Source organism: Cajanus cajan, chromosome 3 (assembly GCF_000230855.2).
Source record: "Cajanus cajan strain Asha chromosome 3, NIPB_CcT2T_4, whole genome shotgun sequence".
NCBI lineage: Eukaryota > Viridiplantae > Streptophyta > Magnoliopsida > Fabales > Fabaceae > Cajanus > Cajanus cajan.
In genome coordinates this window covers 39,277,694-39,349,782 of record NC_138519.1, presented here as the reverse complement: position 1 = coordinate 39,349,782, position 72,089 = coordinate 39,277,694, and the positions used below count along the sequence as shown (strand labels likewise).

General features: G+C 38.7%; 2 protein-coding genes and 1 long non-coding RNA gene across 5 annotated transcripts; 2 read left to right on the top strand and 1 right to left on the bottom strand.

The window, feature by feature from the left end:
* Positions 1 to 47,224: 47,224 nt before the first annotated feature.
* LOC109792875 (RNA polymerase II C-terminal domain phosphatase-like 1) lies at positions 47,225 to 52,904 on the bottom strand. Of its 3 annotated transcripts, none has more exons than XM_083070889.1 (6): positions 52,591 to 52,904; positions 51,890 to 51,993; positions 48,799 to 48,903; positions 48,621 to 48,691; positions 48,312 to 48,417; positions 47,225 to 48,178 (listed from the first exon to the last, which is right to left on the bottom strand). In XM_083070889.1, exons 3-6 carry the CDS (start codon positions 48,901 to 48,903, stop codon positions 48,062 to 48,064), a joined length of 399 nt encoding a protein of 132 aa, XP_082927015.1. In that variant the 5' UTR covers positions 51,890 to 51,993; positions 52,591 to 52,904; the 3' UTR covers positions 47,225 to 48,061. The 3 variants fall into 3 exon arrangements, with proteins under 3 accessions (XP_082927015.1, XP_082927014.1, XP_082927013.1); XM_083070888.1 differs by having other exon boundaries at positions 48,799 to 48,956; positions 52,591 to 52,902; XM_083070887.1 differs by having other exon boundaries at positions 48,799 to 51,993; positions 52,591 to 52,903.
* Positions 49,103 to 51,642, top strand: LOC145956279 (homocysteine S-methyltransferase 1). Its single transcript, XM_083071851.1, has 4 exons — positions 49,103 to 49,126; positions 49,736 to 49,950; positions 50,065 to 50,194; positions 51,598 to 51,642. The coding sequence occupies exons 1-4, from the start codon at positions 49,103 to 49,105 to the stop codon at positions 51,640 to 51,642; spliced, it is 414 nt and encodes a 137-aa protein (XP_082927977.1).
* A 293-nt stretch (positions 52,905 to 53,197) lies between the features above and the next one.
* Positions 53,198 to 54,975, top strand: LOC114915450 (uncharacterized). Its single transcript, XR_003803490.2, has 3 exons — positions 53,198 to 53,384; positions 53,478 to 53,573; positions 53,661 to 54,975. It is a non-coding gene; the product is annotated as an uncharacterized LOC114915450 (long non-coding RNA).
* Positions 54,976 to 72,089: the final 17,114 nt, after the last annotated feature.

The window sequence follows — 72,089 nt, the reverse complement described above, 5'->3', positions numbered from 1 at the left end:
ATGAATAGACACACCCTCTCCATAAGGTAGGTTGCTATTGGCCATTTTTGAAATCTTGAATAACACTCAACAACCTTGCTCTAGATACCAATTGTTAGAAAAGAATGGCTCAATCCAAGAGGGGGGGGTGAATTGGATTCTATGACACTATAAAAATTTTCAGAGTTCTTAGGATCTTTATTTCAATTCAAACTTTTCTAATATGAATTTTCAAAGAAGTTCCTTAAAGACTTGTTAATGAAAAATGAGTCCTATATGCTTTCTTGATTAATCTTTAATAAACTTCAAAGTTAAGAGCAATCAATATGCAATGCTTTGATTCAGTTTAATACAATGTTGTGCATACAAACATGTTAATCAAGAATGATCTCTTTAACACACAACCAAGATGTTACTCAAAGTAAAAGATAAGGATAAGAGAAGATTGCACAAGTCTTTTATCCTAGTTCAGCCACTCCACATGTGACCTACATCCAGTCCTCAATCATAACCTGATCAAGATTTGTTCCTCTATCTTAATGAAGAAGTTTTACAAGCATACCACATATGCATACACTCCTTGTAGACCCCTAAAATTGTCCGGGTCGGAAATAAGACTCGAAGACTCTCGAAGATCAAAGGAAAGTCACCCGGAAGGACTCCTGGAAGACCCTGGAAGACCCTAGGATGACAATCTGTAGGTTTAGAGGTCTTAGAGTAGCAAAAAATAAGAAAGTGGAGGGAATGAAGCCCAATACGGCCTCCCAGAAGTTCAATACGGCCGTATTGAAGTTTCTGAGCTTCAATACGGCTGCATTGAACTCAATACGGCTGCACTGAACTTCAATACGGCCGTATTGAGGTTTTTGAACTCAATACGGCTGCACTGAACTTCAATACGGCCGTATTGAGGTTTTTGAACTTCAATACGGCCGTATTGAATTCAATACGGCCGTATTGTAGTTCAAAACTTCAATACGGACCGTATTGACCCTCATAAACCGTATTGAGCCTCATCCCTATAAATATGACGTCAATGGGACGTCATTTGACACTTTGGGACTGAGTTTTAACCCTCTTCTTGAGTATTCTGGGTTTTTTTGAGCAGTGCTCTGCCTAGAAATCACTCGGAGAGTTGATCCGACGAAGTTTTTGAGTTCTGAGCATTTTGCTTGAGTCTCAAACTAAGTCGAAGGGAAATCCATCGGATTTCCAAGTCAAAAATTATTTTTTAGAAGGGAGCGAGCGGTCTTGTAGATGGAGGGAACGCCAAAACGCTTCCCAATTTCTGTCAAGATATATAAGAAAGCACGCTTCAAAGGTTTATATCTTTAAAGTCCCTTCTTTTACCGCTTTCTGTTTGTACATATTTAAACTGTCATCATGTAGATAGTTAATTTATAATTGCTTAGAATAAATAGGGGTAATTTAGTAATTTTGCACTATTATTTTAAATAATCTGTCATAGGGAACCCGAAAGGGGCGCTGTGGGGTGCTAGCACCTTCCCCACGCGTAACTGACTCCCTTACCCGACTCTGGTTGTAATGGCCGAAGTCGATTTTTGAATCGATTGCCTTAAACCTCTTTTCCCAATGTTTTGAGTAAAACATTGGTGGCGACTCCATGAACCCTTCCTTTTATGAAAACCACTAATCCATGGAGGGTCCCGCTTGGGATTAACATGGATTGGTGAGCCTTTTAATAAAATTGCTCGTTGGACGAGGTCTCAATTTGAGAATAAGTCATTCTAGCAATTCATATTTTTAAACAAACAAAAGAGTCCAACCATCCTTCGCGAATGCCGAAAGCCCGTTTCGGGCCGGTGGCGACAGATGGCGACTCTGCTGGGGAAGCCTCGAGAGTCAGTCCCATTTAGTGACAGATTATTTTTAACAAATAATAGTTAAAATTACTTTATTACCCCTTGCTTGTATGATAACATGTTTATCTATTTGGCTTTAATAACTGTTGTATGTTTAAATTCTCGCAATTGTTTGAAATAAAAACTGTACACAAACCTTTGCACACAACAGTTCCCTCTATACCCGGGGGCATGAGTGGTAAGCCATAGGGAGTGGATGTTAGTACGGCCGGTTGTCGAATGGGTCTATAGGTGCCCGTAGACCGTTGTCGGAAAGCATCACTCAAGGTGATAACCATGAACTCGAGTCCGACAGTGCGTTGGAGCTTTCCATCGACTTACGACGAGAGGAATTGGGTCCCTATAATGGGGGCACCTTGGGGGCCTCAGACCGGTGAGAACAGTTAGAACCACCTTGAATATGCACTTTTCTGCAGGATACCCCTACCTCGTGATTCGCTCGTGACTGTTCGTGGATGAGTGAATTGTTTGTGTAAATGCTTATGTGCAATTGTTTGTGCATTAATAAATAACCTCGTGATAAGGTCAAAGAATAAATCCCCATGCATGAAAATGTCATGACATGAGAGGAAAAACCAATGTGTGAAAATATAATAAAAGTAAGGAGCATAGGCATCATTATTAATAATACCTCATGCATCCTCATCATCATTTATAAGTTCACTAATACCCTTTCGATGTAAGTGAAAGAGACCCGTGACTATTGAGATTCTCCGTTGTGGAGAGGTCATAGGCTAGGGAGGGTGATAAACTTTCTTCTTAAAAAGGCAGCGCCTTAAAGATGAAAGATTATCAAGCTCACATCAAGAGTGTATTCATATCATAAATAAGCTAATTAGAATAAACATTCATTTTAGAAAGTGGCTGGTCATCTCTCTGTCCTCACGCGCGCGCAGAAAATCAAGAAAATGGAAGCGCTGGAAGAGCAAAATAAGAAGCTCACAACCGAGCTCTCTCAGCTCAAAGAACAGATGGCGCAAATGATGGAGCTCATGCGTCACCACAATGTGCATGGATCACACCACAATGACCATGAGTCCCATCATGGAGAGGAAGAAGAACACGAGGAAGAGCCTCCACACGCTATACCTATAGGGGCTGGAATTGTAATCAAAGAGCCCGAGGTTTCAAAGGAACAATTCCACGCCCTAGAGGATCGGTTGAGGGCTATGGAGGGGCATGATTTTGACATCAAAGATGCCGCCGACATGTGTTTAGTGAGGGACATCCAATTCCCTCCTAAATTTAAAGTGTCGGATTTCCCAAAATATGTGGGATCGACTTGCCCTAAGAGTCATCTCACCATGTACTGCCGAAAGATGGCTGCATATGCCACAAACGAAAAGCTCTTGATCCACTGCTTCCAAGAGAGCTTGGCTGATACCGCGCTCAACTGGTATATGCAGCTAGATGGAAATCTAGTACATACATGGAGGCAGTTGGCCGACGCCTTTCTCAAGCGCTACAAATACAACATCGACCTAACACCCGATAGGTCAGATCTTCAAGCCTTGAGTAAAAAGAACGATGAATCCTTCAAGGCGTACGCCCAACGTTGGAGGGAGTTGGCGGCACAGATAGAGCCCCCGCTGTCGGATAAGGAGACGGTGTCCTTATTCATCAATTCGTTGACTGGTCCCTATTATGACAAGATGATAGGGAACACGACAACACTCTTCTCGGACATCATCACCATTGGAGAAAGGGTGGAACAAGGACTTAAAAGTGGGAAGTTGGCTAAGCCTTCCCAACCATATGAAGCTAAGAAGGCCTTCGGGAAGAAGAAAGAAGGAGGAGTCAACGCTGTAACCATTTCTCCATCTTCTTCCACTTCGAAGTCAGGCAAATCGCAATACAACTCTGTGAAGAAGTTTGACAAACTTCCGACCACTTATAGCGATCTCCTGCCGAAGCTAGTAGAAGCCCAACTTCTAGCTTATGTTCCACCGAGAAAGATCGACCCACCTTACCCCGATTGGTACAAACCACAAGACAAATGTCTATACCATTCGGGAGCGCCGGGGCATTCAACGGAGAACTGCCTAGCTCTCAAGCACAAGGTCCAAAGCCTTATTGACGCTGGTTGGGTCACTTTCGATTCGACAGCGCCCGACGTGAGCAAGAACCCTCTGCCAAAACAGGAGTAGAGAGAAGGGCAAGCCATGATAGGGCCCCTCCACATTTTTCTTTTAGGGACTCATGATCAGTACCCGAGATCATGAGGACCTTTTCATGTAAATAAGGGTTTTGTACAGTTTTACATACATATATCAATAAAGAGGCATTTTTCATACATTATTCTCTCATTTTGTTCTATTCTCTCTCTCTCATCAATATTAATAATTCTAAACCTAAACAGAACCAGTAAATAATTATGTCTGTGATTGTTCGCTCTGATCGGGATCCGAAAGCCAAGGATGAATGGGTTGAGTCGGACAGTGATGAGGAGACTATCTCTCCGGATCTGCAAAGACTGCTAGATCAAGAAGCTCGTCTACTCCAGCCATATCAAGAGAAATTGGAGACCGTGAATTTGGGGCAGGGTCAAGAGTTACAAGAAGTCAATATTGGGACCCATATCAGTGATGAAATAAAAACGCAATTGATTCAATTGTTGAGGGAATACAAAGACGTATTTGCATGGTCGTACCGTGATATGCCCGGTTTGGACTCCAACATCGTCGAACACAAGTTGCCATTAAAAGAGGGGTTTCGACCCATTAAGCAAAAGCTTCGACGAATCAAGCCCGAATGGTCCTTAAAGATTAAGGAGGAGGTAGAAAAACAATTAGACGCGGGATTCTTGGTTGTATCCCAGTATCCCGAATGGCTGGCTAACATTGTGCCAGTCATCAAAAAGAATGGGAAGGTTAGAGTGTGTGTTGATTATAGGGATTTGAATCGTGCCAGTCCAAAGGACGGTTTTCCCTTGCCCCACATCGATACGCTTGTGGATCACACTGCCACAAACACACTCTATTCCTTTATGGATGGATACTCGGGATATAATCAAATAAAGATGAATATAGAAGACCGCGAGAAAACTTCTTTCATTACACCCTGGGGCACTTTCTACTACAGGGTGATGCCTTTTGGACTTAAAAATGCGGGTGCCACCTACCAACGAGCGATGGTGACGCTATTCCACGATATGATCCACAAAGAAATTGAAGTATATGTGGATGACATGATCGCAAAGTCGAAGGACGAGATGGACCACATCCAATATTTGAGAAAATTATTCAATCGGCTTCGTAAGTATCAGCTTAAGCTAAACCCGGCTAAGTGTACTTTCGGAGTTCGGTCGGGTAAGCTTCTCGGGTTCATCGTCAGTGAAAAAGGCATAGAGGTGGACCCCGATAAAGTAAAGGCAATAATGGAAATGCCTCCGCCTAGAACTGAGAAAGAAATAAGAGGATTCCTCGGCAGGGTGAACTACGTCGCGAGGTTCATCGCACAATTGACTGACACGTGCAAACCGATATTCAAGCTGTTGCGCAAGAATCATTCCGAAACTTGGGATGAGAATTGTCAACAAGCTTTCAATAAGATCAAACAGTGCTTGGCCAATCCACCAGTGTTGGTGCCACCTGTCGAGGGAAGACCATTAATCCTCTATTTAACGGTACTTGATGAGTCCATGGGAGCTGTGCTAGGACAACAAGATGAAACAAGGAAGAAAGAACAAGCCATCTACTACCTGAGCAAAAAGTTTCTTGATTATGAAACCCGCTACACGCCGCTAGAAAAGACGTGCTGCGCGTTAGCATGGGCAACACAAAGGCTCAGGCAGTATATGATTAGGCATACTACTTGGTTGGTTTCCAAAATGGACCCAATTAAGTATGTGTTCGACAAACCCATAATCACTGGGAAGATTGCCCGATGGCAAGTGCAATTATCAGAATTTGACATCATACATGTCACCCAAAAGGCCATCAAGGGCAGTACCCTAGCTGATTACCTAGCACACGGGCCGACCAATGACTATCAATCCCTTCAGGATGATTTCCCCGATGAGGATATCATGAACTTACAACATGAAGAGCGCAAAGATGATGCGTGGACCATGTATTTTGATGGAGCCTCCAACATGCTTGGACAGGGGATTGGAACAGTGTTAATCTCCCCACAAGAAAAGCATATTCCCCTAACAGCAAGACTCAATTTTGACTGTACAAACAACATGGCCGAATACGAAGCTTGCGCGCTAGGAATCCAAGCAGCTATCAACAATGGTATCCTAAAGCTCAAAGTGTTTGGAGATTCGGCTTTAGTCATTCATCAGCTACGAGGTGACTGGGAAGTCCGAAATCCTAAACTAATACCATATGTTGAGCATATCAAAGACTTGACACATCTTTTTCAAAGTGTCGTCTTTGAGTATATTCCAAGGGAGGAAAATCAGTTTGCCGACGCTCTTGCTACACTCTCGTCGATGTTCGCCTTGGATAAAGAGCATGAAATGCCCATCATTAATATCCGACGGCATGATAAGCAAGCGTTCTGCCTTCTGATAGATGAAGTTATCGACGATTGTCCATGGTTCCACGATATCAAACAATATCTGAAAAAAGGGGAATATCCTGATATGGCCAACGATAACGACAAAAAGCATATCCGAAGAAGGGCCATGGGATTTCTGCTGATAGGAGAAACCCTCTACAAAAAGAATTATGACTCGGTTTTGTTGAGGTGTGTAGACCAAGTCGAAGCTCAAAATGTGATCAAAGAAATACATGAGGGGGTTTTCGGTACCCACATTCCCGGACCTGCAATGACTAAGAAAATCCTTAGGGCAGGGTACTATTGGTCGACCATGGAAAGGGATTGTTACCAATACGTTCGAAAATGCCACAAATGTCAAGCATATGCCGACAATATTCATGTCCCACCAACGCCACTCAATGTATTGGCTTCACCTTGGCCATTTGCAATGTGGGGCATGGATGTTATTGGACCCATCGAACCAAAGGCATCCAATGGACATAGATTCATCCTGGTGGCCATTGATTATTTCACCAAATGGGTAGAAGCGGCATCGTATGCTCATGTGACCCGAAAGGTGGTAACATCCTTCATCAGAAAAAAACATTATATGCAGATACGGTATTCCCGATAAGATCATCACTGATAATGGATCCAATCTAAATAACAAGATGGTGGAAGAACTGTGCCAAGAGTTCAAGATCCAACACCACAACTCTTCCCCATATCGACCAAAGATGAATGGGGCAGTCGAGGCAGCCAATAAGAATATCAAGAAAATAGTACAGAAGATGGTTGTCTCATTCAAAGACTGGCATGAGATGTTACCCTTCGCTCTCCATGGATACAGGACTTCAGTGCGCACATCCACAGGAGCTACTCCATTTTCCCTTGTTTATGGAATGGAGGCAGTTCTGCCTGTTGAAGTCGAGATACCTTCTCTGAGAGTAATCATGGAAGCAAAACTTTCCGAGGCAGAATGGGTTCAAAGCCGATACGACCAATTGAACCTTATCGAAGAAAAACGACTGAACGCCATATGTCATGGTCAAGCCTACCAAAGGAAGATCAAAAAGGCTTTTGACAAGAAAGTCCACCCTCGAATCTACCATGAGGGAGAGCTGGTGATGAAGAAATTGCTACCAGCTCAAAAGGACAAAATCGGAAAGTGGGCCCCAAATTACGAAGGACCATACGTGGTGAAGCGATCCTTCTCCGGAGGAGCACTGATCCTCACAAACATGGACGGAGAAGAACTTCGATACCCAGTCAACGCTGACGTGGTAAAGAAGTATTATGCTTGAAGACGTTGCTTACACAAGCCCGCTAGGATGAAAACCCAAAAAGGGCATCCTAGGCAAAAGTTAGGGCAAAACGAAAAGCCCGCTAGTACAAGGGTACTAGGCAAAACAAAGGCAAAATTATCCCCGCTAGGATACGTCCTAGGCAAAAGTTAGGGGCAAAAGAATAAGATGTAAAAAACAAAGCAAGCAACGATCACTTGAATCGAAAACCGAAAGGCGGTTCAAGTGATAATCTTCTAGAAGCAAGCGTCTTGCAGCATCTACACTCCTGGCTCAGGCATCTCACCCGAAGCAGCTAGGGGAACGGGAAGAGCGACAATTACAGATATGATTGTTTAAGACCAAATGTATAAATAGCCCACCTTGGCCAGCCATTCTTCAGAAATTCCCTTTGCAAATCTTTCTGTAAAAACATTTTTGAATATCAAATAAAATATCCATTTGTTTCTTTTCTCTCTTGACCATGTGATTATGCCTCTAAATTGATGTTTTAAAAATTGTACGAGACTCTCTTAATAATCGGTCAATAAAGAAAATTGGAGGGGTTCCTATAAAATCCATAACCTCCTGCATAAAAGGCTCACAAAAATATTCCCTCGCGTCGATGACAGAAATTCCTCCAAGAAAAGGAGGATAGGGAGAGCCATTCATTTTTCTAAAAACATTAAATAATAAAACTTGCATTTGTGCATCACACACATTTAGTTGCACATTCAAAGACCTTATCATGAGGCAATTGCATAAAATAGAAAATAGGAAAAATTGCTTGTGTATGGCAGCGGTCAACAGAAAAAGCCGCAAATCAACAAGAAAAGGCAAAAATACAGAAAAAGCAAAAAAAATGACAAAAAAGGCAAAATACAGAAAAAAGCCAAAATCAAAAAAGGCAAAAAATACAGAAAAAGCCAAAAACGACAAAAAAGGGGGGAAAAAGATTTAGAAAATCGATCGCCTCGTACAGAATAACTGAGCCTGGAGAGGCTTGCCGAAATAATACTCTCAGAATAACTGAGCCTGGAGAGGCTTGCCGAAACAATACTCATGCAGAATAACTGAGCCTGGAGAGGCTTGCTGAAATAATACTCCCACAAAATAATTAAGCCTGGAGAGGCTTGCCGAAATAATACTCTCCAAAAGACGTCTCAGCTTGCATTCTTGGGCTGAAAACCAATTCTTCATACAGAATAATTGAGCCTGGAGAGGCTTACTGAAATAATACTCCTTCAGAATAACTGAGCCTGGAGAGGCTCGCCGAAACAATACTCCCTCTTAGAATAATTGAGCCTGGAGAGGCTCGCAGAAATAATACTCCCCAGAGAAACCCCAACTCAAGCTCACGGAACAAATCCCCAGCGAGAGCTATCAAAGCAAGATCGACAAAATTCCCAATGGAAACACGATCACCCAAGCAGTATATCTAGTCAAAGGACTTAAAACTTCCTCAGTGGAAGATAGCTCTCCAACTCAGGCGTTGAGTGAGGCTAAGCCTGTAGAGGCTTCCTAAATAATACTCTGGGATACATAAGATCCCCAAATCCCCAGTCGCCTACTCAAGAGGCATTCCTACAAAAAGGAAAAAAATCAAAAGATCAATAATCATTCCCCAAGTGGAATCCGGCTCTTGGCCAAACATCAAGCGTCAAGATGATCTGCCTAACAGAAGAGGCTAATCACAATCAATGACAAAATCCCCCAGCGGATAACAGCCTACACAGAGGCGACAAAACCAGGAAAACAAAAAGAGTCCCCCGAATAAGGATAACCGGGATACTCCACCATCGTCGAAAGGACGTCAGCCAATCATAAGGCACCGCTCAACTCAGAGAGAGAGCATCTGTGTCTACTCCCCAAGGAGTCAGAAATTCCTCATGGGTACCAACAATGCAATGCAAGTTGGGGCACAGGAACCTATGAATGACTGCACATCCCCTAGACGGATCCCTGCGTTATCCAGCCCTCAGTGGCACAAAAATAATCGTCAAAGCAGCATCGTGGACTGTGGAGACAAAATCAAAATCAACATCCAGAATACCCTCAGTGGATAATAGCCTACACAGAGGCTACAAAAATCAGAAAAATCAAAGAGAGACACCCGAATAAAGATAACCGGGATACTCCACAACGTCAAAGGACGTCAGCTAAACATAAGGCACCGCTCAACTCAGAGAGAGAGCATCTGTGTCTAACACCCCAAGGAGTCAGAAATTCCCCATGGGTACCAACAATGCAATGCAAGTTGGGGCACAGGAACCTATGAATGACTGCAGATCCCCTAGACGGATCCCTGCGTTATCCATCCCTCAGCGGCACAAAATCAGAAAAACCGTCGGAGCAGCATCGTGGACTGTGGAGACAAAAATCATCTCAAAACCCTGGAGAGGGTAAACTCACACTGCCGAATGTTAAGAGGCAGGGCCTGGAGAGGCGATACTCAACTGCCGAATGTTAAGAGGCAGGGCCTGGAGAGGCGATACTCAACTGCCGAATGTTAAGAGGCAGGGCCTGGAGAGGCGGTACTCAACTGCTGAATGTTAAGAGGCAGGGCCTGGAGAGGCAATACTCAACTGCTGAATGTTAAGAGGCAGGGCCTGGAGAGGCAATACTCAACTGCTGAATGTTAAGAGGCAGGGCCTGGAGAGACGATACTCAACTACCTCATGTTAAGAGGCAGGGCCTGGAGAGGCGGTACTCAACCATCAGCGTCGTCAAAGGCACGTTCGGGCGTCGAGTGAAGTTGACCCTGGAGAGGGTAAACTTAGCTGCCTAGGTCGTCAGAAACAACCGAAGCAGAGCCTGGAGAGGCGGTACTCAATCATCAGTGATGTTAACACTGGTGTCTAGCTTCCGGCTCGGGCGTCGAGTGAGGCTAGGCCTGGAGAGGCGGTACTCAACCATCAGCGTCGTCAGAGGCACGTTGGTGTTCAACTTCCAGCTCGGGCGTCGAGTGAAGTTGACCCTGGAGAGGGTAAACTTATCTGCCTAGGTCGTCAGAAACAACCGAAGCCGAGCCTGGAGAGGCAGTACTCAATCATCGGTGATGTTAACACTGGTGTCTAGCTTCCAGCTCGGGCGTCGAGTGAGGCTAGGCCTGGAGAGGCGGTACTCAACCATCAGCGTTGTCAGAGGCACGTTGGTGTTCAACTTCCGGCTCGGGCGTCGAGTGAAGTTGACCCTGGAGAGGGTAAACTTAGCTACCGAGGTTGTCAGAAGCGCCAAGGTATGCAACAACCTGGAGAGGCTACTCAACAATTTTCCACCGGAAGACGCTACAAGTCAGAAGGTTGGCACATCACCCGGACAATTGGGTCAACTCCTTTACTTGTCAGCCGGTACACTAAAAGGCCGTCCGACTAAGTAAAGGGGGGGCAGCTGTAGACCCCTAAAATTGTCCGGGTCGGAAATAAGACTCGAAGACTCTCGAAGATCAAAGGAAAGTCACCCGGAAGGACTCCTGGAAGACCCTGGAAGACCCTAGGATGACAATCTGTAGGTTTAGAGGTCTTAGAGTAGCAAAAAATAAGAAAGTGGAGGGAATGAAGCCCAATACGGCCTCCCAGAAGTTCAATACGGCCGTATTGAAGTTTCTGAGCTTCAATACGGCTGCATTGAACTCAATACGGCTGCACTGAACTTCAATACGGCCGTATTGAGGTTTTTGAACTCAATACGGCTGCACTGAACTTCAATACGGCCGTATTGAGGTTTTTGAACTTCAATACGGCCGTATTGAATTCAATACGGCCGTATTGTAGTTCAAAACTTCAATACGGACCGTATTGACCCTCATAAACCGTATTGAGCCTCATCCCTATAAATATGACGTCAATGGGACGTCATTTGACACTTTGGGACTGAGTTTTAACCCTCTTCTTGAGTATTCTGGGTTTTTTTGAGCAGTGCTCTGCCTAGAAATCACTCGGAGAGTTGATCCGACGAAGTTTTTGAGTTCTGAGCATTTTGCTTGAGTCTCAAACTAAGTCGAAGGGAAATCCATCGGATTTCCAAGTAAAAAATTATTTTTTAGAAGGGAGCGAGCGGTCTTGTAGAGGGAGGGAACGCCAAAACGCTTCCCAATTTCTGTCAAGATATATAAGAAAGCACGCTTCAAAGGTTTATATCTTTAAAGTCCCTTCTTTTACCGCTTTCTGTGTGTACATATTTAAACTGTCATCATGTAGATAGTTAATTTATAATTGCTTAGAATAAATAGGGGTAATTTAGTAATTTTGCACTATTATTTTAAATAATCTGTCATAGGGAACCCGAAAGGGGCGCTGTGGGGTGCTAGCACCTTCCCCACGCGTAACCGACTTCCTTACCCGACTCTGGTTGTAATGGCCGAAGTCGATTTTTGAATCGATTGCCTTAAACCTCTTTTCCCAATGTTTTGAGTAAAACATTGGTGGCGACTCCATGAACCCTTCCTTTTATGAAAACCACTAATCCATGGAGGGTCCCGCTTGGGATTAACATGGATTGGTGAGCCTTTTAATAAAATTGCTCGTTGGACGAGGTCTCAGTTTGAGAATAAGTCATTCTAGCAATTCATATTTTTAAACAAACAAAAGAGTCCAACCATCCTTCGCGAATGCCGAAAGCCCGTTTCGGGCCGGTGGCGACACTCCTACATTCAAGATAATCACTTTCTTGACCCCAAGAAAGCACCCCTTGTAGAAACTCACTACAAGAATTCCTTACCACTTGAGACACCTACTCAAGATTTACAATTATTCACAAAGAATTAAAGGAACGAATCACCTGGAAACTGAACAAATTAGATAGTGAACTCAGAAGCAAATCTTAATCTTTCTCTTTTCAAGAATGTGATTATGATGATGATCTTTTCTCAAACCATTTCGAAAACGTTTCACTTCTTGGTTTCACAAAGAAAACACTCCAAGAAGGTCACAAACTCAGAAGCAAATCTTAATCTTTTACGTTTTTTGGCTCTCTGTTCTGATTTCTCCATTTTTCACATTTTTGCTCTCCAGTTCACGTTTTGTTTTGCTGGTTGTATTTTGAGACTGAGTTTTTTTGTTGAATGAATACAGATTGTTAGTTTCATCTTCTTCTCCTTCTTCGTTGCATTTTTGTTTTCTGTAAAACCCTTGGGGTTGGCTCTTTGAGTAGATTGTAATCTCTATTTGAGGTTTTATTCGTATATGTTATGCTTTCTTCTTCTTCATTGAACCGTTTTCAACACCTGTTCATGCTTAATGAATCAGGTTGCTCACAGGTTGCTTAATCTTGTGGGAAGGTTTAATGTTGTATACGTTTGCTTAATTCGTGTAGGGAAATCTTGAGTTAATCTTTGCTTAGTTGGTTAACTCAAATGGAACAAATGAGAAATCTTTTGAGAACCAGGGATAAGAGAGTTGCAATCTGAACAGGGAGCCAATCCGTTTTTCATTTGCTGTGCTACCTGCGTTTTATTGTGTTATAAACTAATAAATTTGAATGAAACCCCCCCCCCCCACTTCGTGTGGGTGAACCTTTCACATAAGAAAATATGGTCCTTGGGAGACGACCTAGGACAACTTCCTAGTACTGCATTTAATTGTTTTATTTGACTGGATACAACTTCAATCATCAGGTTTTCCTTCTAGGTCAGCTGCACCAGGAAAGACGATGAAATATAGATCTATTTCTGGGTGCATCCCTTCTAGAATTACAGGGTTTATTGATTTCCATTTTAGAGTGGATGGAATAGGTTTTGGGGGCAGGACCATTTGATTAGCTCTAATCGCTGTTTTTCTTTTTCTAAGAGTAAGGGTATTTACAGGGATGATCTGTAATGGATTTATGGTTAGACCAAATTATGAATATAGAAGCAGAAAAGGATTATTATGAGAATGTCACTTACGGAAGAAGAATGTACAATGAGAAGAGTAGAAGGAACATCCATAGTGTTTTTTGTTTGAGATGAAGAGACGATGACTTCAGCCACTGACATAGTTGCCTCTTGTTCAGCTTCAAATGTAGGAGCACATGCTGACCGCTCCATTTTCATAGCCACCTTTGATCCCAGCTTAATGATTCTTTTTCATTAGGGCTGAGGTGGTGCAAAATGATGGACTCCTTCCACCAACAGGATGATGAACACGTCAATGGTGAAGAGGAGTTCCTTTCCAAGGCCAAGATAGTGACCTTAACGGGGGACGTTTCTTCAAGGGAGGGGAAATAAGGAAGGTGGGCGTGATGATGTAGGTTTTGGGCGAATAGGAGAAATGAAAGGAGGATGGTGTTTTTGGATGTTCTAGTTGGCTCTCTTCACCAAGTGGAGGTGAAGGCCACACAAGGTAACCCTAAACTCACTCTAGGGAGGAGATAAGAGAGGGAGGCCGTGTAGACCTAGTGACTAAGGAGAGGATTTGAGGCAAAAATGCTCACTCAAATTCATATATTCCAAAGTATTTACAAGGTGTGGTGCCTAGGGTATTTATAAGAGTGGGAGGCATCTAGGGTTGCATTTGGAGAGTGCATGGCCAAAATTTACAATGCCAAATGCACTCCAAATGAAACCCAAATTAACCCTAGATGTAACTTGGTGGCCAAGGATGAAATCTTTGAGTTTAGTTAGGCTACATCTAAGTGCATGATAAGACCATGCAACCTTTGCCCTCCACTTGGGCCTAAGCCTTTCTAAGTCCAAAAATAGGTCCAAAAACCACCAAAAATACGTCTAGCCTTCTAATTAAATACCTTAGCCCAAAATTAAAAAACCTATGATCTAAATCACCCCACAATACAAGGGTAAAATGGGAAATACAAAAGAAAATAAATCCTATGACTAAGATACCCCAAAATATAAGGGTAAAATGGCAAATACAAGTAAAACAAATCCTATATCTAAGATACCCAAAATACAAGGGTGAAAATGGGAAAATTAAAGACAAGGGCAAAATTGGAATAAAAATAAATTCTATGCTAACAAAACTTAGGAAAAAGATCAATGTTCTTTAGCATGTTTCTAGGGTGTTAGCTCCCATATTCTCTTCCATTCTTCTAGCCGCGGGCTTAGTGATGGGTCCCACTTGAAGTTCCAAGGATAGTCTTCCATCATACCCTCCTTCTAGAAAAAGGATTTGACCTCAAATCTTTAAGCACATCCATTCCATTGGTCCCTTCAAAAGATGTGAGACCACAATTAGGGAAATAAACTAATAAAACTTAGTTATGCAATCCTTAAGTACACAATTTGTTGAATGAAAGTGTTTAGGGGTATTGAAAAAAAGGCTTCATCATCCAAGCACTTTAGGCAATTAAAAAAAACTTTAGTGACCCCATGCCATTTGATGGAATAACACTAAGGCCAAGAAGTCCAAGAGGTGATGTATTGAAGGAGGTAAAAGGAATGGGTTAGTATTGAAAAAAAAAAACCATAGGAGGAATGAGCCCACTTTTGTGCCTTATCTCCTAAGATTTTCTTAGCATAGCATTTATTCCTATTTTGTCCTTGTATTTGATTTCCTATTTATACAAGGGTAAAATGGGAAATACAAAAGAAAATAAATCCTATGACTAAGCCAAAATATAAGGGTAAAATTGGAAATACAAGTAAAATAAATTCTAAGACTAAAATACCCCAAAATACAAGGGTGCTTTAGATCATAGGATTTTATTTTTGGGCTAAGGTATTTGATTAGGGTGGGAACAAAAACCTAGACATATTTTTGTGGCTATTGGACCTATTTTTGGTGTTAGAAAGGCTTAGGCCCAAGTGGAGGGCAAAGGTTGCATGGTCTTATCATGCACCTAGATGTAGCCTAACTAAACCCAAAGATTCCATCCTTGGCCACCAAGTTGCATCTAGGGTTAATTTGGGTTTCATTTGGTGTGCATTTGGCACCCTAAATGCAACCTTAGATGCCTCCCACTCCTATAAATACCCTAGGCAACACACCTTCTAAATACTTTGGAAATTGAATATAAAGAGAGCATTTTGCCTTTATATCATCCTTAGTCACCTTGGCTATTTTTGGCCACCTCCCATCCTATCTCCACCTCGAGAGTAAAAACCCTATAAGTGGCCTTCACCTACCTTGAAGTGAGCCAAACCCTAGAGTGCCCTCTCAAACCTTTCACCAAACACTTCACCCACACTCTCCATTTTCATCAATTCCGCCCTAGTCTTTCTCTAAACAAAACGCCACCCTTGAAGAACTTGATCCTTGGAGAAGGCGTCCTATTCTTTGTTGATCATCTCAAGTTCATGCAAGCTAGGATGCCATCATGTGGTATCCAGAGCCTTGGTTCTTCAAGGGTAACTTTTCCATCTTTGGTATTTTCGGTCATGTCATTTGTGTCTCCTTGAATGTCTAAATTTTTGTGCGTGATTGAGTCATCATCTTGTCATATGTCATGATTCTTATTCCTCCTTTTCATGTATTGATTCATGCCTCATCATTCTTGTGAATCATCTTGGTGCTTTAGGCTTCCTTGCTAGGGTTCCTACCATTTTTTCTTTAAAATTGAGTTGCTGGAAATTTTTGGGCTGCATGATATAATGATGTTTTTCATTTTATAATCCATATGGTTTTGTCATAAGCTTGTTTCCTTTGAACTACCTTGAAAGAAATTCCAAGTTTTTATGTTTAGCCTTTGAAATGAACAAAAAATGACATGCATGCCACTTGTTTGATAAAATGGCCGTGAGTCCTTGATGTGCTTTAGAGAGTCAATCATGCATGCTAATTAGTTCTAGCATGTTCTACATTCCTAAAATATCATGTGTGATTAATTTAGTTGCACATGCTTGCTTTAAAATTTTCGACCACTTTGTGTATTCCTTGGTGCACTTAACATGCCTATGTATTGTTTGATGTTTTGAGTATGAAAATGCCTTTTATGTGCAAGTTCTTGTTGCTGGAAATTGCACATTAAAAACCTTAAGAAGACACACAAAACTTGTCTCTTTAAGCCATTGTAAGTTGCTAACAAGATACTCCAAGGACTTACTCATCAAACTAACAAACACAAGTGTAAAACCCAAGCAAAGGAGAACTATAAAATTCAAAAAAAAAAAAGAGTATTGGCTGGACTTTTGGACCTCAAAACCGTGACCTAGTCAAGTGTCAAAAGAAACAAAATCAAAAGAATCAAAGACAAAAGAAAAAGGGAACCTTTGCTAGACTTGTGGAGTTTGGACCCAAAATTTTCATACCTTGGCACTTGGAGTTAATCTTGGACCATTGGACAATGCTTATTTACCTTATGAGACATTTAATCAAACACCTTAAGTGCATTATTTTCTTTTAAGCCTACTTGTTGAATTCTATTCTAGTGCCATTCTAGGACTTACTCTTTTGTGTGCTTGCCTTTTGTTAATGTGCCTTAATTTTAGTTTTTGAGTCTTTCTTTCTACTCTTAAGTTTGTCTCAACAAATCCACTTGAGTTTAGCCTTTTTAATTGTGCCTTTTTAGTTTTCTTCCTTGGCCTCTTGTACTCTTGGATTGTGTTTTCTTCTTGACCTAGGTGAGGAAAGCTTCTAAACACCACACACATTCTTGGTGGATTGAGTGGAGGGGCTGTCCGATTTAAGTTCAAGGAACTTTGGAGGATCACACCAAATCAAAGAGTGCAAACACCATTGAAAGGCTAACCTTGGGTGTTCATTGTGAAGGGATGGAGATTTGAAGACTTGGAGATTCAACAATTTCTTTTTCTTACTTGTTTCTTTCTTGTTTTACTTTTGGCCTTCTTGTATTTGGCCTTTGCTTTCTTCCATTTTGGGTTGTAATTGGCCATTTTAAACCTCTTCATTTTTTGGTAGTAATTTCGTGTAGTTTGAAGGTGATTTGAAAACCTTCACCTAGGAATCTGACTAGCATATGTTTTAAGTGCTTTCCTTTGCATGCTTTATAGCTTTTGTAGTATAATTTCCTAGGTCTTTACTTTGTCTATTTGTTTCGTCTAGAAGGCTTCAATTTGCTTACTAGGGCGCCGTGCACACCACACACCTTTTTCTTGTGCAAAAAAAAAATTGTTTTGTGAGAAATGTGTGAAAAGGCTTAGTGATTCTTACTTGAAAAGACTTGGTTTTTAAGTGATTCCTTGTAGTCCACCTCCCTTAATAGTTCACTTTGTACACTTAGGCCTTTTCATACCAATCTTGCATCTTGAAAACCTTTTTGTGAAAACCTTTTTATCACTCATTCTTTGTGAAAACCTTTTTACCAACCTTTTGAAAACAAATTTGTGAAAACCTTTTCTTGATCAAAGATGAGTGCTCATTCTAGTGTACATGGTCATAATTCTTGTAGTACTAGGTCTAGTGTTAGAGATGAGATTAGAGAGTTAAAAGAGTACATAAGAAAAAAAGAAGAGGAACACATAAAAAAAGAGGAAGAAATTAGAAAAAGAGAAAAAGAAAATGCTAGGAATAAGGAGGAAATAAAACAATTACTTGCAAAATTAGTTGAGGGGAGAGAAACTAATGGATCCAAACCTAGGGTTTTACTAACTAGGTATCAAAAATACAAAGAGGTTAGAATCCCTAAGAGTATGCATGAGGAAGAAAATACAAAAAGAGAGGAAGAACTTAGAAGCAAAGAAAAAGAAAAGAAAGAAAAAAAGAAGAAAAGTATAGAGAGGGTTAAAGAGTGGTTAGAACAAGAAAAACAGCAACCAACACTCTTAGAGAAGAGTAAGGAGGATAATGTTTCTTCCAAAGGGCATATGCTTGAAGAGAGTCACTTTCCTATTGAAAATGATTTAAAAAAGACTCTCTTCATTCATCAAGACCTTAACTCTTTCTCTCACATTGCCACTAGTCATGAAGTGGAGATTCAAAAACAAATTCTTTTTAAAGAAAAAAAATCTCAACTTCAAGATTTAGTGAAGAAGAAGTGGAATTCACTTAGTCCCACTTCTTGTGCTACTTCCTTGGTGGTGCCCAAGGAAGATAAGCCTTCCTTCTTTAAGACTCTTTCCACTTTAGTTCCCTTCATAAAGCACCCAACTTTTGGTTTGTTAGATACATCTCATGATGTTGTATCTTCTATTTTTGATCTTGAAGGAAGTTCACACTTATTTGAACTTAACTTGGTTACTTCCCTACAAGACAAACTTAGATTATATGAGTTTTCTAGACTCCTCTTAACACCTTTTTATCATATGTATCTAACAAATTATGCAATACAAAGTTGTTTAGGTAATTTTTTAGTTAAGTTTTCTTTATTTTCCAATACATACCTAGGTCACTACATTGGGTACCTCCAACAAGACATTTTAGTTTTTAGGACTAATGCATTAGTGTGCTATAGTTTTAGTCTTTTTACCTTTTTAGGTTTTAATTATACACTTAGACTTCACCATGGGGAGGATCCTATCTTTCGCATTAGAGAGTCTAGTCCTTTTAATTTAGACAATATTTTTAGCATTTTTAGGGGAACTCCTCTTAGGATACACTTCCCATTTCTATCATATACTATTACCTCTAATGCTTATTTTTATGTTTTTGTTGGTCATGATGCCCACCATGAAGAACCTCTTGATTTGAGGTCAAATCCTTTTCAAGAGAGAGGGAATGATGGAATAACACTAAGGCCAAGAAGTCCAAGAGGTGATGTATTGAAGGAGGCAAAAGGAATGGGTTAGTGTTGAAAAAAAAAACCATAGGAGGAGTGAGCCCACTTTTGGGCCTTAGCTCCTAAGATTTTCTTAGCATAGCATTTATTCCTATTTTGTCCTTGTATTTGATTTCCTATTTTACCCTTGTATTTTGGGGTATTTTAGTCTTAGAATTTATTTTACTTGTATTTCCAATTTTACCCTTATATTTTAGGGTATCTTAGTCATAGGATTTATTTTCTTTTGTATTTCCCATTTTACCCTTGTATTATGGGGTGCTTTAGATCATAGGATTTTATTTTTGGGCTAAGGTATTTGATTAGGGTGGGAACAAAAACCTAGACATATTTTTGTGGCTATTGGACCTATTTTTGGTGTTAGAAAGGCTTAGGCCCAAGTGGAGGGCAAAGGTTGCATGGTCTTATCATGCACCTAGATTTAGCCTAACTAAACCCAAAGATTTCATCCTTGGCCACCAAGTTGCATCTAGGGTTAATTTGAGTTTCATTTGGTGTGCATTTGACACCCTAAATGCAACCCTAGATGCCTCCCACTCCTATAAATACCAACCTTCTAAATACTTTGGAAATTGAATATAAAGAGAGCATTTTGCCTTTATATCATCCTTAGTCACCTTGGCTATTTTTGGCCACCTCCCATCCTATCTCCACCTTGAGAGCAAAAACCCTAGAAGTGGCCTTCACCTACCTTGAAGTGAGCCAAACCCTAGAGTGCCCTCTCAAACCTTTCACCAAACACTTCACCCACACTCTCCATTTTCATCCATTCTGCCCTAGTCTTTCTCTAAACTAAACGCCACCCTTGAAGAACTTGATCCTTGGAGAAGGCGTCCTATTCTTTGTTGATCATCTCAAGTTCATGCAAGTAAGGATGCCATCACCATTCATCCATCAAATCATCTAGCTTAGTGATTGGGTGCCTATATTTATTCAATGATGGATTTTATAAAAGGTGCTCATCCTCCATTGCCATCTTTCTTTGGCACCAAAAGAATGAAGATGGCACAAGGGTTAAGGTTCTCTTGAACCTAGCCTTTCTTTCTCTCCAAAGGGAGAATTCTTTTTTTTTTTCTTTTCTTTTTGTGTTTGTTATTGCTTTTCTCTTCTTCATCTTTCTTGGCTTTCAATTTGAGTTGGTCCTCATTCACTTGAAAAGGTGATAGAGGACACCACACAAATTTCTTACCCAAGTGTTGAAAACTTATTTTATTGGTGTGGCCATCATAGATTGTTTTCTTGTCAAATTGCCATGGCCTCCCAAGCAAGACATGACTAACCTCCAATGGCACTATGTCACACAAAACTACTTCTTTATATTTGTCAATGGAGATTGGTATGCTTGCTTATTAGTTAACTACAATACCTCTTTCCTCATTGATCTATTGAATACTATAAGGTTTAGGATGAGGTTTTGTAGTCAAGGCTAACTTATCAACCAATCTAGTACTACAACAATTTGAAGTAGACCCATTATCTACAATGAGAGAACAAGTGTTTTCTAGAACCTTGCATTTTGTTTGAAATAAGTTCTCTCTTTGAGATTGGTCAATGTCACTAGGTTGATTGTTAAGAAGCCTTCTGATAAATCATAATTTGATATGTATCTTTTCCTTTAATTTAGCTATTTTACATTCCAGTCATGGCTAATTATAGGATTTAGATAGATATGTGTGTTGTTAGGCCTAATTGGATAGTTGGGAATTATTATTCAAAATTTTCGCTGTTTTTGGGCTGATGAACATGTCTCGGTTTTCAGGCCATAACTTGGGCTGTGGTGATCCAAATGGAGCAAACTCGGTGGCCCTGGAAAGCTAAGACAAAGACCTAAATATTTACAGAAGGAGCCGTTGGCAAATTCGTCCATCTAGAAGGTCCAATTCGGTGGTCAAAAATCGGTGCGGAAATGGAATCCAACTCATCCCACCAACAACACCAACTCATCCCACCAACTCTCCCATTTCGTTTTGTCTACTCTTTTCCCCATTATTTTACAATTTTTTTGTGTTGTATGAAGGCTATAAATAGGCCTTCACTTCTCCATTGCAAGATGTCCCAAACACCTTCAAATAAGTTACTCTTGGGTGTTCTTCTACCTCCCTTTCTTCTTCTTCTTCTCAATTTCTTCTTAGTCTTTCTTGTTATTTAATGTTATAATGTCTTTTAATTTTATGGATAGCTAAGTTTCTAATTCAGCTTGTGGTAATAAGTTCTAATGGATTTTGAGGTTTGAAGAAAATTTTGTGTATCCTCAACTCTTAATAATTGAATTTACCTTTATCTTTCTATCTTGTTTATGCTTATATAATTGAATTTGAATTGATCACTTAAATTCATTACATAAGATGTTCTCATTAACTCCTTGAACTAAGACCTATGTGATGCTTACTTACATTGGACTTAAGAAGGAATGCAAGACCAAGAATTATGTGACACTTGTTTACATTAATTTTGAGAAAGACAAAGGAACATTCATGGACTTAATTGATTGACTCATTAATTGTTTGCCGATTCAAGGACTTAGAGTTTAACTAGGGATTAAATGTGAATGAATAATTCTAACCTTGTTAACTCAAATCATGTTTGCTTAAACATTTGAAGAATCTCCTAAATTAATTGACGCTTGATTGATTAACTTTGGGACAAGCAAGATTTGATTAATTAAATTCTCCAATGGATGGCTTGTTGGATTCTTGGACTTAGAGACCAAATAGGGATTAAATTTGGACGCTTGATCCTAACCTAATGGACTCAAATGATGTTCGCTTGAACTTTGGAAAGAATCTATTTAAGTTTTGTTGGTGCTTAACTAATTGAACTTAAATGCAAGAAATTAATTATTATTTGAGATTGAGATTTTGAACCAAGGATAAATCCAAAGAACGAAAATCCACAAGTTGAAGTTTTTATCATTTAAGTTTATTATTCAACTTCTTGTTCTAAAAATTATATCAAACTCCAAACCCCCCCCTTTTCCAAAATTTTGTTAATATTGCTAATATAATAAAAAGAATTTCCTTTGATCCTCGAGAGACGACTTTAGGGCACTACTGTGCTACAAGTTTAAACTCATTTTATTTTGTGTTTGATAGAGGCTTCGACAACCTCTCGTCAAATTGGCGCCGTTGCCGGGGATTAAAGGTGTCATTTTGTTATATTAGATATCTTTCATTTTATTTTATTTTCATTTTCTCTTTGTATTTTTGTATAGTGTATGACAAGATCTTCTACTAGTCCTTTACTTGATTTGGATCCTGAAATTGAAAGAACACTAAGGATAACTAGAAGAAGACTTTTTAGAAATACTTCTAATAATCAAAACAATAACATGGCTGATAATAGGACACTAAAACAATTGGCTGCACCTGATGTTTCAAATCCACCTTTATGCATTCAATTTTCTGCTGATGAGGATGACTGTGAACTAAAATCAAGTTTAGTTCATTTGTTACCCAAATTTCATGGACTTTCAGGTGAAGATCCCCACAAGCACTTGAAAGAGTTTCATGTTGTATGTTCAACCACGAAACCCGCTGGTAGCAATGAAGAAAGCATAAAGTTGAAAGCATTCCAGTTTTCACTAGTTGATGCAGCCAAGGAGTGGTTGTATTATCTCCCTCCTAAAAGAGTCACATGGGATGAAATGAAGAGACTGTTTCTAGAAAAATACTTTCCTGCTTCTAGAACTGCAGCCATAAGAAAGAGCATATGTGGCATCAAGCAAATGAATGATGAAACACTACATGACTATTGGGAGAGATTCAAGAGGCTATGTGCAAGTTGTCCACAACATCAAATCAGTGAGCAACTTCTAATTCAATACTTTTATGAAGGTCTCCTACCAATGGATAGAAGCATGATCGATGCTGCTAGTGGTGGTGCTCTAATGGATAAAACTCCTGCTGCTGCCAAAGACTTGATTGCAAATATGGCAGCCAACACACAACAATTTGGTGCAACAAGAGGAACTAGTTCAAGGTCAGTAAATGAGGTACAATTATCTAGTACTGAACATCAAAGACTAGAGAATAGATTAGATGAATTGACCTCTTTGGTGCGAGGATTGGCCATGATGAAACAAGCGCCTGCTAAACTCTGTGGCATTTGTGCTTGTCCCTCTCATCCAACTGATGCATGCCCTCAGCTACAAGAAGATAATCCTGAAGAAGTAGCTGCTGTAAATAACTTCCCAAATTCCTCACAACCAAGAAATGACCAAGCCAGAAATAACTTCAATCCCAGATACAATGATCATCCTGGTTTCAGATGGAGCAACAACAACACATCACAACAACAACCATTTCCAAATAGGCAACCTTTCCAACAAGCTCCAAGGCAGTCAATGCAACAACCACAACAACAACAAAATAACCCTTCCTTGGAGGACCTTGTCAAACAAATGGCTATGCAAAACTTGCAATTCCAACAAAGAACTGATGCTAGCATTCAAAACTTGGAAAAGCAAGTAGGACAAATGGCATCTTCCATAAGCCAACTTCAAGCACAAGGATCAAGTAAGTTGCCTTCTCAAACTATTCCTAATCCTACAGGAAATGTTAGTGCCATCACGCTTAGATCTGGAAAGATTGTGGAAGTTAAAAATGATGTGAAACCTGCCACTACATCTGAGAAATCTGAAAACAAGGAGAAGCAATCTTTCCAGTCAAAGGATGAAGAGCCAAGCATTCCACTACCCTTTCCACAAAGAGTTTTACAAACTAGGAAAGCTGAAGCTGAAAAAGATAAAGAATTGCTTGAGACTTTCAGAAAGGTAGAAGTAAACATTCCTCTGCTAGATGCAATCAAACAAATCCCTAGATATGCCAAATTCTTGAAGGAAATGTGCACCCATAAAAGAAGGCTGAAAGGGAATGAAAAAATAAGTCTGGGAGAGAATGTTTCTGCTATCATTCAACCAATGCCTCAGAAATGCAAGGATCCAGGTACGTTCACTATCCCTTGTACAATAGGTAATTGCATATTTGAAAATGCCATGTTAGACTTAGGTGCATTTATCAATGTCATGCCTATGTCTATCTTTAAATCTTTGGGGCTTGGTCCTTTAATTCCAACTGGTGTGGTGATTCAACTTGCAAATAGAAGTAGTACTTACCCTTCAGGATTAATTGAAGATGTCTTAGTTAGAGTAGGAGAACTAATTTTTCCTGCTGACTTTTATATCCTAGAGATGGAGGGTGAAACTACAACTAAGGTACCAATCATTTTAGGTAGACCTTTTCTTAAAACTGCAAAAACAAAAATAGATGTGCATGCTGGAACTCTTTCCTTAGAGTTTGGTGATAATATAGTCAAGTTCAACATTCTAGATGCCATGAAACACCCTAGGGAAGAACACTCTGTATTTCACATTGATTTGTTGGATGACTTGGTTGATTGTTATGCACATGACCATTTATGCATTGAATTTCCTGACATACATGATCTTGATGATACCATAAATTGTCATTCATGCATAAACAATAAATCAGAATGTGCTGCTTGTACTGAAATAGAAGAATTTTTAAGCACTAACAATTTTGCTGAGGAATATAAAAAAGAAAAATATGCAGAAATTTTAGCTGCAGAATTGATAACAACAAACAGAATGTTGCCCTCCATTGTGCAACCACCAGCATTAGAGCTAAAACCGCTTCCTGATCATTTGAAGTATGCTTACCTTGAAGAAGGTTGTAAACTTCCGGTCATTGTTGCAAAAGACTTAGATGCTGAACAAGAAAGGATGTTGTTACAAGTTTTGAAGGACAACAAAAAGGCAATAGGGTGGACACTTGCAGATCTCCCTGGAATCAGTCCTTCTACCTGTATGCATCGGATTCTCCTTGAAGAAGATGCTAAACCAGTAAGGCAACCTCAAAGGAGACTTAATCCTCAAATTTTGGAAGTAGTAAAGAAAGAGATATCTAAGTTGCTCCAAGCAGGTATCATATATCCTATCTCTGATAGCAAATGGGTAAGTCCTGTTCAAGTTGTTCCAAAAAAATCTGGAGTGACTGTAGTAGCAAACAAAGATAATGAACTAATTCCAACGAGAGTGCAAAATAGTTGGAGAGTTTGCATTGACTATAGAAAATTGAACCAAGCCACAAGAAAAGATCACTTTCCGTTGCCATTCATTGATCAAATGCTTGAACGATTGGCTGGGAAATCCCATTACTGCTTCTTGGATGGATACTCAGGATACTTCCAAATCCACATAGCACCTGAAGACCAACATAAGACCACATTCACTTGTCCTTTCGGAACTTTTGCATACAGAAGGATGCCATTCGGCCTATGCAATGCTCCTGGTACTTTTCAGAGATGTATGGTAAGTATTTTCTCTGAATTTCTAGAAGATTGTATGGAAGTTTTTATGGATGATTTCACTGTCTATGGGTCTTGTTTTAAAACATGTCTAGATAATTTATCCAAGGTGCTACACAAATGCATTGACTCTAATCTTGTCTTGAATTTTGAAAAATGTCATTTCATGGTAAAACAAGGCATAGTTCTAGGTCATGTCATTTCTGAAAGAGGTATTGAGGTAGATCCTGCTAAAGTAGAAGTTATTTCTAGTTTATCTTACCCCGCATGCGTGCGGGAAGTGCGTTCCTTTCTTGGTCATGCAGGATTTTATAGGCGCTTTATCAAAGACTTCAGCAAGATAGCATTGCCACTGTCTCGCTTGCTACAAAAGGATGTTGAATTCAATTTTGACCAAAAGTGCAAGGAGGCATTCCATACACTGAAGAAAGCTTTGACAAGCACGCCTATAATACAACCACCATACTGGACACTCCCTTTTGAACTGATGTGTGATGCATCCAACTATGCTCTGGGAGCAGTTTTGGCCCAAAGAATGGGCAAGGCACCTCATGTCATATATTATGCTTCTAGAACTTTGGATGCTGCACAAGCCAATTACACTACCACAGAAAAGGAACTTTTGGCTATTGTTTTTGCATTAGACAAATTTCGATCTTATTTGCTAGGTTCCAAGGTGATAGTGTTCTCTGATCATGCTGCTTTGAAGTTCCTACTAAAAAAACCAGATGCAAAACCTAGGTTACTACGGTGGATGCTTTTACTCCAAGAATTTGATTTGGAAATAAGAGATAAAAGTGGAGCTGAAAACTTGGTTGCTGATCACTTGAGCAGAATTGAACAACCACTTGATCCGATACCCATACATGATACTTTTCCTGATGAGCAATTTTTGAAAGTTCAGACAATCATTCCATGGTTCGCCGATTTGGTAAACTTTCTTGTTGCTAATGTTCTGCCTAAAAAAGCATCTAAATCTTACATTGCTAAATTAAAGAGTGATGCAAAATATTTTGTATGGGATGATCCTTATCTTTGGAAATATGGTAGTGACCAAATAATTAGGAGATGCATACCTGATCATGAAATTCACTCTATTCTTAGCTTTTGTCATAATCATGCATGTGGTGGTCATTTTGGTCCCCAACGAACAGCTAGGAAAATTTTGGAATCAGGATTTTATTGGCCTACTATTTTCCATGATGCATATCAATTTTGTAAAACTTGTGAACAATGTCAAAGGACTGGTAATATAACTCGAAGGAATGAGATGCCCCAACAACCTATGTTATTTTGTGAAATTTTTGATGTTTGGGGTATAGACTTCATGGGTCCATTTCCCACATCCTTTGGTTTTGTTTACATTTTACTTGCTGTTGATTATGTATCCAAGTGGGTGGAAGCTAAAGCCACTCGAACTGATGATTCAAAAGTTGTTGTGGATTTTGTTAGGTCTAACATTTTCTGCAGATTTGGCATTCCAAGAGCCATCATCAGTGATCAAGGGACGCATTTTTGCAACCGCAATTTGGAAAGCCTCTTGAGAAAATATGGTGTTGTACATAAAACTGCTACACCGTATCATCCTCAATCAAATGGACAAGCTGAGGTGTCAAATCGAGAGATAAAACAAATTTTGGAGAAAACAGTCCAACCAAACAGAAAGGATTGGAGCAAGAGACTTGAAGATGCTCTGTGGGCTTATAGAACTGCATACAAAACACCAATTGGGATGTCACCTTTTCGATTGGTCTTTGGTAAAGCATGTCACCTTCCAGTGGAAATTGAGCATAAGTCATATTGGGCAGTAAAACAATGCAACTTAGCTTATGACAAAGCTGGCATGGAAAGAAAGTTGCAATTACAAGAACTTGAAGAGATTCGCTTAGAGGCTTATGAGAACTCAAAAATGTACAAAGAGAAGACCAAAATTATCCATGACAAAATGATATCAAGAAAGGAATTCTCTGTTGGACAAAAAGTTCTTCTTTACAATTCTCGCCTCAAGCTGATGCCCGGAAAGCTTCGTTCCAGATGGATAGGACCTTTTGTAGTTACTGATGTGTTCCCTCATGGAGCAGTAGAGATCAAGAGTGAATTATCACAAAATAAATTTAAGGTCAATGGCCACAGACTAAAAATTTTTCATACAAGTGAAGGATACCAAGAGCAAACTGTTGAGGAACTCAGCTTGCATGATCCATTCCAACCTCCATAAATGAGGGAGTTTCTTTATCCTCTCCTTTTATTTCACTTGTCATAATTTACATTGCATAACATTGAGGACAATGTGAGATTTAAGTGTGGGGGGGATTATTCGTTATATGTTTTTGTTATTTTGGGTTTTATGTTTGGTTGTTATGTAAAGTTTTGCATGTTTCTCTTTGATTTCTGGGTTTTGATAGTTTTTAGGCACTTGCTTCACTCTAAGATATGAGTTACTTGATGTTACATGGATTGAAATCCCTGTCTTTCTCTGCTTGTAAAGTTGATTATGAGGTTTGAGAGGTTGAATTGAAGGTGACAGATATACCCTGTGTGAGGAATTAAGCCATTCTCTATTCTTTCTTGTGTGATATGCCTCTTGATTGCTTGCACAGTTGCCTTGTCTTGACTCTATTTGATACTTCTTGATTCACATGCATGTTTGGATATGATTAAGGCATTTTTGTTCCTATAAGCCTCTAGCCAAATAAGCCTACCTTGAATTAACTCCTTTGATAACCCCTGCTAAGCCTATTTACCCTTCTTTATTTGAAGCTCATTACAAGCCTTAAGTGAAAAACCAAGATCACCTTAACCTTAGGGAATTTTGGAGCTTTGGAATAGTTTTGGGAATAAATTCTTGAATAAGTAAGGGATGTATCATTGGTTATTAAATTTTGGCTAGTTAATTCTTCCTGTTGTATATGTCTTAGTGTTTCATGATGTGTGACAAAAAAAAAAAAAAAAACAAAAAAAAAAAAAAACAAAAAAAAAACAAAACACAAAAAAAAAAAAAAATAGTCGTTTTGAGGAAAAGGAAAATAATTGGTGTTGGAGGTGTATTAGCAATTTTTGGGTTTGCTCTTATGCTTATTTCATACTTATTCCCCATTGCTCCTATAGTTCCTCTGGTTTATAGCTACTTATCCTAAATTTTATCCCACCTTGTCCTTGACCACATTACAACCCTGAAAAGACCTTATGATCCTTTTGTGCATGTTTATTGGGCATTGATTTTAGAGGCTTGCCAAGTCTATCTGTTGCTTGTTTTTTTCATGAGTGCTTTGAGAGTATACAGTTGCCTAGACACTTGAGAGATACAGTGATACAGTGCATCTTGTGAGGTTCTGTTACTTTTGATTCACCTCTTGAGCTGATTAATTATCTTGCCATGCCTTGAAATGCTTGGATAATTTCCATAAGTGTCTAGTTTCTCTGACTCTTTTTGTGTTGAACGTTGTCTACTCCTTTTTTTTTTTTTTTTTTTTTTTTTTTTTCCCAGGATTCATTTAGGATTGTGCAAATCTATTTGTTTTCTTGTGTGTATTGTTTTCTCTGTTTCTTCCTGTTTCGTCATTTTCTTTGATATTGTTCTTTGCTTTGCTTTCATGATTTTGCCCAGGAGTGCAAAAAGCTAAGTGTGGGGGTATTTGATAAATCATAATTTGATATGTATCTTTTCCTTTAATTTAGCTATTTTACATTCCAGTCATGGCTAATTATAGGATTTAGATAGATATGTGTGTTGTTAGGCCTAATTGGATAGTTGGGAATTATTATTCAAAATTTTCGCTGTTTTTGGGCTGATGAACATGTCTCGGTTTTCAGGCCATAACTTGGGCTGTGGTGATCCAAATGGAGCAAACTCGGTGGCCCTGGAAAGCTAAGACAAAGACCTAAATATTTACAGAAGGAGCCGTTGGCAAATTCGTCCATCTAGAAGGTCCAATTCGGTGGTCAAAAATCGGTGCGGAAATGGAATCCAACTCATCCCACCAACAACACCAACTCATCCCACCAACTCTCCCATTTCGTTTTGTCTACTCTTTTCCCCATTATTTTACAATTTTTTTGTGTTGTATGAAGGCTATAAATAGGCCTTCACTTCTCCATTGCAAGATGTCCCAAACACCTTCAAATAAGTTACTCTTGGGTGTTCTTCTACCTCCCTTTCTTCTTCTTCTTCTCAATTTCTTCTTAGTCTTTCTTGTTATTTAATGTTATAATGTCTTTTAATTTTATGGATAGCTAAGTTTCTAATTCAGCTTGTGGTAATAAGTTCTAATGGATTTTGAGGTTTGAAGAAAATTTTGTGTATCCTCAACTCTTAATAATTGAATTTACCTTTATCTTTCTATCTTGTTTATGCTTATATAATTGAATTTGAATTGATCACTTAAATTCATTACATAAGATGTTCTCATTAACTCCTTGAACTAAGACCTATGTGATGCTTACTTACATTGGACTTAAGAAGGAATGCAAGACCAAGAATTATGTGACACTTGTTTACATTAATTTTGAGAAAGACAAAGGAACATTCATGGACTTAATTGATTGACTCATTAATTGTTTGCCGATTCAAGGACTTAGAGTTTAACTAGGGATTAAATGTGAATGAATAATTCTAACCTTGTTAACTCAAATCATGTTTGCTTAAACATTTGAAGAATCTCCTAAATTAATTGACGCTTGATTGATTAACTTTGGGACAAGCAAGATTTGATTAATTAAATTCTCCAATGGATGGCTTGTTGGATTCTTGGACTTAGAGACCAAATAGGGATTAAATTTGGACGCTTGATCCTAACCTAATGGACTCAAATGATGTTCGCTTGAACTTTGGAAAGAATCTATTTAAGTTTTGTTGGTGCTTAACTAATTGAACTTAAATGCAAGAAATTAATTATTATTTGAGATTGAGATTTTGAACCAAGGATAAATCCAAAGAACGAAAATCCACAAGTTGAAGTTTTTATCATTTAAGTTTATTATTCAACTTCTTGTTCTAAAAATTATATCAAACTCCAAACCCCCCCCTTTTCCAAAATTTTGTTAATATTGCTAATATAATAAAAAGAATTTCCTTTGATCCTCGAGAGACGACTTTAGGGCACTACTGTGCTACAAGTTTAAACTCATTTTATTTTGTGTTTGATAGAGGCTTCGACAACCTCTCGTCACCTTCTAACCAATAGTAAGTCTCTTTCACAAGGTAAAATTTCTTCCTCGGAATCTATGGCTTCTTCTTCACTACTAGAGAAAGATGAAGTAGCTTCATCAAGGCTACTATAGTGGTCTTGGGAATATGTCCTCTTTCAAGACACTTGAAGCACTTGATTTCACTTGACTTAGACTCTTTAGAAGGTGCTTTAAAAGATGATTTTTCTTTTTGTTTTTCTTTTTTTTCTTTGGGATAAGGTAGGGAAGAGTGGCCCTCCTTCTTAAAACTCTTGGAATAAGAGGGAGTGGAGTTCTTTCGAAAAGATTTTCTCTTAAGTTGATGCTCCACTCTGGAACAAAGTTGAACTAGTTCATTCAAATCCCTATAAGGCAAAAGTTCAACTTTGTCTCTTATCTCAAGATTAAGACCACTTTGAAATCTAGAGATTGTGGTCCTCTCTTCCTCCCTAATCCCAGCCCTCATCATTAGCAACTCCATATGATGGCATCCTTACTTGCATGAACTTGAGATGATCAACAAAGAATAGGACGCCTTCTCCAAGGATCAAGTTCTTCAAGGGTGGCGTTTTGTTTAGAGAAATACTAGGGTGAAATGGATGAAAATGGAGAGTGTGGGTGAAGTGTTTGGTGAAAGGTTTGAGAGGGCACTCTAGGGTTTGGCTCACTTCAAGGTAGGTGAAGGCCACTTCTAGGGTTTTTGCTCTCAAGGTGGAGATAGGATGGGAGGTGGCCAAAAATAGCCAAGGGTGACTAAGGATGATATAAAGGCAAAAATGCTCTCTTTATATTCAATTTCCAAAGTATTTAGAAGGTGTGGTGCCTAGGGTATTTATAGGAGTGGGAGGCATCTAGGGTTGCATTTAGGGTGCCAAATGCACACCAAATGAAACCCAAATTAACCCTAGATGCAACTTGGTGGCCAAGGATGGAATCTTTGGGTTTAGTTAGGCTACATCTAGGTGCATGATAAGACCATGCAACCTTTGCCCTCCACTTGGGCCTAAGCCTTTCTAACACCAAAATTAGGTCCAATAGCCACAAAAATTTGTCTAGGTTTTTGTTCCCACCCTAATCAAATACCTTAGCCCAAAAATAAAATCCTATGATCTAAAGCACCCCATAATACAAGGGTAAAATGAGAAATACAAAAGAAAATAAATCCTATGACTAAGATACCCCAAAATATAAGGGTAAAATTGGAAATACAAGTAAAATAAATTCTAAGACTAAAATACCCCAAAATACAAGGGTAAAATAGGAAATCAAATACAAGGACAAAATAGGAATAAATGCTATGCTAAGAAAATCTTAGGAGCTAAGGCCCAAAAGTGGGCTCACTCCTCCTATGGTTTTTTTTTCAACACTAACCCATTCCTTTTGCCTCCTTCAATACATCACCTCTTGGACTTCTTGGTCTTAGTGTTATTCCATCACCATAGATTGCCTATATTCTTCCACACTAGATGACCCTTGTTTCAACCTTTGTAGCTTATCCATAAGCTCTCGGTCATAGTATGGAGGAATATGCCTCCTTCGCAAGGCACTACGGAGCTTATTCCAATATTGAATTAGGGGCTCATGGTTTATTCTTCTTTCCTTTTCTAAGGAGGTCCACCAATACATGGCATGCCCTTGGAAGCTAAGGGTTGCCAAAGAAACCTTTCTCTCTTCACTCACTCCATGGCAAGAAAATAATTGTCCTATTTTCATTTCCCAATCCAAATAAGTTTCAAGGATGGTCCTCCATCACAAAAGGAGGTTGAGGAGCCCTTTTCTTGAAAGCCTTCCCAACGGGTTGGCCATCCTCAACATCAGACGTAGATTCTTCTTCTGATGCCAGAACAAATTTCCTTTTAGTTGGTTGTGCAACAAAAACCAAGGCTTCATCCTTCTTTGCAGATGGAGAGGATATACGCTTCCTGCTGGAGCGTGTTACAAGGTGTTCTCCTCCAATCTTCTTCTTTATCTTTAGGGCTACTGTGGGGTCGATGATGGTGTAGCTTATAGGCATCTTCCCTAGGTTAGCCTTCCTAAAGACAATGGGGTGCAATATCTTGTCTCTTCCCATTGCCAGGATCCTCTGTTTCTCACCTTCTTCAAGAGAAAAGAGGGTGTGGTAGACATTGTGATCACATAGGATTTTGTTGAGAAGCATGGTATGAACCACAAAGTCCTTACAATCTTTCAAGCACCCTCTCTAGTGCTGATAAAGTATCTGTGGTTAGTTGAAGGCTCCTCCAGTCATTATTTGAAACAGGCAAAATTTATGCATGTCTGAGATGTTGTCCTTGGCGCCTACCTTATGAAGAATTGACTTGTTTAGAATCTGCTGAAAGATTTTAACTTTGTCGTCAAGTTTATTGTAGATAATGGGTCCTTCTTCTCTCTCCTTATGATGGAGGACCATCCTTGAGACATAATATAGGGCCTATCACAAGGTCCATGGCTAGGAGAGTAGAGGAAGATCAAGAACACACCACACCAAAAGCCATGATCATCATGTGTGTGGATTTTGGGCCCTCTCCTTAGGTTGTTGTTTTCCTTCCTTATCTTGCCCTTATATTTTGGGGTACATTAGATATTAGGATTTTATTTTGTATTTTTATTTAGCCTTTGTATTATGGGGAAAAATTAGTCAGGGTTTATTTAGGGACTTAACCTTGACTTGTGAGGTCAAAAGTCCATTTCTTTCATTTTCTAGGACTAAGGGTACTTTAGACTTTTTGGAGAGATGAGAACCATTTCATTTGGGTTGCATCTAGGGTTCATTTAGGGTGCATTTGGGCTTGAAATTTTTGGCCAAATACTCCTAAGAAACCCTAGATGCTCTCCTCTCTCTATAAGTACTCTAGTCTCTCCACCTTGTACCTACTTTGGAATATATGCATTTTGAGTGAGCCTTTGTGCCTCAAAATCCTTCCTTAGTCTCCTAGGGTCCTCATGCCCAACCTCCTCTCCTCTCTAACCTAAAGAGAGTTTGAGTTTCCCTTGAGTGGCCTCCACCAATCCTTGGTGGAGAGAGCTAGCCAAGAGCACCATAAACACCTTCCACCTTCTCTTCTCCATTTTCGCCCACCTTGACCCCTACCTCTTCAATATTATTTTTCCACCACCCTTAAGGAAGATCCAGCCATCATCCTTCTGCCTAGTCCGTGGAGAAAGAGGGAGCTCCTCCTTGGAAGCCAAAGAACACACCATGGAAGGAAGGAGCCCATCATGTGGTATCAAGAGCCATGGTTGTCTTCAAGGGTGACTTGTCTCTTCTCTTGTGTCTCTAAAATTTTTTTTCCTTGTCATGTCTATGTCTTCTTACATGTCTTGATGTTATCTTCTCAAAAACTTGTTTGAAATATTATGTTCTTGTTCAGTGGTTCATTGCTTGTTCATGACCCTCCTGGTTCTCTTTTAGTTTTCTCTTAAAATAGGTTCTTTTGTGCTTTTCTCTATTTTATCTTGGTTGGAAATTTTTGTTTCAAGAACATGATGAAAATTTTGAACACTACATGAACCCTATTTTTATCTTTCCTCATTCAAGTTTTGTCAAAGTTTATGTTTCCCTCTCTTTTCTTTCTCCTTAAAATTCAAAATCTATGCATGACACACCTTGGTTTGCATAAAACATGAAAAATGATGCATGACACTCCTTTCCTTGTGGCTAGCTGAACCATATATGTCCATCTTACAAGTTAATCTTGCATGATAATTAGTCCTTAACATGCTCCAAGATTTATTGAGTTTCTATGTGGAATTTGTATCTTGCACATTTATGGTTAGCCACTCTTGCATGCCACCATCACCCCTTGTCTTATTGTCCATTTTGTGAGTCAACCAAGTGAGTCTAAGTCTGAAAATTTTCTGATCATACTGCACAAAAACTGCACCTAACAAGAGGACAAAAGTACCGAACACTTCACCCAAAATATGCCATTTTCATGCTACTAGTCCTTTTTGTCCTCTTCCTTTTTTTGTCCAACCTTGTAAACCACCACCCTATGTGCTGCCCAAAAAGCTGGCGTGAAAATTGAAAAAAAAAAGAAAAGAAAAGAAAAAAATTTAAAAGGAATTGTTGCTAGACTTGTGGACTTGGACCATTATACCCTTGCACATTTGGACTTGGACTTGGACTAATTTTGGACCTTATTTGAGACCTAAACCTTGGTTGGACTTGGACGAATACCTTGGCTAGACTTGGGATGATGGACATGAAATTATAAAGACAAAAAATACTAAACACTTAATTCTACTCTAGAGCCATTCTAGGATTTCCTAGGGTGGGAGCTTGAAATGACCTTGGTGGTATTCAAGTCACTCCCACAAGAACTACTTCGAGTTACCCTAAAATGAAGAGGTTTAAAAATGGCCAATTACAACCCAAAACTAATGAAAGCAAAGGCCCAAAATACAAAGGCCAAAAATTTAACAAGAAAGAAACAATTGAAAAAAAGAAAATTTTGAGTCTTTAAGTCTTCAAATCTCCACCCCTTCATAAGGGACACCCAAGGTTAGCCTTTCAATGGTGTATGCTCTCTTTTGATTTGGTGTTATCCTCCAAAGCACCTTGAACTCAATTCGGACAGACCCTCCACTCAATCCACCAAGAAAGTGTGTGGTGTTTAGAAGCTTTCCTCACCTAGGTCAAGAAGAAACCAAAACCTAAGAGTACAAGAGGCCAAGGAAGAAAAAATAAAAAGGCACAATCAAGAAAAGGCTAAACTCAAAGTGGAATTGATGAGACACACTTAATAGTAGAAAGAAGACACAAAACTAAAATTAAGGCATATTAAGAAAGGCAAGCACACAAAAGAATAAGTCCTAGAATGGAAATAGAATAGAATTCAACAAGTAGGCTTAAAAGAAACTAATGCACTTAATGTGTTTGATTAAATGTCTCATAAGGTCAATAACCATTGTCCAAAAGTCCAAGAATAACTCCAAGTGCCAAGGTATGAAAAATTTGGTCCAAAACTCCACAAGTCTAGCAAAGGTTCCTTTTTTCTTTTGTCTTTGATTTTTTTTTAATTTTTTTGTTTCTTTTGTTCCTTTTGATATTTGACTAGGTCACGATTTTGAGGTCCAAAAGTCCAGGCAATTCTCTTTTTTTTTTTGAATTTTGTAGTTCTCCTTTGTTTGGGTTTTACACTTGTGTCTTGTTAGTTTGATGAGCAAGTCCTTGAAGTATCCTCTTAGCAACTTACAATGGCTTAAAGAGACAAGTTTTGAGTGTTTTCTTAAGGTTTTTAATGTGCAATGTCTAGCAACAAGAATTTTCACATAAAAGTCATTTTCATACTAAAAAATATCAAACAATTCATAGGCATATCAAGTGCACAAAGGAATACACAAAGTGGCCGAAAATTTTTAAGCAAGTATGTGCAAATAAATTAATCACACATGATATTTTAGGAATGTAGAACATGCTAGAACTAATTAGCATGCATGATTGACTCTCTAAAGTACATCAAGGACTCACGACCATTTAAACAAACAAGTGGAAGGCATGTCATATTTTACTTATTTCAATGGCTAAGCATAAAACTTGGAATTTCTTTGAAGGTAGTTCAAAGGAGTTAAGTTTATGACAAAACTGGATGGATTATAAAATTAAAAACATCATTATATCATGCAGCCCAAAATTTTCCAGCAACTAAAATTTAAAGAAAAAATGGTAGGAACCCTAGCAAGGAAGCCTAAAGCACTAAGATGATTCACAAGAATGATGAGGCCTGAATCAATACATGAAAGGAGGAATATGAATCATGACATATGGTAAGATGATGACTCAATCACGCACAAATTAGAAGACAAACAAGAAGACTCAAATTAGACATGACCGAATTTAAAGAGACAAAAATGTTACCCTTGAAGAACCAAGGCTCTAGATACCACATGATGGCATCCTTGCTTGCATGGATGTGAGATGATGAACAAGGACGGAAACCTTTGCTCCAAGGATCAAGTTCTTCAAGGTGGCACAAGGTTTTAGGGAAGATGATGATGGAATGGAAAGATTTGGAGGTTGGGTAGAAGGTTTTTGATGAAAGGCTTGAGAAAGGTACTCTATGGTTGGCTCACTTCATGGTGATGAAGGTCACTTCTAGGGTTGTTTCTCTCAAGGTGGAGATGGTAGGGTGGTGGCCGAAAATAGCCAAGGAGATTAAGGAAAATATAAAGGCTCAAAGGCTCTCTCTATATTCAATTTCCAAAGTATTTTTACAAGGTGCATGGTTTAGGGTATTTGTAGGGGAGGGAGCATTTAGGGTTGCATTTGGGAGTGTATGACCGAAATTTTCATGCCAAATGCACTTCAAATGAAACCCAAACTAAACCCTAGATGCTACTTGGTGGCCAAGGATGGAATCTTTGGGTTTGGCTAAGCTACAACTAGGTGCATGATAAGACCATGCAACCTAGGTGCACTACTAGGAAAATGCTGTTCAACGTCGCTATATTTACATCGGTTCTCCAAGAAATGATGTAAAAAATATGTGCGGTGGCAAACTTGTAATTAAATAGAAAATATAAGCATATTTACATCGGTTCTTACTAAAACCGGTGTAAAAATGAAGTATTCTACTTCGGGTTTCCTTTTAACTGATGTAGAATAGATGAGCAATTTGTTATCTCCTTTTCGCACGCTAGCATAGTACCTTTAGCGCCTTTGAAGAGTTTCAAACACGCTCTTCTCCACTTGGAAGCATAGTACCTTTAGTGTGAATCACACACTATCACAGATTGAACTTCGCACACGCTAGCATAGATTGAACTTTGAAGCTACCTAGCTCGCGCGAATCACACACTAGCAGGCTCGCTGATCTTCGAAGCTGATGTTTCCATACACTAATAGGCTCGTTGAAGAAGCCCTCTTCGACGACCATTTTAGGTAAACATTGAAACCCTTGTAATTGCGTATTTTAATTTTGTCTGTTATTTCTTGTTGCGTCTCTGATGTTGTACAAATGAGAGTTGATGGTTTAGGGTTTGGAGACGCTCCCCGGAGGAGCTTTCCCGAAACGTAGTGGTCTTGTCGTGTAAGTCCGTTGCTGAAGGTATTTCTTTGAGGTATGATTCAACTCTGTTTGGCTTCAAAAATCTGAAATTGTGAAGGAGTCCTTTCTTTTCGATTTGATAGTTGTCATTGGTATTATGTATACAACTCTATTTGCTTGTGGGAATAGAATATAAGCAAGGAATTAATGCAGTCATGTTTGTGATTTGGCATTATTAATGAGAATTTGTTCTCACAAATTTAGATACTGAGATTAGATTTTGAATTTAATTGGTTTAAATTCCGTTTGAGTAGGAATTAAGTGCACCGATTTTATTGAAGATATTTACCAATCTTGACCCTAGAGTATTTCAATATCCATCCTTGACAATAATTAAATGAAAGCAAGCCTAGGATCTATACTAGCAGTCATTGCAGGGACAGTTGAAGAAGCTGATATTGTGTCCTAAAGGCAAGTACATTCACAAAGATAATAAAATCAATGTTCAATGATATGTAAATTAGAAGTCTCATTTATTCAAACTCAGGTTGTTACCTTTTGATGGACTCCTTCCACCAAGGGGATGATCAAAACATTCAATGGTGAAGATGAGCTCCTTGCCAAGGCCAAGATGGTGACCTTAGAGGGTGGACGTTCCTTCAAGGGTGAGGCTAAGTGATGGTGGCTGTGAAGGGTGGAGTCTTGGGCAAATAGGAGAAAGGTTGGGAGGATGGTGTTTTTGGGTGTTCTAGTTGGCTCTCTTCATCAAGTGGGGATGAAGGCCACTCAAGGGAACCCTAAACTCACTCTAGGGAGGAGATAGGAGAGGTAGGCCGTGTAGACCTAGTGACAGGAGAGGATTGGAGGCTGTAGACCCCTAAAATTGTCCGGGTCGGAAATAAGACTCGAAGACTCTCGAAGACCAAAGGAAAGTCAGCCGAAAGGACTCCTGGAAGACCCTAGGATGATTATCTGTAGGTTTAGAGGTCTTAGAGTAGCTAAAAATAAGAAAGGGGGAGGATTAGAGCTCAATACGGCCTCCTTGGAGTTCAGTACGGCCGTACTGCACATTTTGAACTACAATACGGCCGTACTGAAACCAATACGGCCGTATTGAAGTTTTTGAACTTCAATACGGCCGTACTGAATTCAATACGGCCGTATTGAAGTTCAAAACTTCAATACGGGCCGTATTAACACCAGGGGCCGTACTGCGCCTCACCCCTATAAATAAGACGTCATTTGGACGTCATTTGACACTTTTTCACACTTCTTGGACTCTCTTCTTGAGTATTCTGGGGTTTTTGAGCAGTGTTCTGCCCTAGAATTCTCTCCGAGAGCCGATCCGACGAAGTTCTTGAGTTCTGAGCATTTAGCTTGAGAATTCGAACTAGTCGAAGGGAAATCTTTTTGATTTCCATAGTAAAGATTAATTTTTAGGGAAGGAGCGAGCGAGCGTGTAGTGGGAGGGAGCGCCAAAAAGCCTCCTAACATCTGTTTAGATATATAAAAGCACGCTTCAAGAGGTTTTTCTTAAAATCCCTTCTTTTATTACTTTCTGATTGTCGCATATTTAATATTGTCATCATGTAGATATTTAATTTATAATCGTTTATAATAAATAGGGGTAATTTAGTAATTTTACACTGTTATTTATGAAATAATCCGTCATAGGGAACCCGAAAGGGGCGTTGTGGGGTGCTAACACCTTCCCCGCACGTAACCGACTCCCTTACCCAACTCTGGTTGTAATGGCCAAGGTTGATTTATAAAATCAATTGCCTTAAATCTTTTTCCAATGTTTTGAGTAAAACATTGGTGGCGACTCCAAGAACCCTACCTTTTGCGAAAACCACTAATCTATGGAGGGTCCCGCTTGGGATTAACATGGATTGGTGAATCATTTAATAAAATTGTTAGCTCGACAAGGTCTCAGTTTGAGAATAAGCCGTTCTAGCAATCCACCACTTTTCAAAACATTAAAAAGAGTCCAACCATCGTCGCGAATGCCAAGGTCCGTTTCGGCGGGTGGCGACAGATGGCGACTCCACTGGGGAAGCCTCGAGAGTCAGTCCCATTTAGTGATGGATTTTTTTGAAAATAATAGTTTAAAATTACTTTATTACCCCTTACTTGTATGATAACATGCTTTATCTATTTGGCTTTAAATAACTGTTGTATGTTTAAATTCTCGCAATTGTTTGAAATACAAACTGCACACGAACCTTTGCACACAACAGTTCCCTCTATACCCGGGGGCATGAGTGGTAAGCCATAGGGAGTGGATGTTAGTACGGCCGGTTGTCGAATGGGTCTATCGGTGCCCGTAGACCATTGTCGAAAAGCATCACTCAAGGTGATAACCATGAACTCAAGTCCGACAGTGCGTTGGAACTTTCCATCGACTTACGACGAGAGGAATTGGGTCCCTATAATGGGGGCACCTTGGGGGCCTCAGACCAGTGAGAACAATTAGAACCTCCTTGAATATGCACTTTTTTGCAGGATACCCCTACCTCGTGATTCGCTCGTGACTGTTCGTGGATGAGTGAATTGTTTGTGCATTGTTTATGTGACATTGTTTGAGCATACATTGCATTCTTTAAACATACAACATTTCCTTTTAAAAAAAAAAAGAATAAATAGGAATAAGAATCTTCCATTACATAGTGTTAACATCTACCATCATCACATTCATGTAGGTAGTTTCCCTTTTCACCCAAAAAAAATATATAATATATATACAAAAAAAATACCCAAAAAAAAATATCCAAAAAAAGATATTTATCCAAACCAAGCAATATCATACATCATCTTAGGAGCATCCCGAAAACATGATAATGCTTAGTTGAATAAACACAATGCATGCATATTCAACGCCATCATCACATATCATGCATTCTTATCAAAGTTCATGGAGGGATCTAGGTTTACATTTCATACATCCCTCCTAGTAATTCATTTTAAATAAAAAGAAAGGATTAAGCGATGCGTATGTTCAGAATGGATCACACGCCATTTGTTATTAAATGCAAGCCAACAACCGCGCCAAGCGAACACACGTCAACTCCGTTGTTGGTAATCAAGACAAACAAAGGGGAAGGTCCAACACCGTTAAGGATCACTGCTCCAAGACCTTTCCCCTACGAATCAAATAAGGCTGTGCCATGGATATACGACATCCATTCTTCTGCCGACAGCGATATCTCTAACATCGCTGGACTTGGGGGCATGACTAGGAGTGGCAGGATCTACACTCCCGAAGATCTTCACGATAAAGCTCCCAAGAATAAAGGAAAAGAAAAGGAGAAAACCGAGGAAAATAAAGAATCCGAGGAGGAGACTGACGAGCTGTTAAAGTATATCCGACAGAGCGAGTACTCCATCGTGGATCAACTTCATAAGACGCCATCAAAGATTACTCTGTTGTCGTTGATCCTATGCTCCGAACCGCATCGGCAAGCTCTGTTGAAAGTCTTGAACGAGGCATATGTGTCGCACACTATCTCCCAAGACAAGTTTGAGGGGATTGTTAGTCACATCACGGCTAATGATCACCTCACTTTCACCGATGAAGAGATCCCCGCAGAGGGACCAAAGCACAACAAGCCCTTGCACATCTCTGTAAAGTGCAAGGAATATCACATCGCAAAAGTCTTGGTAGATAATGGATCTTCCTTGAACGTGATGCCAAAAAGAACGCTTGATCAAGTGGCAATCAAGGGAATCCAAATGCGCCCGAGCAACATGATCGTCCAAGCTTTCGACGGTTCTAAAAGAGAAGTGGTGGGAGAAGTCAATCTCCCAATCCAAATTGGACCCACCATCTTCAACGTCGAATTTCAAGTGATGGACATTACTCCCGCATACAGCTGTCTCCTCGGCCGACCTTGGATTCATGATGCAAAAGCTGTTCCTTCTACGCTCCATCAGAAAATCAAGTTCATAGTGGGTGACAAGCTGGTGACTGTACAAGCTGAAGATGACATACTCATCAGTAAGCCATCCACCATACCTTACGTGGATGCAGCAGAGGAAGCTTTAGAAACCGCCTTCCAAGCATTGGAGATTGCCAATGTCGAAACGTTTCCCCGAGAAATGAAGAAGGTAGCCTCCATGCTCACCAAGAACGGATACTTGCCCGGACAAGGACTTGGCAAGGATTCCCAAGGAATTCCCGAGCTACCCACTATCAAGGATAATCCGGGGAAACAAGGGTTAGGATACAACCCTAATAAAGATCAAAGGACGAAGAGGAACCAAGATCCTTCTCGACGTTCTTTAAGCCAGATCTTTAGGAAGGCCGGTTCACAAGCGTCAAGGCCGGTCGTCGTCATCAAGTGTTTTTCTCCTTCCGATAGGGATGTATAGACCTGATGACTATTAGAGATTACTCCTCGGGGACAGCCCGACCCCCGAGCCTCGATAGGGCACATGTTTCCATTATGATTATAATAAAATCATTCTTTATTATTTCTTACTGCTTCTCTTCTTGCTTATAATAAAATTCTAGACCACATTATTTTAACCCTGTTTGAATAAGCATGAATGAGGTTAAGATTGTCTTAATAACAATAAACCCGCATCATTTTTATGTGGAAGTGTGTGTGACAACTTGGAGCACCTTCCCTTGGCCTCGACAAGTGCCCTCATGGATAAAAAGAAATCCTTTAAAACAAAAAAAAAGCTCGGCAGGAAACCCAAAAAGGGGGCTGCGCAAAAATAAGAGCAAAAGACCCGCTAGGAATCCCACGAAAGGGTGACCTAGGCAAAGTTAGGGTTGCAAAAATGAACAAAAACAAAGGTCCGCTAAGACACCACAAAAGGGTGTTTTAGGCAAAAATAAGGACAATCAAAAAACAAAAGAAATCCATGATGGTACCATGAGCCGAATTCAAAAAACGTTCAAGGGAAGCTATCTAAGTTGTCAAAATCACAACGTCAATAACAAGATTTTCTTAACTTCATAAGTGTTTAATCAAACAAGCCTAAACACATAAGCCTACCTTGGCCAACCATTCTTACAAAAACCATTTTTGAAAAAATAAATCCCCTCTAAAACACAAACTTCAGAACAAAAATATCTTTCCTTTCTTTTCTCTCTTGTCCCAAACGATTTTAGGATAATCTAGTGGAAACATGGAGATATAATGGTCAATAGGAGGGTTGACATGTCTTCTAAAGGAAGGGAAGGATCACTTGGTTGATGACACCAAATCTCGATATAATACACATCATTCCTCGGTTATAGAAGTCGGCAGCGCACAGTCCGTCTTGAGGAATGGCAGAATCCAAACAAAAAACGCATCGGTTAATTCTTTTGAAAGATAAATCAAATAGAATTAGGTGCATCATACATCACATACATGCATACAGATGATAGGTGTACTGGAAGATCACTTATTCTCTGTTTATCTAAAAAAAAAAAAAAAAAAAAATCAATACGGCCGTATTCCATTCAATACGGGCGTATTGAAGCTAGGGTTAAGGCAACCCTTCAGCTTCAATACGGGCGTATTGAGCCCAATACGCCCGTATTGACCTTAACGGTCACACCAATACGGGCGTATTGAGATCAATACGGCCCGTATTGGTTCCCAAATTTGCACAATAACGGCCATGTCAGTACGGCCGTATTGAATTCAATATGGGCCGTACTGACGTGAGATCTTCTATAAATAGCCCATTTTCTCCTCATTTCTGCACAGCTTTCTTCCCTCCTCTGCATATCTTCTTTGTCATTGGACGAGTTCAATGTCCAAGCCGGCTTTTTTACACAAGCTGCTCAACTGGAGTACAGGGATGCCGTTTGCGAGTATCCGGATGGTCTGACCCAAAATGAGATGTGGAGAGAGATCACAGGTCAGACGGACTACCACGCTGGAGTGAAGGGTACTCGGCTCCCTACCGCACTCCGAATCTGCCACAAGCTAATCACAGGCTCCATTCATGCAAGGCAGAAGAGCCCAGAGTCGGTGACACGGCAGGACTTGCTGGCTCTATATTGTATGGCCACCAGTCAGAAGGCCAACCCCAGATTCTTCTTCCTTGAGCACATAAAGAATCTGGGGGCAAGAGAGGGAAGCGAAGCCCGGCGAGGATATATTATGGTCTCCACACTCCTCTCGACACTCGCCGAGGCTTGGGGATGTCCCGACGGCATAGATGCGGCGGATTTGGCGCCTAAACCCATTGGTGCTCCCACCTTACTCAACATGAAGATGATTGTCAAGGTAGGGAGGCAATACGTGCGGGCCACCGACGACTTCAGCGAGCTCTTCGCAGATATTGAGCTCCCGGGTGACGAAGACCCGCAGCCAGAGGCCGGCACCTCGCAACAGGACAGGGCCTACTTCGATGCCCGCTTCGATGCCTTACAGCGGAGCATCGATAGTCGATTCGATACCGCTCAGCATAGCATCGGCGCCTTGCAGCAGAGTTTCGACACTCGATTTGATGCTGCTCAGCATGGTATCGATGCCCTCAGACAGGAGTTTGACAGCCTGTCGGTCTGGCTACACCGCCGCTTCCCAGACCCTCCACAGGACCCGCCGGCAGAGGAGTGAAGACCGGCTACCTTTTTCTCGCTTTTTGTGTATTTGCTTGATTGGGCTTTGCCCCACTTTTTAATCATCTTTGTACAAATTCATTCTATTAATGAAATTTGTCATTTTGAAATTCAAATTCTTTAGCACCTTTAATTTCTATATAGAAAAAGCCAAAATCAATAAAAAAGGCAAAATACTGAAAAAGCCAAAAACGACAAAAAAGGCGAAAATTCAGAAAATCAATCTCATCATAACAGAATAATTGAGCCTGGAGAGGCTTGCCGAAATAATACTCCCTCATCATACAGAATAACTGAGCCTGGAGAGGCTTGCCGAAATAATACTCATACAGAATAACTAAGCCTGGAGAGACTTGCCGAAATAATACTCTCTCAGAATAACTGAGCCTGGAGAGGCTTGCCGAAATAATACTCTCTCAGAATAACTGAGCCTGGAGAGGCTTGCCGAAATAATACTCTCTCAGAATAACTGAGCCTGGAGAGGCTTGCCGAAATAATACTCCCTCATCAGAATAATTGAGCTTGGAGAGGCTTGCCGAAATAATACTCCCCAGACATATCTCAGCTTCCACTCACGGGCCAAATTCCCCAGTGAGAGCTATCAAACCAAGATCAGCAAAATTCCCCAAGGAAGGCTTGATCATCCAGACAGAATATCCAAGTCGAAAGGACTCATACTTCCTCAGTGGAGAATAGCTTTCCAACTCAAGCAATGAGTGAATCTAAGCCTGAAGAGGCTTTCTAAATAATACTCTGGGATACATAAGAACTTCAAATCCCCACTCGCCTACTCAGAGGCACCCCTTCAAGAAAAATCACAAAAGACAAATAATCATTCCCCAAGTGGAATCCGGCTCTCAGCCAAACATCAAGCGTCAAGATGATCTGCCTAACAGAAGAGGCTAATCACAACAAAACGACAAAATCCCCCAGCGGATGATAGCCTACACAGAGGCAACAAGATCAGAAAACCAAAAAGAGTCACCCGAATAAGGATAACCGGGATACTCCACCAACGTCGAAAGGACGTCAGCCAACCATAAGGCACCGCTCACATCAGAAAGAGCATCTTTGTGTCTGCACCCCCAAGGAATCAGAAATTCCCCAGTGGGCACCAACTACGCAATGGAAAGTTGGGACACAAGAACCTATGAGTAACTGCACATCCCCTAGACGGATCCCTGCGTTATCCAGCCCTCAGTGGCACAAAAATCAAAAACAATCGTCGAAGCAGCATCGTGGACTGTGGAGACAAAATCATCACAAATCCCTGGAGAGGGCAAACTCACACTGCCACCGTCGTCACAAACACGGAGGTATGCAGCTTCTGGCTCGGGCGTCGAGCGAAGCTAACCCTGGAGAGGGCAAACTCACACTGCCACCGTCGTCACAAACACGGAGGTATGCAGCTTCTGGCTCGGGCGTCGAGCGAAGCTAACCCTGGAGAGGGCAAACTCACACTGCCACCGTCGTCACAAACACGGATATGCAGCTTCTGGCTTGGGCGTCGAGCGAAGCTAAGCCTGGAGAGGCGGTACTCACGCTACCCCGTCGTCACAAACACGGAGGTATGCAGCTTCTGGCTCGGGCGTTGAGCGAAGCTAAGCCTGGAAAGGCGGTACTCACGCTACTCCGTCGTCACAAACACGGAGGTATGCAGCTTCTGGCTCGGGCGTCGAGCGAAGCTAAGCCTGGAGAGGCAGTACTCACGCTACCCCCGTCGTCACAAACACGGAGGTATGCATGAGCCTGGAGAGGCGACGACTAATACTCAACCTGGAGAGGCTACTCAACAATTTTCCACCGGAAGACACTACAAGTCGGAAGGATGGCTTATTCCCCGGACAATTGGGTCAACTCCTTTACTTGTCAACCGGTACACTAAAAGCCGTTTGACTAAGTAAAGGGGGGGCAGCTGTAGACCCCTAAAATTGTCCGGGTCGGAAATAAGACTCGAAGACTCTCGAAGACCAAAGGAAAGTCAGCCGGAAGGACTCCTGGAAGACCCTAGAAGACCCTAGGATGATTATCTGTAGGTTTAGAGGTCTTAGAGTAGCTAAAAATAAGAAAGGGGGAGGATTAGAGCTCAATACGGCCTCCTTGGAGTTCAGTACGGCCGTACTGCACATTTTGAACTACAATACGGCCGTACTGAAACCAATACGGCCGTATTGAAGTTTTTGAACTTCAATACGGCCGTACTGAATTCAATACGGCCGTATTGAAGTTCAAAACTTCAATACGGGCCGTATTGACACCAGGGGTCGTACTGCGCCTCACCCCTATAAATAAGACGTCATTTGGACGTCATTTGACACTTTTTCACACTTCTTGGACTCTCTTCTTGAGTATTCTGGGGTTTTTGAGCAGTGCTCTGCCCTAGAATTCTCTCCGAGAGCCGATCCGACGAAGTTCTTGAGTTCTGAGCATTTAGCTTGAGAATTCAAACTAGTCGAAGGGAAATCTTTTTGATTTCCATAGTAAAGATTAATTTTTAGGGAAGGAGCGAGCGAGCGTGTAGTGGGAGGGAGCGCCAAAAAGCCTCCTAACATCTGTTTAGATATATAAAAGCACGCTTCAAGAGGTTTTTCTTAAAATCCCTTCTTTTATTGCTTTCTGATTGTCGCATATTTAATATTGTCATCATGTAGATATTTAATTTATAATCGTTTATAATAAATAGGGGTAATTTAGTAATTTTACACTGTTATTTATGAAATAATCCGTCATAGGGAACCCGAAAGGGGCGTTGTGGGGTGCTAACACCTTCCCCGCACGTAACCGACTCCCTTACCCAACTCTGGTTGTAATGGCCAAGGTTGATTTATAAAATCAATTGCCTTAAATCTTTTTCCAATGTTTTGAGTAAAACATTGGTGGCGACTCCAAGAACCCTACCTTTTGCGAAAACCACTAATCTATGGAGGGTCCCGCTTGGGATTAACATGGATTGGTGAATCATTTAATAAAATTGTTAGCTCGACAAGGTCTCAGTTTGAGAATAAGTCGTTCTAGCAATCCACCACTTTTCAAAACATTAAAAAGAGTCCAACCATCGTCGCGAATGCCAAGGTCCGTTTCGGCGGGTGGCGACAGAGGCAAAAATGCTCACTCAAATCCATATATTCCAAAGAATTTACATGATGCATAACCTAGGGTATTTATAGGAGTGGGAGGCATCTAGGGTTACATTTGGAGAGTGCATGGACGAAATTCACAAGCCAAATGCACACCAAATGAAATGCAAATGAACCCTAGATGCAACTTGGTGGCCAAGGATGGAATCTTTGGGATTAGTTAGGCTACATCTAGGTGCATGATAAGACCATGCAACCTTTGCCCTCCACTTGGGCCTAAGCCTTTCTAACACCAAAAATAGGTCCAAGAGCCATAAAAAATATGTCTAGGTTTTGTTCCCACCATAATCAAATACCTTAGCCCAAAAATAAAAACCTATGATCTAAAGCACCCCATAATACAAGGGTAAAATGAGAAATATAAAAGAAAATAAATCCTATGACTAAAATACCCCAAAATACAAGGGTAAAATTGAAAATACAAGTAAAATAGATCCTATGTCTAAGATACCCCATAATACAAGGGTAAAAATGGAAAATCAAAGACAAGGGCAAAATAGGCATAAAGATAAATTCTAGGCTATCAAAGCTTAGGAGAGTGATTAGTGTATTTTAATCTTGAGAAGCATGTCTTCTAAGATTTTGACTTCCGTATCCTCTTCCACTCTCCTAGCCATTGACTTAGTGATGGGTCTCACATGAAGCTCCATGGATGGTCCTCCATCATCTTTAATCTTCTTTCTACCTCAGCATTTGCCATGCCATCAAATAGAAGTAGATTTTTATTTCCATTGGAAGCAGATGCATCATCCTGAACAATGAAAAACCCAAAGACACACATATGACCAAATTAAATGATTCACATTCTGCTTAAATTTCAACATACTATAACCCAGTAGATTACAATTTTGTTTAACAACATGCATACTTAAATGTACACTAACCTCAAAAACTAGATAATTGCTCACATCGGGAGGAGAAGGTATATCTTTGATACAATCTTCGTAAGCAATTAGAGGGATCTTTTGTAAAAGACCATCATCAAAATCCCTGTCAACAAATCCGAGGCCATAATCAAGTCTAAGAATTTTGCCTGTTTTATACGTGTTTGAGAAATGTAATGTTCTCATAAAACGAGTTATAACAATCAAAAAGGTTTGTATAATTTGTTAGTGAAAATAGGTGAGATCCCCCTTCTTTTTGTTCAGGTGTAAAAATAAGCCTATTTAATAAAACTTGGGTTTAGTTCTTACTTGAAGAAGCCACCCCTAACATTCCAAGCAACATTTCTTGCAAGACACAAGATAGGGACTGCATTGCTTGCCTACAAGATAAAGACGTTTAATCAGTTCCAAACACTAGAGAAATAATGAAATTTATGTATAAAACTTAAGATACTGAGTATCATATTATATAGGTAAATGAAATTACCTCAGCTTGTTGAGCATAGTATGGAGCAAATGCAGGCACAACATGCACCCGAGGTTGGTCTTTTTCATCCCACACTTTCAAGCGATCATCAACTACCAATGCCATCTTGGGATGGCATAAGCCATTTTGGAATACATTAAATAATGATTTCTTTAAACCTATTTATAATATATTGAAACACACAAGAAGCAAAAAAAATAAATGAACAGTTGCAGCAGAAAAACTGGTATGAATTTTAAATTTTTAAATACGAGCTATTGTCATCCTTCTAATTTGCTTCTTTTATGCTGACTTGTGTACACGCATGGTAGCATTGGTCTTTCTGGATGTACCAAAATGGCTATAACTTGTAAATATAGTAATAATTTCCTATTGTTACCTTGGAATTGGAGTCAAAAATCAGAGGTAGCCTTTGGATTCACAACCAGCAATAGGGAATTTTTATGTGGGGGCAGAAACTGAATCATCCTTGGCTAATACTGTTCCAAAGTTAGGCAAGTTTTCAACAAGTTTGGTGACAGAGGGTTTTGGAGGTTATTGCTTTGGTAGCAGTAGTGGTTTGGAAGAAAAGGATTAAACATAGACAAATACACTTGACTCTAAGTTGAACAAGAGTTTTAAGCAACTTGTTGCTAACGTTAGCTATTTTAAGTATGTATCATTTATGTTTGAAAACTTTGAGCCATTTATTAGTTTCTTTGTCTCCTATACTCTCATATATATGTTCATGTGCAGTATTAGTTGTTTACAAATTTGGTAATGGGTGTTGCCTTTAAAAATTATCAAATCTGGTTTTACAATGTAGTGGCAGATTGAAAACCTAGCAGGCTTGAATTTGGGTGTGTCTACTCTCTAGATACAAAGGAATTAAATACACTTTGTCACATTCCTCATTCTGTTTTTACTGTTATCATGTTTGTACTAAACAAAGTTTCAGATTGAACATTTCAGCCTTAAGTTAATTTTTAAGTTACTGTTATCCATTGAAGAAGGGGAATCACTACTAGAAAGGAGTGTCAAATTGGCAGTTGAAGCCCGTGATAGTTTCTGGAATTCAGTCAAAATAAATCCTGCGAATAGATATAGAAGAGCTTTGGTTGCAGCCTCCATTGGAAGCTATGGAGCTTACCTTGTTGATGGCTCGGAATACAGGTGCTTCAACACTCTTTAAAATTTAATTGTTTGGTTCTTATCTGTCTTGCAGAGAAACTACTATATGTTTTCTGTATGTTTGCAGAATTCATTCATATTGATTTCTTCTTGTAGTGGTTGCTATGGACCAGATGTTAATTTAAAGAAGTTGAAGGATTTTCATCGCTGCAGATTGCAAGTTCTCGTTGAAGCTAGTCCAGATTTACTTGCTTTTGAGACCATTCCAAACAAACTTGAAGCTCAGGTCTTTTTATTTTTTTGTTTTCTTTTTTCTTTTTCCAATAAGCATGTTTCATAGAAGTATACCTTGATGTAATTTCTTAAATTAAAATTACTGCAATATATTTACAGCACAAAATTATAATTCTTCTACTCTATTGTTCATCCACTTCTCTCACGTTTCTATAATTATATTTTGTATTTTAAAATCAATATGTTCATCTCTTTGACAGCCCTACCATATTGGTTCTAAATTCAATAAACATACCCACTCTTTATTTATTTTATAATGTGTTCTTTTTCACATAGTGTAGTCTCTTTTATAATATGTGTTCCCACATTTGGCATTTCTTAACTGTCATGTAAGAATTGCCCTAATTATTATTCTAATATATCTTAAAATTTTGATTAATTGTGTATATAACCACTACAGTTGTGCAACAATTACTTTATAAATGGACTTTTGAAAGATTACCTAACACGGTGCTCAGTTCAATGTTATTTGATGCATTAGCTTAGTAAGACATAAATGTGAACTATGAATTAGTATATATAACTACACTACAAAGGGAATTAGCAGTGAATAAATGATATCCCAATTATCATATAATCAAGCATACTGTCTAATATGTTATAAACTTGATCAAAGCATAAAAGTCATAAACTAAATATAAAGATGCCCAACTCCCTAATATGTTAGTTGTGACTTGTGAGCATACTGTCTGCAGCAGACACTTGATGGCACTAGGTGTGAACCTAGCAAGTGTATTTTAACTTGTTAATGACATTCCAGTTCATGAACCCATTTTAACCATTATCAAGAGATTAATATATAGGATCACACTTGATGTATGAGAGATCATGAATGCATCAAGCAGTTAGTTATTTTTCTGATGCATATATATTATATTTGTATCACCTAAATTATTTTATAAGACTAATGTTGGTTACAATTTAGATCAGGTTATGTTACGCAGTGACTAGAATGTGAAATGAGAACTTGATGCGGAACAACTCGATCCATCAAAAGAAAATTTAGATCAGGTTATGTTACGCAGTGACTAGATCAGATTACACTAACAGTTCTAGAGAACATGTCTTTCTAAATCACAAGTCATAACAAAGGACTAGAAGAATTATCTAGTAGGTAACACCAACAATTTACATTGCAAACATGATTAACCAAGACACTGACACCATGACATTGAGTGCACTGTCACAACCCAGATTAGAGGAATATTATACCCTTAGAAAATGATATATCTATAAATTTTGAGGATCATCCAATTTTCACTTTAAAAAAGAAGGATCATCCACTTTCAAGTCCAGGTCACAGATGGTGTAGTAACCTAATAGGCAATTAGTATTAGAAACTTGAAAGCACGTTGAGTTTTCTACAGAAATTGCACTATCTGATGTCAATGGCAGCCAAATTTATGGAAGTTGAATGATTGGCTTTGGCTTTACAGTTGATTCATGATTGAGTTTCCCTCCTAATATTAATGATAAAATTAAATAAATTTACAGTCTAATCTAAATACCTAATTGCATCGAATCTGAAAATAATAGAAAGGAAGTTATAGAGAAGTAGCACAAAAGAAATTCAATACTTAAATACAAGAAGAGAAGCAACTCTAGAAACTCAATTTTCACCTAGTGAAAGTAAGGCACAAAAACAGAGCAGAGAGGAATGAAATAAATACAAAGAAGATTAACTCACAAGAGTATCAATTTGAAGCACTATATTTGCATAATGCAAAGCAAGGCCTGCAGGGCCCAATCTCTGGCAATTGCTCAAGTTTCCAACTAATGGTTTGTGGCCGTCTGCAGGTGCCCATGGATAAACATTACAAGTATGTATACAAAATCATTTCAAACTGGTTTCAACAGTAATTTATATTCTAACCCAGCCTAAACCAAATCCAAATTTATAACAGAACATAACAACCCCCTCTCTCCTCTTTTAAAAAGAAAAAAAGAAAAAAGAAAAAAAGAAAACTAAGTATTTTGAATAGGAATTCAACTTACATTTAATAGCTATAACTAAACATAAGAAACCCCTCTCCCCCTCTTTGGCTTTACTAACAAAGAGAAAATCAGAACAGACTCTCAACGTAATTGCCAACTAGAAATCTCAAAGTCAAAGTTCCAAATCCCCGTAACCATGTTGAAACAGTTTCACCAACCATGTACTTTACCAATTAATATCCTCAGAGCATAAAAGAAAAAGAGGGGGAAAAGGCCATAACCAAATCTTTTGCAACATATCAACTTGGTGCAATTGCAGTCCCCCCAGAATCAAAAAACAATAAAAGTTTACTCACAAGACAAAACCAAACTAATTAAAACAAAAACTAAGTGTAGATTAATCAGATTCATTACATCATCAATTCCACCAAAAGAAAAGAAACAAAACCAAACCTTAAACAATATATGATCAATCCCAAGTTGAACATCCTTGAAGGCCTCACGTGCACGCCTTCTAGCATCCACTTCATCCATCTTAGCACTCAAAATCTTCTGCAATTCTGCACTAACACCTGGAATCCTCATGTTTGATGACACCTTTTTCACCTCTCTCCTTTTACTCCTCTTCCTCTTGACACAAAATGCTGCTCTGAATCCTACACCACCCCCACACACTTGGATTCAGTCTGATCTAAAGACCCAGAAACAGAATCATAGAAAACAGACTCTGACACAAACCCATTAAAGAAAATGGTAATGGGTATAGAATATTAAAATCAAAATGAAATTTTTTTTTCTTCAAAAACTATCCTTATTAAATAAAACTACCCAAAAAATGGTCATATATTTTTATTATTAAGTTAAATAAGGTTTGAACTTAAGCTTCTACTTTTCACATAAATTTTAAACTTGATTTTGATTTGGCAGGAAGTGTGCAGAGGGTGATACTTCTCTGATACTTCTCTTCTTGACATCCATTAGTCAACATATCTAGTTTGTGATATCTTCTTAGTTTCTAGAATTGCTGTTTGATTTTGTTCTTTGCATCGTAAGCCAAATGTTCAAATAAAATATTTAATTAAAAGGTAAAATTTAGTTTGTAACAGGTATTTATTTTATGCTCTCTGTTATAAATTTTAACCATGTAACTTACATTCATTTATTTTCTTAGTGTTATGGGTGTCTATAATGTCATGGGAGGTAGATTTACGGCACAACCAAAGAACCTAGATTGGATTTATCTCATGGTAATTGATTTGTAACCTCAATATGCCTAAAATATTTTTTTATTAGCTTAAATTAAAAATTACTTATAAAACTCGATCTAATTTTCATTTTAGAGTAATCAACAACAAGGAGGTTACGAATGTGGATATTATGTGATGAATTGGATGTTAGACATAATTGAAGGGGAAGTAACAAATGATTGGATTGAGGTAACGTAATTCTTTTACTTTTACTATCATTAATTAATTTATTTACATGATTTTTATGTAACTAATATATTATACTATATGTTACAGCTTTTTGATGATGTTGCACCATTGCCGGAAACCAAATTGGAAGACATTCGGAGTCAATGGGCAATCTTCTTTTTAGAAAAATTTAGAAATAGAGCATGATTTTTAGTTTAATTAGGATTGTTTATAATATATCTCCAAAACAATTTTCTGCCTTTATTTTTTAGTTTATTTTCTTATCCGAAAATAAAATAAACTAAGTAGTTAAAACTTGGTTATCATGTTTTGGTCAACAGGATCTATTTCTAATTTGATTGTGATTAAGCAAATGATGATTTAACTCTAGAGCATTACTAGTTTTTTCTCTATCAGCTTCTTCGAGGCTTGAAGTATATACACTCAGGTTATGATCTTTATATTTAGCTAGTTTTGTTTTTAGATTTCCTAATGTAGATTTTTCCTGGTTAATAGTTGCTAAATCACGTGATCATTATGCATTTTTCCCACTTGTTTTGCTCACAGGATTACGTTGCAACAAGGTGGTATAGAGCTCCTGAATTGTGTGGATCCTTTTTCTCCAAGGTTCAATATCTCCTAAACCCTCAATATTATTCTTCTGCAATGTGAATAATCAATTTTATCCGGACTCACAAAAATAATGAAATGGACATCTATTATGAAGAGGAGGAACTCTCAAAGTATGGAGGTGACAACAAGGAAGTTTGAAGCAAAAAAAAATGTTGAGTAGCCTAGAATAGGCCGTTCCAAATTCGGAACGGGCCGTTCCTAGTTACAAAAAAGTACAACAAACCTAATTGAGAATGGGTCGTTCCAAAATGAGAACGGGCCATTCCAAGTCAGTTAAAAGGCCTAAATTTCCTTATCTAGAACGGGCTGTTCCGAATTTCAGAACGGGCCGTTGCGTGTTTAGAATGGGCCGTTTTGATTTTGAAACGGGCCGTTCTGGTCAGGTCTGACGTCTATAAATGGACGTCTCGGGCACTATTTTTAGTCTGGAAAATTTCGTCCAAGACTCCTTAGAACTCGAAATTTCTCTTTCTCTCTCCTCTGTATTTCTTGAGATTTTGTGAGGAATATTGCAGTGTGTTAGGTCGCCAAAAAGCGCCTAATAGATCGTTATATTCGAAGATTCAACAAGCTCAAGCATCTCATTTGGTATCATTTCTTTTCTTTTTATTTATTTATTTATTTATTTTTTATTTTATTTTTATTATTTTATTTTATTTTATTATTTATTAATTGCTTGTAGATAGTGAATATGATTTATTGTCTTTAAAATGATTGTTTAAAAAGTATTTATTATATAACAAATAATAATGTTAATTGAATAACATTTTTATCTTTAACATTATTAGGTTCCAGGGGTTTAATGACTAGTTATTTGCTAGCTTAAACTCTCTTGTACAAAATTTCTTTTTAAAGAATAAAGATGTTGCAACCAATAACGTTAATTAAGTAACACTTCTATTTTTAACGTTATTGGAGGGACTTATTGATTAGCCATTTGCTAACTTGAATCCTTATGCAAAATCTATTTCTTTAGATAAAAATATCCATGTATACTTATTTTTATGGTTAATGATATTAATTGAGTAGCACTTCTACCCTTTAATATCATGTAAATCATAAAAGTTAATAGAATAATTATTCATTGCCCTAAGCTTTAAGCATAATTTAGTATCAACAAATAAAAATCAATAACATTGATTGAATAACAATTCTATCTTTCATGTTATTGGAAGGGTTTATTGATTAGTCATTTGCTAACCCAAACCCCTATAATTTTCTAATAAAAAAAATATAAAAAAAGGCATCTCACATTTTTAAAAAAATATATATATACGCATTTCTAAGGAGTAAATTAAATAGTTATAAATTTATATAATTTTGCGCAATTAATTAAAGGTACTGTTTTTACAGGCGTTGTAGGGTGCTAATACCTTCCCTAGACGTAATCGACTCTCAAACCCAACTTTAATTTTAAAGATTATCTTTTAAAGGGTTTTCCAATGTTTTTTCCTTAAAATAAAATATTGGTGGCGGCTCCATTGAAAAATAAATGTTAGCGTCATCCCGTCGTGATCCTGGTTACGATAGATGGCGACTCCGCTGGGGACATTTGAGAGTCAGGCCTTATTAAATTAATTGCGCAAAATTATGATTTTATAAATATTAATTTTTCCCTTTTGTTTTTGTTTTATTTATTTATTTATTGTTTTATTACTATTATTATTATTATTTTTTGCTACGCAGGTTTTGTTAGATTTAAGCTTAAATTATTAGAGTTTTATTTATTTTATTTGCATGTCTGTTTATTACCCCACACACCCACTAACACTTGTACCTCACACACTTTGGGCTTTATACCCGAGCATGTGCGAGCCTAAGAAGAGAAGGTGGCTTGATGACTGTTATTGAAGGGCTTGATGCTCACTTGACCATTGTTGAGTTACTGCTCAGGTTGTTACTAGTAGCATGGGTTAATCATATTGAGAGGGTATGTTCCCTACTTGTGATTGATTCATGGGCTAGGTCCTTATTTATATGATAAGGGCAACTTGGGGACCAATAAATGTTGAGGAGTTTTTAGATCCACCCACAAAACCATGCACTAATAGGTGGACTTAATGACCTTCCAAAGTAAGGTGTTAACCTTAGAAATTTCCTACCCTAGGTTTACCGTAATAGGTCACATTGTACTACTCTCTATCCCTCTTCTTATATATATTCAATATAACAAAAAAAAACATGTTAATACATTCATGCATCATACATTTATCCAATATCATTTTTTAGGTTGCTTTTCTTGCCTAAAATAATTTTTTTAATAAATAAAGGATAAATGATAAAAAGTCATGCATACATGCATATTAGGGGCATAGTAAGTCACATTTTTAATTAAGTCTTCGTCTCATTTTTTTCTCTTCTTTTCATTCAATTAAGTCTTCGTCTCATTTTTTTTCTCATTAACACTTTAAAACAATTGATAGTATTCAATATGGAGGAGATTCAAAATCATACTAGCAATGCATCAGGGTTAAGCAAGAGTATCAAGATAAATGTGCTAAAACATGATCTCCAAAGGGTAGGTAAGATCTGCCAAAATAATAGCACATTTGACTTGATATATAACTCGTTTTAGACATCATTTATTGAGGGGAGAATTCTCCCTTGAGTGATTGTTAATCACATTTCGATCTTGAGATGATTGATCCTTGTTTGAAAATGTGGTTCGTACTCGTGCATTGCTAGTAAGATGACCTTATCCATTGAGGAGTGAATGCTCCCTTGAAATAAGTGTCAACCATTGTATGACCTAAGGGGTTTTTGCCTCTAGCGTTGAGATGTGGGGAGTCGCTCTTCAATTTGAATACAAAATCAATCTTTTCCAAAATTTGTTTCTTCTTCCTTTTCTTTTATACTCATAAAATTTACTTTGTATTCAGAAAGTAATAAAGAAAAAAAACAAAGTGTTTCCTCGACATCGTTATAGAACACACTCTCAGGCCAAGATCATGGATGAGATGGAGGAACGCAACGAAGAACTGAGAAATGATATCAATCAATTGAAGGAACAAATGGCCCAAATTTTAGAGATGTTGCAGTCTATAAAAGTGAAAAATGTTGAAGGGACCCCTCCAGTAGTTAGAGGAGAATCGTCAACTTCTCCTACGTATCCACCTGGCTCTACCCCAGCCCCAGCACAACCATTAACTCTACATCTTAACAAATCTGGTCAACAAGTTGATCCTCCAGAGGTCCAATGGCCACCATATGGCCTTCCGCTCAACTACACACCTCCAACAATCATGGATCCTCCGGATAAGCACCAACCATTGGTGAATCAGCCGCCTACACAAATGCAACCTACCCAACCTGAGGTTTCACCTGTGAATGTCATCTCTTATAAACATCAAGTTCCCTACCAACCCCAAAATTCTAATTTTATCAACCAAGGGAATCCTTACCAAACTTCTGGGAGATATCAACTAATCTCTGGAATTGAGCAAGTTCAGTCTAGTGAAAAGTTACAAATGCTAGAAGAGAGGCTAAAGGTTGTGGAAGGAGGTAGCTATGATGTCAGTGAAGCTGTCGATCTTTGTTTGGTTCCAGATATAGAGTTCCCCCCAAAGTTCAAAGTGCCTGAATTTGATAAATATAAAGGAACAAGTTGTCCAAAGAATCACATAACCATGTATTGTAGAAAGATGACAACATATGCTCGCAATGATAAGTTACTTATTCATTGTTTTCAGGATTCGTTAACTGGGGCATCTTTGAATTGGTATATGCATCTTGAACGGGCCTATATCCGCTCCTGGAAGGATTTAGCTAATGCTTTCCTTAAACAATATAAATATAATCTTGACATGGTTCCAGATAGGTTTGAACTACGTAACATGTCTAAAAAAGATGGTGAAACGTTTAAGGAATATGCTCAAAGGTGGAGAGAAGTGGCAACACAAGTGGAACCTCCTTTGTCTGATAGAGAAACGGTAGCTCTATTCATTGATACTTTACGAGCACCGTTCTATGATAAGATGATTGGGAATATTTCATCAAATTTATCTGATATAGTCATCATCGGGGAAAGGATTGAGAATGGTATGAGGAGTGGGAAGATAGCGGTTGACTCTAGTGAAATAGCTGGTTCAAGAAAATTTTCAAATGGAGCAGGAAATAAAAAGGAAGGAGATACAAATGCAGTGACATTCAACTCCCCTAGGTTACCTAACAACCAACCTCCTTATTTCTATACCCCTCACATGGTCTACCCAAATATCACTACCATCTCACCATATCCTCACCAACCTATCCATCAAGCTCTACAAGTTTCACCTGCAACACCTACCGCACGACCACCTCAATCTACCCAGCCATGGAACCAAAATTCTAGCCATGTGAGGTCACAAAATACCCAAGATCAGAAACAAATTGAGTTTGACCCTATCCCTATGTCTTATACTAAGTTGTTCCCTCTCTTACTACAAAATTCACTAGTAGTACCTTGCCCGATGAAGCCCATAGAACCACCATATCCTAGGGGATACGATGTTAATGCCAAATGTGATTATCATGCGGGAGCTATTGGTCACTCCCTTGAAAATTGCAGAGCACTAAAAATTAAGGTACAAAGTTTGACTAAGGCTGGGTGATTAAACTTTAAAGAAGATAGTCCTAATATTGGGAACAACCCTCTACCAGGTCATGGAGGGCCGACAGTTAATTTTGTTGAGGAGAGTAGATGGGGTCCCTATCAATGATCTGCGAGAAAGCTTTTGGAGTGTTGGGTTTGAGTTTCCAAACTCAATGGCTGTTGTTGAGCAAGACTCTTGTGAGGATGCACATGCTAGTCTGGTTTACGCTTGTCCACCGAACATGGAGCTTAATAATTGGGAGATTGTTGAGTTGCCTGTGGTTTTTAATTCAAATTTAAAGTAATTTTCTTGTAATGCTAATCTTATTGCTCTGCCCAAGGCTTTAAGATTTATTTCATTGAATAAGGGCTCATGTATCTTTTAAATATTAATAAAATGCATTCATTCTTCTTTCATCTCTTACCCTTTCCTTTCTCCTTAATCTTTTAACCAATCTTTTCCTAACTTTAAAGAATGCGAAAAAATGTGCTTGAAAGTGATAATGCTAGTGTTGCATCAAATAATTTTGATTGTGCAGTTAATCAGACTTGTGAGGAAATGGAAAATGATTGACTATTTTACCAAATGGGTTGAAGCCACTTCGTATGCCCATGTGACTCGAAATGTGAATTAAGCAAAATCATTACTGATAGAATTAGGTGTTCAGCTCCATAGCTCTTCCCCATATCGCCCAAAGATGAACTGTGCAGTTGAAGCAACAAACAAGAACATCAAGAGGATCATCCAAAAAATGGTGGTGAAATACAAAAATTGGCATGAGATGCTTCCATTTGCTTTACATGAATATCGTACCTCAACTGGGACAACCCCATTTTCCTTAGTTTATGAAATGGAAGCAGTCCTTCCAATTGATTTTGAAATTTCATCTTTGAGAGTATTAACGGAAACCAAATTAGGAGAAGCAGAACGGGTCCAAATCCGTTTGAATCAATTAAATCTCATTGAGGAGAAAAGGTTGAATGCAATTTGTCATGGCCAATTATACAAAAAAAAATGCTTACTAGATTGAAAACCCGAAAGGGCAATCTAAGCAAAAGTTAGAGCAACCCGCTAGATTGAAAACTTGAAAGAGCAATCTAGGCAAAAGTTAGAGCAACCCGCTAGATTGAAAACTTGAAAGAGCAATCTAGGCAAAAATTAGGGTAAAAAAAAACAAAAAAAGAGCTGGTTAGATTGAAAACCTGAAAAGGCGATCTAAGCAAATTCAGAGCGACATGCTAGGTTGAAAACTCAAAAAAGCAATCTAGCAGATAAGTATCATGCCAATTTTTGAGGTATCAATTGGGGCAAGCCATCGCAGAGCTGAAAACTGGGGCAAAATACATTGAATTATCCTCTCAAGTTTATTGGCGAGCAATCAAGATTATTGAACTGCAGTACTAGCATTGTTCATTTGGAAAGTGTCACTTACATGATAAATACCTCTCATTGCTACCGTTGTATATATTTGTCATTCTTGTCATACAATGACTTCCTTTGTAAACACATTTTCTTTCTTGAATAAGATTATCCTATTCCCTTGTTGCCAATTCTCCTTGCATTTTATGATAATATATTGAAAGGAAATGCATGTTACATGTTAAAAAATTCAAGGCATTATAAATTATTTTATGAGTTTTAAAAGCCACAGTATGCTTGATAATTTTCTGATAAATGTTACAAAGCGCAACCAACAGGATAACGTTTCAACTCATAAGTACTTACAACAGCTTAAGGGTAACCCACAGGAAATAGCCAACTATCATTCAAGACAAAAGTATCCAAAGGCCTCACTCATCTATAATCCTGGACTGTGTGTCACGATGAGGAAATTCTAAAAAATAAAACAAAAGCAAAAACAAAAAGGGAAATAAACAAAAGTTTAAGTCTTGAAAGTTGTGTCTCATTAACATTTTGCATCACATCACATTTCATTTGCATCTCTTGCTTCCTAGAACTTATGACGTAGAGTTTTTAGGCTAAGCACTTACTTCACATTTGACTTTCTATTTAAGTCCAGTACTTACCTGGCACTAATTACATTTTTCTTTTAAAGCCCAGTATCTGCCTGGCACCAGTTATATTTTTCTTTTAAAGCCTAGTATCTGCCTGGCACCAATTACATTTTTCTTTTAAAGCCCAGTATCTGCCTAGCACCAGTTATATTTTTCTTTTAAAGCCCAGTATCTGCCTGGCACCAATTACATTTTTCTTTTAAAGCCCAGTATCTGTGTGGCACCAGTTATATTTTTTTTAAAGCCCAGTATCTGCCTGGCACCAATTACATTTTTCTTTTGTTAAAGCCCAGTATCTGCCTGGCACCAGTTACATTTTTATTCTTAAGCCCAGTATCTACCTGGCACAAGTTACATTTTTCTTTTATTTAAGCCCAGTATCTACCTGGCACAAGTTACATTTTTCTTTTATATAAGCCCAGTATCTACCTGGCACAAGTTGCATTTTTCTTTTATTTAAGTCCAGTACTTACCTGGCATAAGTTATATTTTTCTTTTGTATAAGCCTAGTATCTACCTGGCACAAGTTGCATTTTTATTTTGTAAGCCCAGGATCTACCTGACACAAATATTCGGTCGATATAGCACAAACATTCGACCACTCCAGCATTAGCATTTAGTTCATCAACATTCAATCAATCCAACACTAGCATTTGATTGAATTGGCACCAGCATTCGGTCGATACAACACAAGCATTTGACCACACCATCACAACCATTTAGCATTAATATTCAGTTGATCAACCACAAGCATTCAACCACTTCAGCATAAGCATTCATTCGATCTAGCACAAGCATTCGATCACTCCATCAAACATTGACATTCGGTTGATCAAGCACTAGCATTCAACCACTTCAGCATAAGCATTCGGTCGATCCAACACAAGCATTCGACCACTCCATCAAACATTGGCATTCGGTTGATCAAGCACAAGCATTCAACCACTTCAATATTGACATTTGGTTGATCAAGCACAAACATTCAACCACTTCAACATTGGCATTCGGTTGATCAAGCACAAGCATTCAACCCCTCCAGCACAAGCATTCAACATTAACATTCGGTTGATCCAGCACTAGCACTTGATGATCCTAATACAACATTCTAGCATTGGACTGTTCAAGCAAAAGCATTAAATCTTTCAAAAACTTACTTCATCAACAATAGCAGCTATGTCTTGGGTAGCTGGATAAAATTAATTCACATCTTTATTTATTTCTTATCACAAATGATCTAAATTACCTTATTTAAATTATTTAATAAGAAATAAATAAAGAGGGGCAACTGTGAATAATCAATTTTATCTGGACTCACAAAAATAATGAAATGGACATCTACTATGAAGAGGAGGAGCTCTCAAAGTATGGAGGTGACAACAAGGAAGTTTGAAGCAAAAAAAAATGTTGAGTAGCCCAGAACAGGCCGTTCCAAATTCAAAACGGGCCATTCCTAGTTACAAAAAACACAACAAACCTAATTGAGAACGGGCTGTTCCAAAATGAGAACGGGCCGTTCCAAAATGGGAACGGGCCATTCCAAGTCAGTTAAAAGGCCTAAATTTCCTGATCTGGAACGGGCCGTTGCGCGTTTAGAACGAGCCATTTTGAATTTAGAACGGGCCGTTCCAGATTCACATTTAGCTCGTAACGGAATGATCCAGAACGGACTGTTCTGATTTTGGAATAGGTCGTTCTGGTCAGGTCTGATGTCTATAAATGGACGTCTTGGGCACTGTTTTCAGCCTAGAAAATTTCGTCCAAGACTCCTTAGAGCTCAAAATTTCTCTTTCTCTCTCCTCTGTATTTCTTGAGATTTTGTGAGGAATATTGTAGTGTGTTAGGTCGCCAACAAGTGCCCAATAGATCGTTATATTCAAAGATTCAACAAGTTCAAGCATCTCATTTGGTATCATTTCTTTTCTTTTTATTTTTTTATTTTTTATTTTTTATTTTTTATTTTTATTTTTATTTTATTTTATTTTATTTTATTATTTAATAGTTGCTTGTAGATAGTGAATATGATTTATTGTCTTTAAAATGATTGTTTAAAAAATATTTATTATATAACAAATAATAATGTTAATTGAATAACATTTTTATCTTTAACATTATTAGGTTCCAGGGGTTTAATGGCTAGTCATTTGCTAGCTTAAACTCTCTTGTACAAAATTTATTTTTAAAGAATAAAGATGTTGCAACCATAACGTTAATTAAGTAGCACTTCTATTTTTAACGTTATTGGAGGGACTTATTGATTAGCCATTTGCTAACTTGAATCCTTATGCAAAATCTATTTCTTTAGATAAAAATATCCATGTATACTTATTTTTATGGTTAATGATATTAATTGAGTAGCACTTCTACCCTTTAATATCATGTAAATCATAAAAGTTAATAGAATAATTATTCATTGTCCTAAGCTTTAAGTATAATTTAGTATCAACAAATAAAAATCAATAACATTGATTGAATAACAATTCTATCTTTCATGTTATTGGAAGGGTTTATTGATTAGTCATTTGCTAACCCAAACCCCTATAATTTTCTAATAAAAAAAATATAAAAAAGGCATCTCACATTTAAAAATATATATATATATATACACATTTCTAAGGAGTAAATTAAATATTTATAAATTTATATAATTTTGCGCAATTAATTAAAGGTATTGTTTTTACAGGCGTTGTAGGGTGCTAATACCTTCCCTACACGTAATCGACTCCCGAACCCAACTTTAATTTTAAAGATTATCTTTTAAAGGGTTTTCCAATGTTTTTTCCTTAAAATAAAATATTGGTGGCGGCTCCATTGAAAAATGAATGTTAGCGTCATCCCGTCGTGATCCCGGTTACGGCATGCAGATACTGATGTTAGTGTACTATTAACACCTATGAGTGGATTTACCATGAAAGGTAAATACTGAAACACAAATAGAAACAAATGATGCAGGGTATATTAAAAACCCTGTGCTCTCCCCTTGATTGCCTTATTAGTAATCTGTTACATCACCTTTTCCTACCTGAAGATTTCAATATCTGTTGATTGTCTTTTTTACATCTGATATATTCAAAGGCTCGGATTCCATGTGCTCCTTCCTAATATACCCCTTCGTAATTAGTGGTTTCCTATCACATTACCAGCATAAAGGTTCTTCTAAATTCATGTGTTGTTCGACATTGTAATCCTGCATATGTTAATCATGGATTTGGGAATGTAAAATTCAGGTATAAGGCCTTGAGTTGAAAGCAAAGAAGAAATATTTTAACTTTCAAAACTTTTGGTTTTGGCACATTTATATGTTGAGTTAATACTCGTGTATCTTATTTTATTGCTTCCTCTCTATTCTCCTTTGTAACAGAACCGATGTTATGCAGGTGGAGGCAATATTAGACAAGGAGAATTTCACTTTGGAAGAGCTTTTGGATGAAGAGGAAGTGATCCAAGAATGCAAGGCCTTAAACAGTCATCTTATTAACTTGTATGTGTCTATTTAATTTAAATCATTCCAGTTTTTCATTCTCCTAACAAATCTTGAGTTTCATTTTTTCATTTAATTTTTTGAATTGTCCAATTTCTATTTTTGGTTATAATTTAAAGTGAATGTAAATATATAAGGCACAAGATGGATAGGAAATTATATAAACAATTCAATAAAAGGTACATGTTTATGTTTCCATTCATTTCCTGTGAGATTTTTACATGTGAAATTGATGTCAGACGAAGAGGTTTTTACTTCATCTTGTTTGTGAACTTTATATTTAGTTTCAAGCCATATACCTTGTATTGATTTCCCCTTCTCATTCTTATAATTTTAGTTGATGCCTACAACAACTACTTATGTAATCTTTGTTTTGTATGAATCACAATATGCACAGATAATAGATAGATAAAAATAAGTTACAGAGAGAAGACAAGAATGAAAATGAACTTAAGTACTCATATGTCTACCTGAATCTCTTCTCCTAACCACTAAGTTTGGAGAGAAGAATTTAATATCATGCTTTTTCCTTATTCAACAAGTGGTTTTTAAACAAGTGAAATGAAGAAAATAAAATTGGCAGAATTTGTTGAACATATGATAAAGAAAGTTCAAGAATGAACGATAAAACTGTAGAAACATATAGTAAGAAACTCATCACATATATTGAACTATTTAGTCTTCTTAAATGTAATAAAGACACTACCAGGGATAGGGACTATGTCATTTCCCTGATGGAGAAGCCATGCTAAGGCTAACTGGGAAGGAGTGGACGAATGCTTAGAAGCCAAATCAGTAATTCGATTGTAGAAAAGCTTGTTATTTTCCAAATTTTCTCTATTGAACCTAGGATCTTCAGCCTGTTTCAGAAACAACATCAAAGTTCAATACACAATTGCTGCAGGAATATAATTGTCCTATCCAATGATAATTCAATTTGCTCATATGATCCTACAAATGGTTTGAAATTTGATCCTATCACTTATTCTCACAATCACAGGCTTAAACTGCAATTTGATTTTTCAACCACACACTTAGTAGCTTCACAGTTATGCTCAACAAATTAAGTGTACCAAAAATTATTAAGGAGCTTGGTCATTGATACTCTGTATAGACTATAGATTTGGTCTGCAAATTAAACTGAATAAAGGCATTTGGAGTTTAATTTTTTTTTCAACACTAACTAAATGATTAAGTTCTACTATCTTGTAACATATAATATAAAGTTATGAATCACAACTAGCTTGAATTTTGTGCAGGCAAGGGTGACCCTTCAAAACTACTATCTATATCGCCATATAGACAAACCAGGGTGGAAGCTAGGATGGACATGGGATAATAATGAAGTGATATGGTCAAAGAGTGGTGCCATAGCAACTCACAGAGGGAATTGCTCATCTTATAGCAACTCTTAGATGCCACATTCCTGCAGCAAAGATCCCATCATAGTTATGTAATATTTTCTCATACAACAAATGATTATTCTTTTGTTGTAGCATTAAAAGAAATTTCCCTCAAATAGAATTAAAGAAGCACGAGACACACACTCAGTCAATTAGATTTAGAAATTATACTATGAATGACTTTTAAAGTAGTTATTACAAAACTCAACAAATTTTATCGTCGGTTTTGGTTTGGTGTTATAAATAAAATATGTTTATACAGGTAACCTAGAAAGAATCTAAAAAAATAATTGAAGTTTTTTTTAAATGCAATCTACATCGGTTTCAAGTAGAACCGATGTAGATTTGAGTACACATCTACATCGGTTGTTGGTATAACCGATGTAGAATTGTGGTCAACTCTACGTCGATTTTACTTACAACCGATGTAGATTTGAATGCAAATCTACATCAGTTTTTCTGACAACCGATGTAGATTATTCACAAATATACATCAGTTTTAAAGCCGATGTAGAAGTCTTTGTATTACTAAGTCGCTCTATTCTACATCGATTTTATAACCGATGTAGATTACCTTCCATAACCGATGTAAATAATACATCCTGTAGCAGTGGTGCCCTCCACTTGGGCCTTAGCCTTTTCAAGTCCAAAAATAGATCAATGCTCACCAAAAAATACGTCTAGGCCTATTTCTCACCCCAATAGAATACCCTAGTCCAAAAATAAAATCCTATAATCTAAGGCACCCCATAATACAAGGGTAAAATGAGAAATACAAGTGAAAATAAATCCTATGACTAAAATACCCCAAAATACAAGGGTAAAATGGGAAATACAAGTAAAATAAATCCTGTTTAAGATACCCAAAACACAAGGGTAAAAATGGGAAAAATAAAGACAAGGGCAAAATAGGCATAAAAGATAAATTCTATGCTAACAAGGCTTAGGAGCTAAGGCCCAAAAGTAGTCTCACTCCTCCTATGGTTTTTTTCAACACTAACCTATTCCTCTTGCCTCCTTCAATATATCACCTCTTGGTCTTCTTGGCCTTAGTGTTATTCTATCAGTTAAGGGTTATTCTCAAAGGAAATAAGAAAACTTGGGATGAATGCCTCCCCCACATAGAGTTTGCCTACAATAGAGTAGTCCACTTGACTACTAACTTATCCCCCTTTGAGGTTGTATATGGCTTTATTCCTCTTACCCCTCTTGACTTGCTCCCACTCCCTAATACTACTTCCTTGTATCACAAAAAAGGAGTATCTAGGGCTGACATAAGAAAATACCATGAGAAAGTCAAGAGCCAAGTTGTAAAACAAACTGAAAAATATGCCAAATACAACAACAAAGGGAGGAAAAAGGTGACTTTTGAAGTTGGGGATTGGCTTTGGCTTCACTTGAGGAAGGATAGATTTCCTACTCAAAGGATGTCCAAACTAAGCCCTAGGGGAGATGATGGTCCTTTCCAAGTCCTTAAGAGGATTAATGACAATTCATACATCCTAGACCTTCCCTCTGAATATGGAGTTAGTTCCTCTTTTAATGTTTGTGATCTTACGCCTTTTGTAGGGAGTAATGACATGGATGAGGTTGAAGATTTGAGTTCAAATCCTTCTCAAGAAGGAGGGAATGATGCAGTACCATCCTTGAGACATCATATAGGGCCTATCACAAGGTCCATGGCTAGGAGAGTAGAGGAAGATGAAGAACACACCACACCAAAAGCCATGATCATCATTGTAGACCCCTAAAATTGTCCGGGTTGGAAATAAAGCTTGAAGACTCTCGAAGACTAAAGGAAAGTCAGCCGGAAGGACTCCTGGAAGACCCTGGAAGACCCTAGGATGATTATCTGTAGGTTTAGAGGTCTTAGAGTAGCAAAAAAATAAGAAAGTGGAGGGAATGAAGCCCAATACGGCCTCCCAAGAGTTCAGTACGGCCGTATTGAACATTTTAAACTACAATACGGCCGCACTGAACTCAATACGGCCGTATTGAAGTTCAATACGGCTGCATTGAACTCAATACGGCTGCACTGAACTTCAATACGGCCGTATTGAGGTTTTTGAACTTCAATACGGCCGTATTGAATTCAATACGGCCGTATTGTAGTTCAAAACTTCAATACGGACCGTATTGACCCCCAGAAACCGTATTGAGCCTCTTCCCTATAAATATGACGTCAATGGGACGTCATTTCACACTTTTACACTGAGTTTTAACCCTCTTCTTGAGTATTCTGGGTTTTTTTGAGCAGTGCTCTGCCTAGAAATCACTCGGAGAGTTGATCCGACGAAGTTCTTGAGCACGAGCCATTTGCTTGAGTCTCGAACCTAGTCGAAGGGAAATCCTCTGGATTTCCATAGTTAAAATTTTATAGGAGGGAGCGAGCGGTCTTGTAGAGGGAGGGAACGCCAAAACGCTTCCCAATTTCTGTCAAGATATATAAGAAAGCACGCTTCAAAGGTTTATATCTTTAAAGTCCCTTCTTTTACCGCTTTCTGTGTGTACATATTTAAACTGTCATCATGTAGATAGTTAATTTATAATTGCTTAGAATAAATAGGGGTAATTTAGTAATTTTGCACTATTATTTTTAAATAATCTGTCATAGGGAACCCGAAAGGGGCGCTGTGGGGTGCTAACACCTTCCTCACGCGTAACCGACTCCCTTACCCGACTCTGGTTGTCATGGCCGAAGTCGATTTTTGAATCGATTGCCTTAAACTTCTTTTTCCAATGTTTTGAGTAAAACATTGGTGGCGACTCCACGAACCCTTCCTTTTTATGAAAACCGCTAATCCATGGAGGGTCCCGCTTGGGATTAACATAGATTGGTGAGCCTTTTAATAAAATTGCTCGTTTGACAAGGTCTCAGTTTGAGAATAAGTCATTCTAGCAATCCATATTTTTAAACAAATAAAAGAGTCCAACCATCCTTCGCGAATGCCGAAAGCCCGTTTCGGGCCGGTGGCGACAGATGGCGACTCCACTGGGGAAGTTTTAAGAGTCAGTCCCATTTAGTGACAGATTATTTTTAACAAATAATAGTTAAAATTACTTTATTACCCCTTGTTTGTATGATAACATGCTTTATTTATATGGCTTTAATAACTGTTGAATGTTTAATTTTACGCAATTGTTTGAAATAAAAACTGCACACAAACCTTTGTCGCCACCGGCCCGAAACGGGCTTTCGGCATTCGCGAAGGATGGTTGGACTCGTTTATTTGTTTAAAAAAATGTGGATTGCTAGAAGGACTTATTCTCAAACTGAGACCTCGTCAAACGAGCAATTTTATTAAGAGGCTCACTAATCCATATTAATCCCAAGCGGGACCCTCCATGGATTAGTGGTTTTCATAAAAGGAGGGTTCGTGGAGTCGCCACCAATGTTTTACTCAAAACATTGGAAAAAGGGATAAGGCAATTGATTTAAAAATCAACTTTGGCCACTACAACCAGAGTTGGGTAAGGGAGTCGGTTACGCGTGGGGAAGGTGTTAGCACCCCACAGCGCCCCTTTCGGGTTCCCTATGACAGATTATTTTTAAAAGAACAGTATAAAATTACTAAGTTACCCCTATTTATTCTAAACAATCATGAATTGACTATCTACATGATGATAGTTTAAATATGCACACAGAAAGCAGTAAAAGGAAGGATTGAAGGGAAACCTCTTGAAGCGTGCTTTTTTATAAAAAATGAACTGGGAAGCGTTTTGGCGTTCCCACGCTCTACAAGCCCGCTCCTCGCTCTCCTAGAACAAAATTTTAACTAAGGGAATCAAAAAGATTTCCCCTCGACTAGGTTCGATCCTCAAGCAAAATGGCTCGGGGCTCAAGAACTTCGTCGGATCAACTCTCCGAGTGATTTCTAGGGCAGAACACTGCTCAAAAACCCCAGAATACTCAAGGAGAGGGTTCAAACTATGTTCAAAAGTGTGGAATGACGTCCAATTGACGTCATATTTATAGGGAATAGGCGCAATACGGCCTACAGGGGCAATACGGCCGTATTGAAATTTTTGAACTTCAATACGGTCGTATTGAAGTTCAATACGGTCGTATTGAAGTTCAGAAATTTCAATACGCCCGTATTGAGTTCGCCGCGGTCGTATTGAAGTGTCAATACGGTCGTACTGACTTCAGTATGGCCGTATTGAAGCTTCAATACGGCCGTATTGAGTTCAGTACGGCCGTATTGGGCTTTTTCCCTCCACTTCTTTATTTTGAGCTATTCTAAGACCTCTGGACCTACAGAGAACCCTCCTAGGGCCTTCGAGGAGTCCTTCTGGCTGATTATCCTTCAGTCTTCGAGAGTCTTCAAGCTTTATTTCCGACCCGGACAATTTTAGGGGTCTACAGCTGCCCCCCCTTTACTTAGTCGGACGGCCTTTTGGTATACCGGCTGACAAGTAAAGGAGTTGACCCAATTGTCCGGGTATTGTGCCGACCTTCTGACTTGTAGCGTCTTCCGGTGGGAAAATGTTGAGTAGCCTCTCCAGGTGGGTGCATACTTCGGCGCTTCTGACATCCTCGGTAGCTGAGTTTACCTTCTCCAAGGCCAACTTCACTCGACGCCCGAGCCGGAAGTTGGACATCAACGCGCCTCTGATGACGCTGATGGTTGAGTACCGCCTCTCCAGGCTTAGCTTCACTCTTTGTTCGAGCCGGAAGCTAAGTACCTTTGTGACGACGGTGAGCGGTGTGAGTTTCGCCTCTCCAGGCTTAGTCTCGCTCTTTGTTCGAGCCGGAAACCAAGCACCTTTGTGACGACGGTGAGCAGTATGAGTTTTGCCTCTCCAGGCCTTGCTTTGCTTGTTGCCCAAGCTGGAAGCTGTAAGTACCGTCTCTCCAGGCTTAGCTTCACTCTTTGTTTGAGCCGGAAGCTAAGTACCTTTATGACAACGGTAGGCGGTGAGTACCCTTTTTCCAGAGATAGCTTCGCTCATTGTCCGAGCCGGAAGCTGCATACCTCCGTGTTTGTGACGACGGGGTAGCGTGAATATCTCCTTTCCAGGGATTCGTGATGATTTTGTCTCCACAGTCCACGATGCTGCTTCGACGGTTGTTTTTTGATTTTGTGCCACTAAGGGCTGGATAACGCAGGGATCCGTCTAGGGGATGTGCAATTACTCATAGGTTCTTGTGTCCCAACTTTTCATTGCGTAGTTGGTTCCCACTGGGGAATTTCTGATTCCTTTGGGTGCAGACACAAAGATGCTCTTTCTGATGTGAGCGGTGCCTTATGATTGGCTGACGTCCTTTCGACGTTGGTGGAGTATCCCGGTTATCCTTGTTCGAGTGTCTCTTTTGGTTTTTTGATTTTGCTGCCTCTGTGTAGGCTGTTATCCACTGGGGGATTTTGTCGTTGATTTTGATTAGCCTCTTCTGTTAGGCGTATCAGCTTGACGTTCAATGATTGGCTGAGCCAGATTCCACTTGGGGAATGATTATTGATTTTTATTTTCTTCTCCTTCTGCAGGGATGCCTCTTGAGTAGGCGACTGGGGATTTGGGGATCTTATGTATCCCAGAGTATTATTTAGGAAGCCTCTACAGGCTTAGCCTCACTCGACACTTGAGTTGGAGAGCTATCTTCACTGAGGAAGTTTAAGTCCTTTGACTTGGATATTCTGCTTGGGTGATCGTGCTTCCATTGGGAATGTCGTCGATCTTGCTTTGATAGCTCTTGCTGGGGATTTTGAGTCCAAGAGCGTGAGTTGAGGTTTCTTTGGGGAGTATTATTTCTGCGAGCCTCTCCAGGCTCAATTATTCTGAGATGTGGGGGATGAGGAGTATTGTTTCGGCAAGCCTCTCCAGGCTCAATTATTCTTTGATGTGAGGGATGAGGAGTATTGTTTCGGCAAGCCTCTCCAGGCTCAATTATTCTGAGAGTATTATTTCGGCGAGCCTCTCCAGGCTCAGTTATTCTGAGATGCTGTTGATTTTCTGAATCTTTGTATTTTGCTTACTGCTGTCATACACAAGCAATTTTCTATTTTTTCTATTTTATGTAGTTGCCTCATGATAAGGTCTTTGAATGTGCAACTAGTGTGTGTATGATGCACAAATGCAATACAATTTTTATTTTTGTTCATTTAGAAAAGTGAGTGGCTCTCCCTATCCTCTTCTTCTTGGAGGACTTTCTGTCATTGACGCGAGGGAGTATTTTTGTGAGCCTTTATACAGGGGATTATGGATTTTACAGGAACCCCTCCAATTTTCTTTTATTGACCGATTATTAATGGGATTTCGTACAATTTTATGAAAAACCAACTCAAAGGCATAATCACATGGTCAAGAGAGAAAAGAAACAAATGGATATTTTATTCATAAATGTTTATACAGAAAGATTTACAAAAGGAATTTCTGAAGAAAGGCTGGCCAAGGTAGGCTATACATTTTTGGCTTAAACAATTATATCTGTAATTGTC

What these genes read in the sequence shown, in the direction of transcription:
- LOC109792875 (XM_083070889.1), bottom strand. Translation starts at nt 48,903, where the DNA reads ATGGCATTGGTAGTTGATGATCGCTTGAAAGTGTGGGATGAAAAAGAC. An exon ending in ACTATGCTCAACAAGCTGAG is followed by an intron (nt 48,692 to 48,798) that starts GTAATTTCATTT and finishes TTTATCTTGTAG; the next exon opens with GCAAGCAATGCAGTCCCTAT. An exon ending in GTTAGGGGTGGCTTCTTCAA is followed by an intron (nt 48,418 to 48,620) that starts GTAAGAACTAAA and finishes ATTTGTTGACAG; the next exon opens with GGATTTTGATGATGGTCTTT.
- LOC145956279 (XM_083071851.1), top strand. Translation starts at nt 49,103, where the DNA reads ATGGTAGCATTGGTCTTTCTGGAT. An exon ending in GTTGATGGCTCGGAATACAG is followed by an intron (nt 49,951 to 50,064) that starts GTGCTTCAACAC and finishes TTCTTCTTGTAG; the next exon opens with TGGTTGCTATGGACCAGATG. An exon ending in CAAACAAACTTGAAGCTCAG is followed by an intron (nt 50,195 to 51,597) that starts GTCTTTTTATTT and finishes TGTCAATGGCAG; the next exon opens with CCAAATTTATGGAAGTTGAA.